Source organism: Poecile atricapillus, chromosome 6 (assembly GCF_030490865.1).
Source record: "Poecile atricapillus isolate bPoeAtr1 chromosome 6, bPoeAtr1.hap1, whole genome shotgun sequence".
Classification (NCBI taxonomy): domain Eukaryota; kingdom Metazoa; phylum Chordata; class Aves; order Passeriformes; family Paridae; genus Poecile; species Poecile atricapillus.
In genome coordinates this window covers 33,384,659-33,456,747 of record NC_081254.1, presented here as the reverse complement: position 1 = coordinate 33,456,747, position 72,089 = coordinate 33,384,659, and the positions used below count along the sequence as shown (strand labels likewise).

At 40.2% G+C, this 72,089-nt stretch overlaps 1 protein-coding gene across 1 annotated transcript; it reads right to left on the bottom strand.

Moving 5' to 3' along the window:
• Positions 1-17,608: 17,608 nt before the first annotated feature.
• On the bottom strand, positions 17,609-66,308 carry PLPP4 (phospholipid phosphatase 4). The gene is made up of 8 exons (XM_058841374.1): positions 65,921-66,308; positions 48,641-48,749; positions 44,473-44,563; positions 41,164-41,227; positions 39,867-39,991; positions 24,759-24,929; positions 20,399-20,587; positions 17,609-19,083 (listed from the first exon to the last, which is right to left on the bottom strand). The coding sequence occupies exons 1-8, from the start codon at positions 65,974-65,976 to the stop codon at positions 19,073-19,075; spliced, it is 816 nt and encodes a 271-aa protein (XP_058697357.1). The 5' UTR covers positions 65,977-66,308; the 3' UTR covers positions 17,609-19,072.
• Positions 66,309-72,089: the final 5,781 nt, after the last annotated feature.

The following is a 72,089-nucleotide window of genomic DNA, read 5'->3' as shown; positions in this document are numbered from 1 at the left end:
TTGAACTATATTTTTCATTTCTATCAAGCATTCTGAGCTGAAGTCTGCAAGAAAGGCTCGATATAAAGCAAATTTGCATGCAGTGACACAAAGCCTCCCTTGAAGGAGCAATTGTCATGCACAAATCAATGGACTCATATCCAAGGTGCAGAGAAATTCATCTTGAGTTCTGCTTATCTTCTTTTCAAAATTGAAATAGGATCAGATGTGTTTTCCTGTGGTCCTTGCCTCATTGTCCCAAAATTTTCCTTTTGAAGCTTCTCTCTTATCTACATATCTTTGGTATGGTTAAATGATTAAACTGTAAAACTTTTACCCTCCCATGCATTTACATCCCTCCTTTCACTTGTAAAATACTTTTTGCCCTTTCAAGTAGCATATTTGAGGTGTTTGTGTCCCAGTTGTTCTGGGAGCTACCAGTGAGATATGAAAAAGCTAAAGAAAAGGTCTTTTTGAAAAGCATAGAAATACAGAAGGGAAATCAAACCCTTCACAAGAATGTCATAATAAAAAATATGTATTTTGGCAGTAACCTCTGGAAATAGACTGTATCTGCATTTTTGGTATTGTGCAGCCTAAACATACCCTAATTATTAATTAATAACTCCACTGAGCAGCCTCAGTGTCATTTTTTCTGTACACTTGCAGGAGATACCAAGCTTGTTATTGAGTCCACGCACATCCTGAAGTATTACGAGATCATGATTACCCAATTTTTCCCCCATTTACTTTTAGTTTTAGCCTAAGTGAATATTTTTAGGCTAATCAGTATCTGTTAAATCAAAGCAGCAATTCCCTCTCTCATCAGCCCATGCAAGCCTTCTCTTTCAGCAGCAAGTGTGCTTATCAGAACCACCTATATTTAATATAAGTTCAGCAATGTTTGTCATTTGAGAGCAGAATACACCAAGAAACTTTTTCTTAATGCAGCATTTAGCAACAAGAGAGCAGAACAACCTCAAATCAAAACACATTCATTTCTTTTACTTTAGAGTTTTTCATCTATAAACCTTTGCAATTAAAGAAGCTGCTGCTATAGTGTGTTTAACTGAGGTCTGAAATTTGGAGATCCAGAGATTTTATGGATGGAATGATACATTTTTTATATACACAAGAGAAGGTGCAGCACTACAACTATGAAAAAATAAAAAGAAAATAAAAAAAAAATCTTTGTTTGGAAGCTGATTTGTCAGGGTTTTGGGCACAGTTAAATTCCAGAAATGAAGAAAAGTGTCAGAGAACTGGGCTCTTGAGGGACTGTCAACCCCAACTAAATGAGGAATCAAACAGAGCTGTGTGACAGGGTGAATTACAGATCTGCACCTCTTGGTTCCTCCTCTCCACGCTTTGACATCTAAAGGTTTGTGCCAAAAAAACCCACAGAAATTGAAGTACATTTGTTCCTGTGTGCTGTCTTGCAGTTGTTCAGTATTAAAAGGCTCCCTGTAAACCATTATGATATTTATGCACAAAGAAATTATTCAAAGTTTCAGGATTAACTTGTCCCCTCTCTGCAGATGGCAATTTTTCACCCACAGCTCCTCACAGTGCCATTAAGCTGGTGGCAGCTCTGACTGGAGAGATCATGAGATGAGCAATAGTGCTAGTCCTGTGATAAATCTCATAAATAAATGATAAATGCTGGGCTGGTGGAATTAATACAACAAATTTTAAGTGGTGGATGTAAATGACCCAAGGAACCCCAGCCTGGAGCAATTGCCTGTAAATCTTCTCAGTGCTCCTGCCTGGGGAGATTTCCCAGAGCCGAGGGCAGCTGCAGGTGAGGAGCTGTGGGCTGTAGCCACAGGCTCCTGGCATGGCCTCAGGTGACTCTGCTCACTCTTCTGCACCTACATTTCAGTCTTCACCTGGTCAAATTAGTCAATTATTAATCATCTTCCCAATCTCAACCAATGAAAGCCTTTCTTGTATTTGGTCTTTATTTCCATAAGCATTTTTAAGAACTGTTTCCCATTCCCAGGTTAGCTTTGTACTCCATACACTTGTTCTAATATTACCTTATTTAATAATTGTTTTTAAATTAATCTATTCATCTTGTTTAATACTGGGGGCTTCTTTCTTAGTCTGTTTAAAGACCAAGATGATGTTAGCATAAACAGAAGCACTTTCAGTGCAAAATCAAAATCTGAATGCTTTCCATTTTCCCTTTCATTAAGCTCCTACGATACAGAACTGCTGCTAAGCCACTTGGTGGGATTTACTGGTGGGACAGAAATGCACCCTTCTCCAAAGAGATTCTATCCATGCTGTCAGGAGAAGGGTCCAGACAGGTATTGCCTCTGTGCCCGAGTGTCTTTCAGTGCTGAGAAGTGTTTGCTGCAGGAATTTAACCCTGACAGAAAGACCCTTCTCCCCCAGAAGCATCACAGCCCCTGCAGGCTGGAGAAGTCACAGTGATGCTCCCATTTCTGGACTTACTGAAGTGTTTGAATAAACACACAAGATCCTGTTTCATTTCAGGTGAATGTACCATTTATGTCAAAAAGCTGAGTTTTGTAAGTTATCTTTTGTCCCTCTCACAGGGTTTAAATTTTTAATCAAATTACCTGATACAAAACTATGGCTTATTTTGGCAGGGGGAGAGGTTGATTCAGTCTTCCAACACAAATCAAGATCAAATCTGTGCTTGTAACACAAATCCAAAATTCACCCAGATATTCTGAGCCAGTCTGAATTTCCTATCCACTTCAGGAGTTCCAGGATTTGGCTGTTTCACATCACTTCCTTCAAAATAAAATATGTGGGTGCAATGCTTTGAGCTACCTTAGATCTTTATTTAAAAAGTGGTTAAAAGTTTGAAGGCTCTGTATGACACAGGTTCTCAGGATAAAACCATAGGAAACAAACTCTAGAAACTGTTTAAAACAATTTACATCCAATAACAGCAATTCACATCACACAAATGATTGACATGAATGCTTGCTCAGTAACAGATTTTAAAACAAAAATATTGCTACATTTAACTATACAAGAACTACACCTCTCCTAGATAATGATGAGAGAACAGAACAGTTTCAAATTTCTGTAGATACAAAACAGCAAAAGAATGAAAATCAAGATCTGAAATAAACAAGGTGATACATGAGACTTAATCCTGGGGAAGTTTTTTTTTAAAATAGCAAATTTCAAATAAACTATTAGAAATTATTCCTAATTCAAACATCTCTCAGACTGGAAAACTTGATAGAGGAAAAAATACAGACTTTGTTCTGAGGATTTAAGTGTCTGTTTGAATAGAAATGTGTCATTAGAAACAAAATTATCCATTTATTACATGTAGGCAGAGGATTCCAGGGGCCTAAATCATGCACTCACCAGAGCTCCAGGTGCATTTTTAAAGCTCCCTTGTGAAACTGGCTTTCAGCCCTTTGTCAGCTCCCTTTTCTGATTTTAAATATGTTCCTGCAGATTATTAAAGATGTCTGTGTTTATTTTGGGCTAAGCTTTGACATATTCTTTGACTTGTTGGACAAATCATCACAGTTCACTTGGCACCACTTCTATGGATTATGTGATCATTGTTTAGGGCTTTCCCCAAAACCATTTTCTCCATTCAACGCTTCCCTGATTTTATGATAATTTTCCTTAAGAATAACATCTTCTTACCCACTGTATTTATTAAAGTATCAAGATCATTATAATTAGCATTATTGGCAAGGGGAAAGGATATCTTCTAATTAAGCCAAAGCTGAGCTAATAAAACCAATCATCTTGCAATTATGTAAAATTTTAATTTCATGTCCATCAATGTTTAGCTCCCTTATAAAGTCCCCAGCGAGCTAATAACCTTTTGTGTGCTCTTCCTTCTAGAGAAGCAAGAAATATCCATCCTTCTTGGGGTTACTCTTACATCCTCACACTGAAAGCCCATATTTTCACATGGGCTATTGCTTTATTGGGCTGTTCAGTGGCAACTCTTTATTGAACCTTCCTGGCTGTGAAAAAATCAGCAAAACTTGCTTTAAAGGAACCTGCAAAGTGCTGAAGGATCAGACCTTCTGCCCCTGAACCCAACACACTTCCCAGTGAAGGTTGTTCTCTCATTTCCTTGGCTGTGCCAGCACTTGGAGCCAAAACTGCACATTTTATGCACAATTGTGCATTTTATTCAAGCTCAAAACAGCCTCAGGGCTTAAGCTGATTGAAATCAAATGTTGCCTGGTGTCTGTGTGCCCCAAGGAGCTTCTCCAGGCTTCACTTAGAGTCAAGGTCACTTCTCTGCCCTGACAGATGCTGTTTCTCCTCTAAAAAAGACAACACAAAATGTGTAGGGAGCCTGGTAAAAGACAACTTCCCAGTGCTTGTGGGCCTTAAGATTGGCCACTCCAAGTTCCATAATGATGGAGCAGAATAAGCCCCATGCATTTGCTTTCTCACCCAGCATTTTATATTTTAGTGAGCTAAAGCCACACATGCAGTGTGGGATGCACACCTGGCTGTGTTAGGTGGGCAATAATCAGCAAAAATCAGCATTCAGACTGTTGACCCAAGATAACTTTTCTGTGGGGTAGATGCCCTCTTTCCCCACTTATTCACTCACCCTCAGCAACACTTGGCTGTGAAGTGCTGCTGTCTTCACACAGAGTGTGAATCTCCCCCTTGCTTTGCAATGGGAATGGGAATTTGTAACCAAATTTGGAATTTGCCAGAATGGAGAGGGGATGTCAGCTCAGTGTGTGCAGTTCTTCTGTTTGAGTTGATGCTTCAGCAAGCACAGTCAATAACACATTTTTAGAGGGCTTGTAGATAATTAGATTAATGAGCTGACTCTCCTCAAACACACGATTTGCAGTAAGCCTTTCTGCTCATCTCTTTATTGACTGGCACAGTAATAATGTCTATTGAACTTCACTCAACCATCAGGTAATACAAACATATTTTTGCCCTTGGAGGCAGTCAGAAAGGCCAGGCACACTATCACTGCAGTACATATATTTTCTGAGACAATTAGCAACCTCAAGGTGGTGTTAATCAGGAGGAAATAGGGGCTAAGTAAGTATTAATTTATCTTTTGCTACAATAGGGTTCCCAGAGCTAAGAAGACCATGCTAGAATTGTTTTGTAGGGATCCATCTAACTCTTTGTCTTTCTCTTGTAATGAGATGTCAGACAATCCTCAGGGTAAAAATCCTACTCCCTCTGAAGAGCCAGATAAGCAATGGAGTTAGAAATGGCAAGTGATTTTTTCAAAGCACCTTATTCACCTTATCCCAACCCCTCAGCTGGAATTCAGGATTTTAGCATGGAAAACCTCTTTCAGTGTCCTTTGGTGGGTCCCAATTAACAGCTAGGAGAATCAAATCTCATTAACAAAAACACTGTGAGTAGAAAACTGTAGAAGTAGCAGAATGGTAGTTATAGCCTTGGAAGAATGGGAGAAAAGAGGATGCGATGTTTTCTTCCATTTCACCAATCAAAGTGAATGGAAAAAAAAAATCTCACAACATTGGTTAAGCAAGTCCTTTCTGGGACCTTACTATGGTGAGAAAAAAGTTTCTCACCATCATCACATCACAGAAATGCAGCTGGTCCAGAATTAGCCCCTAAGAAAGCGATCAGCACCTGCAAGGCAAAAGGGACACAGACTTCACAGACCAAGGATGAGAAATACAATGAGAAAATTGAAATTACTCAGGGAGGAGGTCTAAGCTGAACACCTAATGGAAACTTCACTAATACAGCAGAAGGGAAAATGAACAAACAAAGGCTGCAACTGGCAGCACTCTCAGGGCAGAAATCCAAGAAATTGATAAGATATTCAGGCAAAGCACAAACCCCCAACAGGAAAACTGCAGCTACCAAAGGGGTTAATGACAACACTGCCTTCTTCCACCAGGTTTTGGAAAGCTTCAAGGCAAAAAGCATCTGCTTTAGTGTAAAGCAGTAGAGAGCTAGACTGGGGTTGCAAGCACTTATTTCTGAGGAAACCAATAAAACAGAGAGACTGTCCTGCAACAAATATGACATATTTGATGAAAAGCAGCAAACATTCCTGCAAGTGATTATGAGTTCAAGAGCAGTGGCCTGTCTGTGTGATGGTTTGGATGCTGGGGAATGTGCCAGGGTGGTAGAGATGCCTCAGGCAATAGAAAGCGAACAGCCGGAGCACTGAGAGCGAGCTCTTGCTGAAACTTGGGAAATAAATGCTTATTGAGGTTTTGTGAAATATGGTGGCTGCCAGGGGGAGGGAAAGGGTTCATTAGAACCCTTACAGTTCATTAGAAAAGCAGGGGAATAAAACTTCCCATGCAGAGAGTAAGGATGGAATCTGAGAGCAGGCAGAGATTAGAGCTGAAGGGATTTCTGCGGTCCCTGCACACCTTAATTCACCTGCTCATAAAGAAAAAGAACCTAATCCACACCCAGCTGGATCTGTTTGTCAGGAACGGAGGAACACATTCTGCTGCCTCCAAAGGCAAAAATTCTGAGAGGGAATGAAAATGTCTAAAAGTTGCACACCACTGGGGTTATGGATAGTACCCCTAAAGACAATTAAATCAAATTCATAGTAGCTATTTTGAGGTATGCTTGGTGCCCCAGACACCCCAGAAAGCAACATGGCAAGTGGTATAAGAACAGGCAGGAGACCAGGACTCCAATAATGTAAAGTTGGGAAGAGCAGCTTTAGAAAATGCCTGAGCTGTGACACTTCAGTAGCCACAGAAAATTCTCTTGCCAGTTGTCAAATTGCTCTTAAGGCAGGGCCACAGCCCCCAGCAGAGCTGGCAGCAGCCCCAGGGCCCAGCAATGAGTCCGGTGTGTGTGTGAGGAGCCCGGTGTGTGTGTGAGGAGCCCGGTGTGTGTGTGAGGAGCCCGGTGTGTGTGTGAGGAGCTCTCCTGGCTGCCCCAGGGGCACAGCACACACACAGACACACGCACAGACACACGGCTGGCACCGCTCACCCATCCTGGCACTCCTCATGGGCCCAGCAACGGAGCCGGCCTGGCTGAGCCGGCCTCTGGCCTGGCTGAGCTGAGCTGGCCTGGCTGAGCCGGACTCTGGCCTGGCTGAGCTGAGCTAGCCTGGCTGAGCCGGACTCTGGCCTGGCTGAGCTAGCCTGGCTGAGCCGGACTCTGGCCTGGCTGAGCTAGCCTGGCTGAGCCGGACTCTGGCCTGGCTGAGCTAGCCTGGCTGAGCCGGACTCTGGCCTGAGCGAGCCGAGCCGGCCTCTGGCCTGAGCCAGCTTCTGGCCTGGCTGAGCTGAGCCGAGCCGGCCTCTGGCCTGAGTGAGCTGAGCCGAGCCGGCCCGGACAAGCTGAGCTAAACTGGCCCAGCCGAGCCCTGCAGGAGCCGAGGCAGCAGCACCAAGTTCCAGGCTGAGCCTGGGCTAGGAGGGCTCTGACACAGCTGGTGCTGGGAGCACTGAGGGCTGACAGAGTCACACAATGGTTTAGGTTGGGAGGGACCTTAAAGCCCACCCAGTGCCACCCCTGTCATGGCAGGGACACCTCAAACTGCCCCAGGATGCTCCAAGCCCGATCCAGCCCAGCCTTGGGCACTGCCAGGGATCCAGGGGCAGCCCCAGCTGCTCTGGGCACCCTGTGCCAGGGCCTGCCCACCCTCACAGGAACAATTCCTCCCATTATCCAGTCCAAACCTTCTCAACACAGAACTGACACAGGACACTTCAAAATCAGGCAGCTGTGCTCCTAAGTGGCAGCAGGAAAACTTATTCAAACTTGCCTGACACCTACATGAAGTTGCTTCTCCTGACACACGTACAGGGTATTAGCTGAGGTCACCTGCAGTCCCCAGGGAGGCCACAGAAGATGCTAAATTGGGTTTTCCAGCAAGATCTGAGAGACACAAGCTTCAAGAAGCAGGGACAGCTACAGTGCAGGTGTCACAGCCAAAGCAAACGGAGTTTATCACCCAGCTGCAGTGCTGCTGATACAGAACACTCAAACAAGTGATATTAGCAAGGATTTGCAGGCACCAGCTTTCCGTACTTCGTGAATGCTGGGTTTTATGAAGGCTATTGATGCGTTTTGCCTGAAGAAGATAAAGGACTGCACCTCCTGAAAGGATTGAGCCCTGAGTCTGGTGAAGGATGGTTGGCATGTCCTGCAGGAATTCAAGCTGAGGAACAGCAATCACTGGCAACATGCACATTGCTCAGAGTGCCTGCTAATCAGCTTAAGAGACACACAAATGTTTAGGATGTCTTCATTGCCACAGAGTGATGGGATGAAGACACATCCCATGTTGAAAATGTAGTTTCTTACCCTGTAAAACACAGCTGACCTGTACCTCTGCTAAAGAAACCTTCCTCCAGGTTTCCCAAGTATAGTTTAAGCTGGTTTTTAATTCTTTTTCATTATTTACCAAGATAAGACCAGTTATTTTGGTAACAGCATCCTCCCACAAGGAAAAGAACTCAGAATAATGCTGTATAGGGTATCACCTGTGCAAGGCTGAAGCTCTAAACCTAAATCCATCCATGTCCATCACTGCTAGCCCTCATCTTCTATTTATGTGGAGGTTTTGCTTAATTCTCCATCAACCCCAGGCACAAACATGACTGAAAGTATGAGTATAAATACATGGCAGAATATGCAAGGCTTTAGGCAGCTGGTGTGTGTGTGTGCATTAAAAGCTCCTCTAAAAGGCAAAGAGAAACCTCCTGCACAAACATCCCCAGCAGCACAGGAAATGCTGATAACCACTGTCCCTGTGAGAGACGGATCCTTCCCCAGAGCATGCTGAGCTACCGGAACAGAGCAGGAATAATGACTCTGGCAGGGGCTCAGGATTCATCCTTACCAAAAAAAAAAAAAAAAAGGCACAATTTCCTATTTTTGGGGTGTTTAAGAATTTATAGGTGTTGTTTAATCAGAAAATTGTGGTAAGAACCGTAATGATGCAGTATTTTTATTAGTATCAAATGTATTTAATATAAATTTAGTAATTTAACTCAGTTTTGCTCCCCAATTTGGAGATGGGCTCACAGATGTTATGGGAAAAAGTTAACTTAGAATGTTAATTTTTCAGTGCATTGTGCAGATCTTCCTTGGTAACTCATGAATCCAGAGCCAAAAGCCACTTTTTTTTCTGATTAAATTACTACATAAGATACATACCTGTTTTCTTATGTACATTACCAGGTTAATAATGATGAATTATTATGTAAAAGACCTGCAAAAAACCACCCCCTCCTAGCAGATAAAAATAGGTAGGAAAAAATACAATAAGAATTCTTCCCAATAGCTTTTGTAATTGATATTTAGAAAATTAATGTGTATTTTTCAGTCATAAAAAAATCTGTGGGGTGAAAAATCCAGAGTCCAAATCCTAAAGCCAAAGATTGTCTCCTAGTTGACAGTTTAATTATCAACCTATCCAGAGTAATGTATTTTTGACATGAAAAAATATGATAATTATGCTCTAGTCTGATTTCCCATCAACTTGAGATTTAATTAGAGCATATATTTTAGAAAGAAACACAGACCTGATGTCTTCAAACAGTGATGACATTACTTGCAATAATAATTAACAATGAGAAAATAGGAATACTTATTTTCACCTTATTTCCTGTTTAATTATTTGGATCAGACCTTCTACCAGGAATTCTTGGTCCAAGTTTGATTTTACTTTAGAGATGCTTCAGTGTAATATCAAATGGTAGGACCTTCAGCCAGGTGCTACATATTAAGTGTTAAAGATTCATGGTTAAATATTCAGAGTTAATATTTAACCCCAAACAGCTTTTAAAAAATTTTATTCTTTTTTTTTAAGCCTGTGGCCAGGTAAGTCTCTCTCTCTCTCCCAGCACTGAGGGAGGTGTCAATGTGTGGTGCGCCAAACATGTGCTATCTCTGGCAGGAAAGATTTTTGAAAGATTTTCCTGCCAGCAATAACTGAGCTGAGATGCTGCTTAAGCTGCTCTGGGATGCAAGAGCTGCCCTATTACAGTGATTGCTCTGCCACTGGTCATTAAAATTCATCAGTAAATATTAATGCAGGCTACTTAGCCACCTTTCCAAGTAACTGATGCATATTCTCTCTTGGGTGTTTCCAGACTTGTCACTCTGGGAACTTCATTTTCAGTATATAATCTGTGCTGGATGATTCAGGACAAATTAATGTAGAGGAAATAAAAGCTGATTGTACATTAACTGTTGGTAAAAACTCCAGAGGTACAGAAGCCAAAATTTACAGCTCCTGCCAAAACCCATCTGGTGCTTTTGCTACCCAGGAGGCAGAATCCTCTCGAGCACAGGATATCTGTGCTCAGTCTGCCCCAGGGGGGTCCAGTGCTGCTCCTCAGCTCTGTGTTCCTCAGGGTCTTTGCTTTTCCCTTCCCTCTCCAGAGTCACAGGAATGATCTATTTTCATAGCACCATTCAGGCTTTCTCTGAGTAGGACTTACATAAGCAGGCTACAAAATGTGCAGTCATGAAAATGTCAGTCTTTGAGCAATTGATTTTGTTTTTATGAAGTAATATTCCCTTTGAAACACTCTGTTCTGATGGTCATGTGAGAAATACCGATGGCACCTGCTAGGGCTGACTGGAGAAATGGAACATGCTTGGTTCTATGAAATTTAACATACAAGAAAAAAATGAATTAGAGATGTCTCTTTCCTAGTGCAGAAGTACTCAGACAGGTAGTTCCATTCTGCACTGCCTCAGTTCCAGGTATTTTATTTTCTCTTCATTTCAGGCTTTGCCAGGTATTTTACAGGTTCAGGGTCAGATTTCTTGCTGCAGTCACATTGTATAACAATATTGTACTTTACACATTGCTCAGATTGTAATTTTGGCCAACATCTAGAGAGACAAAAAGAAGCCAACTTAACCATATTCTAAATGGCCTGGAGCTTGGAGCCAAGGAGTCATTACAGGACATCCATCCTGCCAGGGAGAGACAGATCCATTTGCAAATGAGCAACCCAAATTCAGTCTGCATGGTTTGAGGGATGGAAAAAGTTTGCAGGATAATTTATTAGTGTCATTGTCTGCAGCTTTCCAGATGTTCTTGTCCTAGAGCATACACAGAGGAGAAGCTCCCAAACACATCAATAAAATAGTTTAGAGATGTTTTTCTGCTAGGAGGAATGAAGCTGGAAAAATTAAAGGTGTTCTTCCAGAAGCGATTTAAATTAATGAATGAGTTCAGATCAAGGCCAGAGGGAGGGAAAACATCAGCACAGTCCTTCCTGCTTGTGTCAAGGTAGAGTAGATCTCTAAGCACTGCTGCATGGAAGGAAATAACAGAGGCTTTCCCATGGGATGGGGGATACTTCCCTGAATGTCCAGAGAGTATCCCAGGTATAGTTCTGTAATGCTCAGTGCAAATAAATTCTCTCTAAGCTGATGATATTCATGCAAACATTGTGTGAAATACTACCACGCACCCAGCATGACTCAAATACTTTCCTTAGAATACACCACGTGAAGGAGGAAGGCACTTTCACTGGACTCCTTTAAACAAATAATTGAGTAAAGAACAAACCAAAAACCAGCTCCTGCCTGTTGAGGTTTAATGCCAGAAGAGTGAAAGGAAAGATGAGAGCTATTTTCACCCCTCAAGCCTTTTCATGTACTTTGGATGGTATTAGGAATCAATAAATATCAGAAAACACAGGTTATAAAGGTGATTCAAGCCATGTTCAACCCAGATGAACATCCATCCCCCACCTGTATTTACTGGGTAGCAGAAAGGAGTGAAAGCCTATATTAGACCTTGAGTACCAGTTTGAATAATTGACATTAAGATTTGTTGAAATGGAACAATTTGACTGACCCACTTTTGGAGTTCAGGCTAGTTTATCTCACATAAAGAACTATTTTGAGTTTATGATGATGGTTTTAGGAGCTCTGTCATGCCTGCCAGCTCACCTTCCCACAGACAAATTCACAGAAAATAATGCACAGTATTAATGCCAGGATCTCTCATCTTGGCCTCCACTGATTTCAGCTGTGATCAAAGAATGCTCTTTATCCTAATCACCACATTAATTTTAATATAAACTTTCCATTGTCAGGTTTGTAGGCAGATATCTGCATTTGTCCTAATCAGGGCTTCACTTGCAGCTGTAGGTTTTAATCTTCCTCTAGAGTAGTCTAAGTACAGAGTTGTCTGTTGGCCATAAAGGAGCCCAAAGCCCCTAAAACTCATTTAAGGGCCTGATGTTGATAGAAACCTGGCTCAGACCCCACTCACATGAGCCAGTTCCAGCCTCTCTGGATAGAGCCTGAACTGCTCAGCTCTGTGCCCTGCACTGCTGAAAGCAAAAAAAACCCATCATTTAACTGAAACAGTGAGAGCTTTGCAGGAGAATCTCACTTTCTCAAATAATCACCTTGGGGGAATCACTGTTTAATAACAAAGAGCAGTCGCTGCACCCTACAGATACTGAGAGATCATTTAAGAAAAGGCTCACACCTAAAAGCTCAGCTTCTAGACTTTTTTCCTGTGTCATAGCCCTAGCTCACAAAAGTTGCTGGGGGCACTAATGCAAGGGTTTAGAAAGGACCCAAAACATAAACACACAATTTAGCCTGAAGAAAATACTGTGTGTTTCCTGAAAGCACATCACTGGACCAGAAAATACGAGTTGTGATGCTACACTGAGGGCAGGGATAGAAAAGAAAAGTGTCTGTGAATGTCTCTCTACTTCCCTTAACGTTGTGTGATTAGCTGCCCCCTTTGAACCTAACCTTTATTCCTTTAACAAACCCAGGGAGTCAATTACATCTCTTGTCTTCTTTTGAAACCAAGTGAAAATTCACCAGGACAGGGAAGTGGCAGCAAAGCTTCTACTCCAGCTGACAACAAGATGTATTTTTGTCCCACTGTCTCTCAGCAGAGCCATTGAAATTCATGTCACGGGATGGTTTTAGATCCTATTGCACCTGTTAGTTCTGGTGTTTAAACAAATTCTTCACGATGCTGATGTACCTGGGTGAAGATCAGCAAAGACAGAGCAGAGGAAAACAAACTCACAGCCCCTCAGGTAGGATTGACTCCCCCAGCTTTGGAGGGGGTTGCAGATCACACAAAATTCTGAACAGTAATATTAATTATTGCACTGACTATGGCTATTTAGCACATTATCACGACCTAACAAGGCACTCCTGCTATGATTTACCTTGTAAGCACCTTTCTTCATAGCTGAATTTCCTGCTTTATAAATGCTTCTAATTGCATAGCCATTACCAGTGCCATTAAACTCATTAACCATGCTCTCACCACTGTAATTTTACAGAAAGATGGCAGAAAAAATAGTGTAACTTTTCCTCTTTATTTCTGCAAGGACAGCATTATGGAAAAACATGTATTTACTTGCATAACCATTCTCTATAATTCCTGAGAAATGTAGGTATTAAATACTATAAATATTAAATAAATACATGTTCAGTTGGCTTCTTCAGTATAACTACCCAATAAAAGTAAGGATGGAAGAGATTAATAATATTGATTGGTTATAAGCTAGTCCACCCCGAGTTAAAAGCTAGCCTCTTTTAATGGCAGATAGGAGAACACAGACACTGGTTAGAAGAAAAAAGAAAAAGCTGAAAAAGTTTCCAAGGTGATAATTCTGCTTCCCTCTGCTGCAGAAACCTCTGACAAAGCAAGGGCCATACAGAAACAAGGTCAATGTCTCTGCTTCTGCCTTTATCCACAGCACATAAGCTGCTCCACAGCTTCTCCACATTAAACCATGCAGTGCTTAAACTTCACAAATTCCCAGCTGGAACACACTCACAGCTGATTTCTTTCCATTTACTTTGGGAAATCCCAAATACATCAGAGGCTGCTTTTGTCACCTCATGGAAAATGTGAATCAACTTACTGTTAATGAATTCCTGTGGCACCTCTTCCTGCAGTATCCAGCAGCTCTCTGTGCCTCCCCTGCCAGCTCCCACTCAAAATAATGCTGCAGAAGCTGGGTTTTTATGTGAGAATCCTTCTTCCCCCATTAGCCTGAACTGAATACTTGGATCAGCTGTGCTCACCCCTTTTGGGGTCAGTAGCACAGGGGTTTTCTTTCAGTATTTAAAAAGAGGAGACTCCAGCTGATGCTGAAAATAAACTGGTCAAAGATTAAAATGAAGCTGTTTCCCATCAGGACAATTCACAGAAGCAGAGGTGTTGTACTGAAACTCCAAGGGAGGTTATTCAGACCAGAATGGAATTAGGAAAGAAGCAAATTAGGAAGGAACAATTCACCCACTCAAGGATAACCCTGTTACTCTGGGCATTTCTTGACATGAGAATGTTGGAAGCTTCAACAGAGCAAGGGTGGAAATCATTCTCCCATAGGCTGGCAAAAGTCTTTATATACTGAGATGTAACAAGAAACTATGTTTTATTCCATTAGCATATTCTTAAAATTATGAGTTTTGTTAACACATGAAATTAAAAATATTTCTCAACCTTTATGAAATGGAATTCCTGTTTCCCAAACAAGCCTCAGGAATATGATCTCTGTCCTTTTACTCGGTGCAATGATTTGTTTGAAGAAGCCAGCCCTGCTCAGTGATACAGAGGATGTTTAAGTTGCTCTATCTTTGTTGAACAATGCTGCAGATATGAATTCCATCACATTCACTCCCTAGACAAGTTTGCACCTCTTAGATTAGAGTGACATTGCTGTAATGTTCTTTTCCCCTTCCTTTTTTACAGTGTTATATTGGTTTCAGCAGGAACCACATCTGAAACTTTCATTGTGCTTTCAATCTGCAGGACTGAGAATGAAGATTAAATGGGTTTTTGTATACACAAATGCTCTCTAATGCTGATAAGGGCTGATGTGAATAGAATACAGACTAATACAACAGAATTGTGAATTTAGCTTGCCTGCTAAAGGAGGTATTTTTCAACAGTCTGCTAAGTAGCAATAAATGATTTGTAAATATCACTCTCAACAGAGTGGGGGCTTCTTTATCCTACTAACCCTGACACGTATAAAAAAAATTAATAAAAAGCTCAAGGAGATTTTTGCCAATAATCTGACTCTTGGGAGCCTTCAGAGCCAACTACACTGTGTGTCCAGCGAGGGTCACTGGGCAAGGCCTTTGGAATAAATCAAACTTTCCCTGGCTCAGATCTCTTAGATCTCTTCCAACAATCATGTGATGGGCTTGGCTCTTAATTAGCAGCTCCTCTCTCTTAATCTGAATGATGTCAGGTCACTTTGAGAGTGATGACAACTAGAATGTTTTGAGTTGTTGTCTCCAAGCCAGGTGTGTGACAGGGCACTCACCAGCCCCTCTCAGCATCTCCCACATCAGGTGTGAGTTTGCTCAGCCTAAAACCTGAGAAATGGGAAGAACAGAAATCTGCTTTTGCTCCAGCTGTGAATCAGGGGCAGAATTCACTTGAATTTGACAGTGAAAGTGCATTTGGAAACTTCCCTTTACTGGCTACCCTTTCTCACTGCAACACTTAAGAATTCTAAAAGCCTTAAAATTCTTTAAAACTCCCTTTGGCTTAAAAAAGTGAGAAGTTGTGTGTATTGGACAATGGCAACCTGAGCCCTCCTGCTGGAGCCTGTCTGGACTCAGGTGGGCAATTCTGCAGTGACATCTGGTCCTTTTTAGAGCTGCACTCCGTGTTGTGGGTGAGTATATAAATATATAAATGCATTCGTTAAACTTGGAAAGTCTAAGATGAAAAGGAGGAAAGACAGCCACCATCCAGAAGGAGGTGTGTGCATGTCACCATCAATTCTCTTCCCCTCTCATCACCTTGAGAGAGGCAGATGGAAAGAACCAGGGACTCAGAGGAGCTCAGAGAACACAGTGGTGTGGATTGGAATTAAAATGCACAATTACATCCATGAACAAGAGGCCGAATAAAAGCCATAGATAATCACTGGAATAAAAACCAGAGCGTCCTTGTGCTCAGCCCCATCTACTCCTAGAAATTAACTTGTTTCAGACCACGTTAAAATCTGGTTGCTTGACAGAATGGCTGCTGCAGATCTGCCAGGGAAATTAAGAGCTTTTTTGGCAAACAAGCAAAGATACTCAGTCCAAAGGTTTAAGGTTTATGGAGCTGCTTCAATCATGTTTCATGCTTGACTTTCTGCAGTCCTCCTGAACTGGCTGAATGCATCAGTCTCTTATTTTTACCAAGTACTGAGTGAGGATTTTCTATTTCACGCCCCATTCCTACCTTGCTGCTCAGACTGTGTAATGTGGGTTATCCCAAACGCCTCTTGCTTTTCCCTTTGCAAAGTTTTCTTTCAGAAAATAATAACGAGCAGATCTTCACTTCTGTAGCTTCAGCATACATCTGTTGCAGCTCAGGTGTTTTTATTACAGTTTTCTGGGATCACAGTCCAAAGTTAGGACCAGTCTGAATGCTGATTTATTATTTTTTTTTTGTTGCTGTTCTTTCTGCAAGTTTAAGCAAAAATCCTGTAGCATCTGCAAAAAGAATCTCAGTTAATTCAGTGCATCATGAGTTACCCACCCAGTCTTGTCATTTTAATTTTATACATGTTGAGCAAATTTTAATCTAATGGCAAAATGATAATATTTTTTCTCTGTTCAGAGCAAGTTCCTGAGCAGGGAGTAATTTGCAGACCTGTAGAACAGGAGTTCTCTGTATAATAAACTGAATTAAACTGGGTGCATCCTAGTGAAAACTTCTAATTTAGTTTGAGCCTCTTAGGACAGAAATGTAGGCACTCTGTTTATCAGATGAGTCTGGAGTGTACTCTGAGATAGCAGGTGAGACTGTATTTCTTGTAAAGATGGGTAAGAGTAATAAGAAATCTGATTTCAGATAATGCCTGTGGGTGCTACTCCTAACTGTCCAACAACATGGTCCAGCTTAGCAGCTTTCAGACAAATTTAAAAATTGAAGATTATGAGCAAAACCCATGTGAAGGCTTTGTTCCACCTACAGGATGTGATGTGCTCAGTGTTCCAGAGAAGTTGTCCCAAAGTCATTGGAATTTTAGTACCACAGAACAAAAATATGGCTTTTTCATAGGTTTGGTGGGTTTTTTTCCCCCACCCAGTTGACAGCAAAATATTTTTTGCCATGGATAGAAAGAAGGAAAATTAGGTTCTCTTCTCACATCAAATAGAAATAATTTGTCCTCTGCACAGAGAAAAAAATAAAGGGCCAAATTAGAAAAAACAATAAAATCTGAACAAATCAGCACAAATACTCCTAACCCAGTGCCTGAGATTTGCATTCACTGTGGGGACATTTTACATTTTACTGGTTCCCAGCCTCACGGTTTCAGGATATCCCTGCTGTGTTTGACTTGATATTGCTCTCCTGTTCTAGCCCAAACACATTTGTTATTAAATATGGCATTTACACTGTTATTTGAGCTATGGAATGGGACCAGGGAAAGGGACCTGCTCTGTTTAGCTGGGTAACAATTACAGAATTTCAGCCTTGCAGACTTATACTGGACCTCTGCCTGGAGGAAAGGTGAAGAGCATTATTTTGGTTAAAGGAGGGAGGCTGCTCCATTTTAATAGCACCAGTAATGAATGTTTATGAGTAGCACTGTTTCTTTAGGGCTTTTTTGTGTGTGTGATGCTCTACATGGTTTATTAACGAAAATAACTTACTAAATTATTTTCTTCCCAAAAAAATGATAACACGCAGATGTACAAACCCACATTCATGTGTTGTTTTATTGGTGCATTACAACATTACATTTCCTTCACATTGAGAAAGCATGAGATTAAAATACATTGATCCACAAAAATGCCTTCCCTACGCTGACTTTGCACTGGTGATTGTGGCACCTACAGATCCCTCCACGAGTTTCATTCCATTAAGCCTTTCATAATTTTAATTACATTTTAATCAAACCTTTTACGTTGTCTGCTTTACGACTCTCGATTTAATTATTCCCATTAAAATGTGTTGTTCTTTCCTGCTTTTCTGAGGTCACCAATTACTCTCCCAATTTCAGTTTTTATGCTGTATTACACTTCATGTTCCAATCCTTTAACAGCCACTACTCACTTGAGGGCTGTCTGAGCTTTTCCTCATCCCAAAGACAGCTCATTTGTATCAAAAGCCATTAAAATACTGAGAATGTGTACAGCACAGTTAGAAGGCCCCACTCCATTTTGAGAATAAGCCAGATCTATATAAAAACATGCAAAATGCTCTATGCATCAGTATTAAACTTCTAATTTTGATTGAAGATATTTTTTATTTTTTTTTTTTTTTTAACATTTGCATATAACCTGGAAGACTAGGGTTCCTGCTGAAAGAAAGAGCTAATGGCTAAGCCTTACCCTGACTCTGGGGCTCTCCCTAATCCTCCCACATGAACTAATAGAAAACTATATTTGTTCCAGAATTCTGTAGGATGGTTTAAAAACTTTCTAGGAATGTTAAACCTCCATTGAACTCTGTGGATTTCTAGAATAAGATCTCAACCACACCAGAGGAATGTTCTGTCAAATCCAGTGCAAATGCCAAATAATTTTGCTTTGCTGATGCTGGTATTGTGAATTACTGTATATCCACCAGGAAAACCACAGGTAAGTTTGACTGTCTCTGTTGTAGAGCTCAGAATTCTGTAAGTGAAACATCCTCCCTCTGACACAGTTAAGCTGTAGCAGCTTTGCAAAACCTGGTTTCTACAGAACCTCCCGTGTTCACTCCTGTTACTTTCTGTTCCTTAGTGTCACTTCCTATTTATAGTCATTTCCAAATATCATATAAGTTTATACACAGCAAGGTTGCATCCTCTTGTACACAGTTATTAGGTTTATTTTTAATGGGACCCTAATTTACTTGCTTTTTGTAAAAATTCAAGTGTTGCCAATCAAGAAGCAGCTCTTCTCCAAAAAAAAAAAACCTCTACAAAGCTTAGCTTTGAGGAAAGTATATGACAAGCCTTACATAAAGACATTGAGCTGTTTGAATCACAAAATGTCTACAAGGCCGATGCATATTCCAACAGGAACACAGAAATTATAATTACAATAATAATGGCAGCAGTCTCCTCCAGTCTGAAGCACCGTAATTGTGGTCGTTGATCAACATTGTCTTGATTGCTCCAAGAAATGTTCAACTGCCAGGGTGTGGTCTGGAATATTTTGCCTGCATTTTTCACAGGATACCTAAGGAGAAAAAAAACCTGGAATCTGACATTCTGCCATCCAAAGGTACATCATCTCACAGGAATGTGATGTATACTGCATAGTGCATACGTAACTAACAGAATCCTACCGATAATAAATTAACTTAGGTCACACACTTGTCAACCTTCTCCATACCAACAGCAGTTTGATTCAGGTGAGCTCCAATTCAGGTCCCAACCTTGGCAAGCACCATGTCCAAGAGCATGGTGAGCTGAAAATGTGGGATGGGATTAGTGGAAAGGCGTCTCCAGCCTTCCTCTGGATATTTTACAGTGCTGGAAACCACCACAAGCACTCGTGGTTGTGCGCTCAAAGTCACAAATTAGAATCTTTGCATTTCCTTAGATCACCAATGCTGCAGTGAGTCACCACACAAGAATGAACATGGCACACCGAGATCCACAGAAAACTCTGTGTTTCTTTATCCTCCCAGTTTTAGGGGGTTTTAAATGTCTGTTTGAAAGACTTCAGCTTGTTAAATGCAAAGGGTGTTCTTTCCTTTGGATTTGCTTTGACGGTAAATACTCCAAGAGTTCTCAAAAATTGCTGATGATGCAATACCAAGTTTCTAATCCATCCTGTGTGTTGTTCTTAGTTGGTAATTTTAACAGCATGGAATTTCTTGAACTTGAGAGTCATCCTGTGGAACTACTAATGCACAAGGCTTGGCTCTTACAAGCACTTCACCATCCTCTCCTTTCACCTTCTTAGCCATTAGTAGCTCAGAATGACCTTGGCAAAACTTGACAATTAATACAAAGTCCCACCAGCATGTGGAGGTTTTTGTTAACATCAGAAGGCAGCAAGATAAACATAAGGATGATGCCCTTAAATTATCAAGTTACAGACGTTGAGCACCTGATGAAAAGTGCTCTGTGTACTCGCCACCCATCAAAATCAATGAGTGCTGAAGATGACCAGAACTTTGTAGAAGATACTCAATACTTCAGAAAATCTCTTTCCAGATCTAGTAGATGCACAGCCACATCTCAGAATTACTCCTTTAAGCATTCTCCACATGAGATTGTTTTTAATAATGTTCTTTTCCCCTTCCCTTGAGTAGCTCTACCTGTTTGCAGTAGACTGTAATTCAGCAAGTCAGTATGAACTGAAAATTTAACTTTAAAAGTATGATGTTATGGCATTAAAAATAAAATATCTAAATTCCTTTTATGAAAAAGGAAAGAAACAAAAGAAAAAATGTACAGTAAGAACCACTGTTAAGAGACCAGTTTGGAGGAAATGTGAGAAGGCTAAAAGTTCATTCTGCACATTTCTCAAAGTCATACGGGACCTTCAGTTATTCCCTCCAGAGGCAGCCCAGTGGCATTGTCTGCTGTAGGTCTCTCTTCTTTCTTCACTGAGTTCTGATCCAGCAGGCTGACGTAAGATTTGTGACAGGCTGTATTACCCAAAGGAGGGTAGTGCTGTCTGTAGCAAATATAAGCAAAAATGAGGCCAATGATCCCTCCAACGAAAGCATCTGGAGAAAAAAAGCAACAAAACCAGAAGCACGTTACCAGGGAAAGAGCAGCCAGCAGTGACAATTGCAAATAAAAGACATTTGGTTGATGTGAAAGTGCTTAACACAAAAACTGTGAGTTTTGAGTTTTCCTAAAGAATTTGGAACCAAATACCACAATCATACCAGACACATTAAATCAGTCCCTGGGGAATTGTGCAATATTTTGAACACCCAGAATTGCAGAGGGTTGGCTGTTTTGGGAGATGAACACTGGGAATAAAACAGCCTCCATGGGGTATCAAACACTCCTGATGTTCCAGATTACAGCTGATCATTTGTGGGTAGGCAACCCATGGATCTTCTCCCACTTCCAAAAGCACACAATTTAAAGCTGGATGAATTCTTACCAAAAGCATCTGAAGGGTCAAAGGCTAAGCATGCCTGTTAACTGATTTAATACCTTTTGAATATCTTTCTTTGATGTTTTTTTACTATCTCAAACTCCTATCAGAAAATAAAGTAAGATAAAATAAGGCTGTTGGATGATATATTTGCAGCTCTCACACTCAGGCAATTTTAAATTTTCTGTGGAGGACTCCTTTTCTTTCTGGTTCTGCCTCTTAATAAAATACCTCATCTTGTGTTTCATTTATAATCAACAAGAGAAAAATTTCAAATGAAAATACACCCTCTGTGAAAGCCTCAGATATAACATGCAGAATAATGAAGTGAGGCAAAAAGCACTGCTATTAAAATATTTTGATAAATTAAAAATGCATTTTATTTTAACGAGACCAATTCAGCACCACATCATCTGTATATACCTGTGTTTCCATTATTTCAATTTCAAAAAACCCGAAGTGTAATAAAAGTGGTGAATCATTGGATTTACTGGCAAAAAAGGGTAAATCAATACAAATTATTTTTGTCTAAAGTCTTTAAATAGAGATTAAATGCTCTGGTTTGTCAGTGTGATTTTTATTAGAACAAAGACCATGTGGTTCAATTTTTAATGCATAATAGATAGTTTGTAATCACCAGAGGAGTGAGATGCCTTTTATCAGGAATGGCTAGGGCAAGAAAACCTGAAAAATTTAATACTGAGATGAATAAATATAAGAAATTTGACTGTAAATCCCATTTGAGGAACAGGACTGCATGGAATGACCCAGGAGATGCCTTCTAATCCTATGTTCTCTTCCTCCACACAAAAGGACATATTGAATCTTTCACAAATTAATGAAACAGGGGCTCAAACAAGAATTTAAAAGGTGATTGTATGCAGTCAGTAACTTATCCTACCCACACTGGAAGCTGACTGATTTCATCAGCCTGTCCCTACCAAACTATAATGGTATTAAAGGTACTGAGAGCAAGAATTTCCACTGCACAGCATCAATCAACTTGTAAAAAACTTAGTTATTGTGACAAGATTAATTTTCTATAAACCTGTGTTGGGTACAATTATCAGATTATCCTGCTTTGACTGATCAGTGGTCCAGCTGATATTTTATTTTGCTTAACAATCAGGTCAAGACTATGATTACTATTATTAATCACAGAGAAACACCAGGTATTTTTCCAGTCCTCTGTAAGTTCCCTGAGATTTTAAGGCTTGCTGAAAACTTGCCCAGATAATTTCTTTCACAAATTATTCAACTCTGGGCCTCAGCTTGGGCACCACAGTAATACAAATTCACTACATGATTTATGCCAAAGGTTTCTATCTTTCTGACCTTGCTTAATGGGGGGTAATAAGCAAAAACACAGGCAGCTCCTGTTTTTGAAACAAACTATTCTGTCTTTTGTTTGATTTCATGGTAGGAATAACTTTCCTCTTTTTATTTTTTTTCCCCTTTGTCCATAAAGGAAAAATAATATTCTTTCATTCTCAGTTTTTAACTTTACTTTTTTCCATACACAATACTCCCTTATTCCATGAGTCAATTAACATTTTCAGAATTAAAAGACTATAGAGGTACCTATATATTGGGAATTGATATATTAAGGAATTCAGGATTCACAGTGAAATACCCTAATATTCATTAATACCAATACTAAGGCCTCAAATATCACTCTCTCCAGCCAAATTGAAGGGAGCTCATAAAGTTCTCATAATATTAATGTTGTAAGAGCACTCAATGGATTTTTAATACAGAGACACTCCACTCCATCCCTCACCTGCACTGTGCTAAGTCATGGACTCAGAACTAATGGTCCTTTTTCATTTCCACAGCATAGTTAAGGCTCCATCACAAAGCCACCATAAATAATTTACCACAATTAGCCGACTCTGCTGAGCATAAAAGCCAAGGCCTGAGGTTCTGTGCTGTGCCCAGAGTGAACAAGGCTCTCCCTGGGGAGCACAGTTCTTTCAGGGGAAAGCAGAGGTCACCTGCAGGATAATGTCTGCACTGTTCTTGGCAAGAGATGAGTTTGCAGCTCCATCTCCTTAAAATTCAAAGGCAGAACGGGAGCAGCTGTGATGAACCGAGTCCCGAGCCCTTGGGTGCAGTTTTCCTCCACCTCGTACAAAGCACACCATCATCCCCTGCCTCACAGCACACCTTTCTGTCTGTAAATAATTCTGCCAAGAGACAGTACACGCTGCAAACACGTGTTCCAAACTGGGGAGTAAACCTGTGCTCTCCTCATTTCCTCACACTCCTCCTTTTCTCTTCAGCAGCCAGCTCAAGCCAGCCAAGGGTGTCGTGTTTTTGTGGCGCCCGCCAGCCTGGCCAGGCAGCACCTCATGGGCAGCAGCTTCGTGCTGGAGGCTCTCTCCAGCCCCAGTGTCACTGAGAAAAGGAGAGCAGTGAGTCCTGAAACGAGACAAGGCTCTGCTGGAAACCAGGAGGCTCCTCAGAGAACGTGTCAAGGCTAATGCTGGTGATTAAGCAGCTGCAGAAGAACAGCAGCAGCACAGCAGGATGAGAGACAGCCTGGCTGAGATTGCTTCTGGCTGCTGGCTGAGAAGGTGCTCAGGGGGACAGAGAAATGCAGAAATTCATTGAAATGATGTGAAGGAACCAACAGAATGCTGTGTCTTTGTATTGGGATTTGGGGTCAGCTTTTGGTAGCAGAGGGAGCTGCAGGGGTGGCTTCTGTGAGAATCTGCCAGAAGCTTCTCCATGCACAACAGAGCCAACGCCAGCCAGCTCCAGGATGGATCTGTCACTGGCCAAGGCTGGGCACAGCAGGGATGTGGGAGCACCTCTGGGATAACAGATTTAAAAAATTGGATACAAAATCTGGACAACTGCAATGGCATCTGGAGAGAGGAGTGAGAGCATGTGAGAGAAACAGCCCTGCTGACCCAGGTCCGTGAGGAAGGAGGGGCAGGAGCTGCTCCAGGCACCGTGACAGCAACTGCTGAGTGATCTCTCCCTCAGCTTATCTCCACTCATGAACCTTTCACTGCATTTTCTCTCAGCCTTCCAGCTGAGGAGGGGAGTGACAAACCTGGTGTCCAGCCAGGATCAACCCACCACAGGGCTGGAAAATGAGAAACAGCGTGTAACCAGTATGAAACTGAAATTTCAGGTAATTGAAAGGAGCACTCAGGACCTTGAGGGGAGTTCAATTTGCAAGGCCAGCAGTACAGTACTAACAATACCACAGAAAGCCAAGATGACCTACATAACAGCATCAGAAATACCATGCATGGTATTTCTTACAGGAATATAGGAACAAATAGGAAAAAAGTAATTACAGGGTGGTTTACTTAGCAGAAGACATGAGCAAAGCAAGGAAGCTACAAAGGTGGCTATAGAGAGGGTCAAGAAATGGTAAAATAAATAACTGATGGCAGGGTTTTCTGAGTTGCCACACGAGTGTGTAAATGATGAACAGCACAGCCTTCTGCATCAGTTATGTCTCACACCTGAACTTCGAAGGACTCTGAGACAACAGTGACAGATGCAGCTGACCTGATGGGCACTGCACTCCAAAATTCCCTGCTGGGAGGGAGGAGAGGATGCTGTGGCAGAGCCCCGAAGCTCTGAAGGTCAGTGCTAGCTAATTAAACCTTGCTAGGAAACCCTAGCATAAATCCAGGAGCAAGGAAAAATCTACAGCACACCGATGTGTTTTAACTCAGATGATGCAGTGAAAAAAAAATAATAATCAAAGAAACACATGGGTAATTAAGAAAAAAAGAGTAGGAAAAGAGGATATGTCCATATCTCACCTTGCCAGTGATGTTTGTAGTCACACATCCGTGACAGGGCGATCATCATGGCACAGTAGAGGGGCAGAATTGCTGCACAGAGCCTCCAGCTCTTCCCTCGGCCGCTCTCCGTGAAGCAGTGCAGCTTTCCAGCCAGGTAAAAGGTGGTGAAGCCAAGGCCTGAAAATGCAACTGACAAAACAAAACACATCACTAGAGAAAACTGTAATTAGCATTGGTTGGTTGGATGGGTTTTTTTAATTAAAGCAGTCATGATCTTGCAAACTTTTAAAAAATCCTATTTTTGGCGAAGTGAATGAGAAAAGACATTCTCCAACAAGATCCATGACATACATGTATTCTTCACAGTAGGGGAGCAATGCAACCAGGCAAGGGAAGACTCAGAAGCAATTTGATTTTTTCTAATATATATACTCAGTTTTCACATAATCTGACATGTCTGCAAACACTGTGTTGCCTCTAGACATTCACCTATTCCATAGAAATTTAATTTTTTTCTTCCTTCAGCAATTTACCTTTTTCCTCTGGGGGAGACATCAGACACTAAATTAAACATTTAAGCAAATTTTTAACTTGAGTCACAAAAGCTTTTTCACGCTTCAACCTTCAGCACATCTTTCCTGATTTTAGACCTATTCTAAAACGTTAAGGTTCAAAGCAGAAAAAGATTCAGACAGTTTTCACTGTAATTGAATTACATTTAAATGAGATTTTTAGGTTCCATTACCCAGTTTCTATAGAACATGCACAAGTGGCAGTGACAAGAGAACTCATCTCCAAGTTTCTGCACTGAACTTCTTTCCTGTTGCAGCTCTTACACCTTCCAGACACTGGACAAGGAAAGGACTTGTTCGTATCATTTCATCTTCCAGATGAGTAAATGGGAGTGATCAAAATTAAATCTGTCTTGGATATGCAAATCAAATGAACTTCCAGAGCAAAAAACTTTCCCACTCCAAAAATACGTTTGTCTTCATATTTTGATTTTTCACCTCGGGTTATTATTTTTTAGGTGAACTGAAATCTGAAGGCAGCATTCCCAGACAGAAGAATCAATTGCTTTGTGGTTTCATTTTCTGGCAATCTACAATACCCAGCAATTTAGAGGGCTTAAAGGAATATTGCCCAAACTATAAAGGAGGTGTTCAGCTCACACAGACTCATATTTAGGATTACTACCATTTAGCAGGCAATTTTACCAGCAATTGTCAGTGTGGTGCAGCAGCAGTTTTAGCTAAAAGGGTTTTAGAGAGAAGATGGTGATATTTTAAGACTATTTCCCCCAGATTTGTGGGGTTCTTTCCAGGGACCCACATTTCCAGAAGGAGGTGCTCATGGAAGAACATGGAATTCAGCAGGAGCTGTATTTGTAATAAACACAAAGGCAGATCTTGCCTTAGGTGGTTGATGTGTTCCTCTAAATAAAAGGCAAAAAGAAAAGAGTGACAAACACTCCTCTAGGGGAACCCACACCTGACATAAGAGGGAAAAGAAATATATGATACTCTAATAATATATTAATATATAATACTAACACTGTGGCTGTAGAACTAGCATTGTGCAGAGAAGCCTTACACTGCACAACTTCAGATCCTGGAGTGTGCAAATCCAGAAAGAGCTGCTTGACCCAACAGTCCCAGGAAATGCAGAATCAGCAGCCAAAACCATGGAATTAACAGCAAAGTGCTCTGGGATGTGGGATATCCATTATAAAAATAACAATAGAATTCAAGACAACTCAATTGCTGTGCACCCCATGTGGGCAACTTGGCTTGATGGCTCTATTTTGAAGATGTCAGTCAAGAACATTAAGAAAAACAATTCACTCTTCAAGAATCCTGGGCCTAAAGGTGACATTTACACTGAAGAATTGGTCCATCAGTAGAATATATTTGAGCATTTTTTCCTTCACCAGCTGGAGTCAATACATCATGAAGGAAATGCAAATACACACATGCCCTGAAGGGTCACACCCTGCCTACTGTCCTAATAAAAATTATAAAGAAGACAGATCCCAAGGATTCAGCAAAGCAATACAAAAACACTTCAAAGCTGCCTTTTCCAGAAAATAAATCAAACTCTCTTTATATAAGGAAGGGAAAAGCAATATAAAATACCAACCAGCCCTTTTTGGAGACACTGATGTAAATGAATAGAAGAAAATCAGTCTGATTTAGTTTAAAACAGTGTCAACACAAGAAACGTGTTGATACAAATTCCAGACACAAATATTTAACTGATTTTAAATGTTGTAAGAGGAGAAAGGAATGAGGAAATTAGATATTTTTAACAATTGGTGAAGCTAACTCAAATGAAAGTCCTGAAGCCACAAGTTGCTGAACTCAGGAAAACCTCTCATGAGACAAGCCACAGGTTCTGTCATGGCTTATTAAAATGCTTTATCATTATTTGAATAAATAAAAATATGTTAGACTCAGTTGTTCTTTTTAAAAAATGAATTCAGAAGGAACAAGGAGGATGCCAGCATCTGGAGATGCCACAAATCCCATCCTGACACCTGATTCCCTCCAGACAGGGGATTTAGGTGAGCTGAAAAACCTGTCTGTACAGACCAAACCAATTACCAAGCTGAAATGCATAAGGTGAGAAACTGTAAACAAGGATCTGATCTAAAGCACCCCAAATAAATTATTCATTTAAAAATGTAATTGCTTTTGTGAGTGTTTTTCTGAAATTTAAACTACCCCAGGAGGATCTTCAGCCTCTCAAGTTTTAGTGGATGCTTTGCTAAGTACACAATAAATGACTTTTTTCACATTAAGCAGTTTTTGAACTAAAGAAAACACCTCAGCTTGCTTAAGTGACATCAAATTCCAAAACAGGCATCCAGCTGGCCTTTGTAAGGATCAGATAAAATGATCCATCTCCTTGGCTGCAATGCCATATTTCTGCAGTGATTACTGTACATTTCCCAAATGCAAACCCAGACTGTTCATCACTGGAATTGCTTAGCAGCCTACTGAGGAATTCCAGCAGCTAGGGCTACTGCTGAATGTTCTCAGTTTCACACTCTTCAAAGACTGAAATGTTTATCTTTCTTGAAGGAAAAAGTATGATACCAAATGAGTGCATAAATTTTAATGCTGAAATTCAATTCAAAGAGCATTTTAGAGAAGTACAATTCCCAAAGAATGTTATGAGCTTATTATCACAAAATATTTTTTAGGGTTTTTTTTTTTTTCCAAGTGGGACAGTCAATCACCTTCCCTTTGGCTTAGCTTTATTAATTTCTTTTCACAGAGAAAGACAGTTCAGCAGAAGCAACATGAAAAGCACATCACAAAATACAAATATATGCAGGGACTTGGGAAATAAAAATGAGATGTTGGAGACAGAGACATGGTAGAACAAAAATAGACTTCTATTATCTGGAAAGCAAGAGCATTAGTCATTAGATTGTTTTTGCACCACTGTCACAGTGAATTCTTATGAACTTTGGGTTTTTTTGGTGACATGTTTTTTATGTACCTTTCCAGACACCTCATCTCACTGAAAATCCTAAGGTGGCCTCAGGATGCATCTCATTGCCACCAAAAAATGAGAGTTAAGCTTTAATTTGTTCAGTTAATGATGCTGTTTACAAAAAGTCCTAAAAGCAAACCTGGTCCACAGCCTACTTTTCCATTTCTGTGGGTAGAAACCTTGAAAAAATCCTCCTTCTCTGAGAACATAGTAAAGAGAAGATCAAACCAGCTCAGACCCTGGAATTACTTTCAATAATTTCTCTTATTAAGCACAGTATCTAGACACAAACCTTAGATCACTGCCTCTTCATCCCTAATCCAAGTTATGGCCATGTGGCCATTTATGAGATATTTAACAACAAATAATCCCTACCAAGGCAATTTTTTTTCTTTTCCAGGTCAACACTGGGAGATACCAAGTTCCAACCAATGGATCAGGGTTTCCTTCTTGCTTTCCTGCTTTGCTGTAATTACAGCATCCTGGATGAGGATCACACCCTGCCCAACCTCCTGGCATTCTATTCACAATGCCAACTATTTGCACCACTCATTCAGGGATGTGCACGTAATTTAAAACTTGTTTGAAGGAAATTGGCCCAAGCACAGAGATTGGCATGTAAAATACACTTAGAGGAATGCTGAGGAGCATCTCCATGGATAGAAACTTTACAGTGGAGGATCAGAATGCTTCTGTCAAACTCATGGCCAGCACTGTCAAAGAGTTTACTGGAATATACCAGTTTTAGTACTGCAAATAATCCCCCTCAATACTTCAGAAAGGAGCTCGGGAAACCCCAGGACTATGCCCAGCCTGAGCAGGATGGGTTATATAGAAAATCACTGCTTCTCTTTCCATGGTGTGACACACAGCAGGAATAGGAAAGTGTTATTTGCTCCTGCAACATTGCAAAATGCAAAGCAATGAAGCCTGATCTAAGCACCATCTGCCAGAGGAACTTTTCATTGGGGTTTTATGTGGAGAAGCAGAGTCTGGACAGGGGGAAGGAAAGGACTTTGTGCCTTTTTCACCCCCCTTTCCAAGTGAACCATGGAGAAAGTGGCTGCACAGCAGAATTTGTATATTCACTGAATGCAGTGGGCTCCCAACTTGCCAAAAACTCTTGAGAGAGACTCTTAAATAACTCTTGAGAAAATCAGGGACTGGACAATTGGGCATCTTCATTCTCAATTCAGTCTAGAATGAATTTTGCTATCTGAAGAGAGCAAAACTAGAGTTGGTTTCTGTTCTGGAGTACACAGTAGATTTGGGATTAATACCTTTAAACACACAAAGAAAAGAAAATATAATTTTTAAAAGTGCTAAATAATTGAGTTGTTCAGCATGGAGAAGAGAAGGCTCTAGGACAATCTGGTCTAGTGGGAGGTGTCCCTGTCCATGGCAGGGAGTGGAACTGGATGATCTTTAAGGTTCCTTCCAACCCAAACCCCACTCTGACCCTACATCCTTTGTGTAAAACAAATTCATAGAACATGTTGGCCAGGTAGGATAAATCCCAGTGAGGAGCCACTGCTTTACACCACCAGGATTCCTGTATTAAAAACCCACCTTTTTTATTTATTTATTTTTTTTTTAATTCAGGAAAAAAGGAAAATATTTTTGAGGTATACACGTAAGCTGAACCTCAAACGGGCTCAAAAGAGTTGATTTATTAAGGCTGGAAAACCAAACATTACAGAGTTAATTTCACAAGCCCCTCACGAATTCCAAGAGCTCTTGCTGTTGAGTATTCACAGGTAATCATGTCAGAGGAGAGGTAGAAGCATTCAACATAACCATTCCTGAGTATGCTCAGAGTTTGAATTAAGAAGCCAATAAACCCCACAGGACTTTTTTTTTTAACTTGTGTATCTAAGAAATCCGTTTCATATTTCCCTGGATTCTTTTCTAAAAGGCTGAAATATTTCAGTGAGACAGTGCCATACAGCTGTTAATTAAGAGATTTATCTTGGAAACAGGGGAGTAGCAGCCACTACTGCCAAAAACCTGTGGCTTGTAGCTCATTTGCTACTTAAAATGTTCATTTTCAAGTGAAGGAAATATGATTATCCCCCATGAAATTGCTAGCTAAAGATAATTAACAGTTCAAATTTAGATACCCAACTATAATTACAAGTACTGAGGTAATATTTTATAAAAATTATCACAGGATAGCAAACATTTCTATTGAAATTCAATAATTTCTTCACTCTGAAGCACATAAATCACTTTAATTTTTCAAACTAATGGATATCTTTTAACATATAAGAACATTTTCATTCTTAAAACTAATTTTAATTATTTAGTGAAAAGGGTAGGAGGAGCTACCTGTCCTTTCCTTCTGATGACATCATATTTCCCAGGCACCTTTTTTCTTTGTAGTGGCCCAGCAAGAAACACCACAAATGCTACGTTCACTTAATTAGTGCTTCATCAGGCAAGTCTAGAGTGAGCATAAATTATATAATCAGCTTTAATATCATCAGAGAAGCCAACTCCTTGGGGATAATTTAACAGTAATGCTCTATACAGTGACAACCATTGAGTGGAGCAGTCAATTGTGAAGAGATAGAGACAATAAAATATTAACAACCAGCCAGCCCAGAAAAGGTGCTGGGATGTTCTGGGGGTTGTTGTAGAGTCTTTACCTGGCTAAGAAGATAATTCACACCCAGGCTGCTGTCACAGAATTTATAACAGCTTCAGAGAAGCAAAAAAACCCAAGAGATTTCTCTCCTCCCAAAGCTGAGGAGGGGACTGGACAGAAGCCTAATTTAGGAGTAATCCTGAGAATGCTTTCAGCCCAGATAAACAGAGTTCAGCTGGGGGGAATGGAACGTGTCCAAATAAATGCAGCACTGGTCTGTGAACCAGTTATCAGGACTACAACTGCCAGAGGTAAATTCACATTTCCAAGGAATACCATGGAGCAGCACAGAGAATCAAGGCCAGATCCGTGGATATTCACATCCAAGTTACTCTCCTGCTCCTCATATTTAACTCCTACCCATCACCTGCCCTGCTGCAAGAGGCATTCTGCATAAATGATATTTTTCAATGAGATTCCAGCCACCTTGCCATACTAAACAATACCAGAAAGTGAAATCATATCCTATTGTTTGACAGCATAAATAGCTTTTAAACATTGCCTATTGACTTTTTTGATATTTATATCAACTGGTAGTTCAATTTGTTTAGACAGGATCTTCCTGTGTTCATCCACACAAACTTACTGATTTCAAGCCAGTAATGAAGGCAGTCAGAGAAGGGAACATAGAGAACAGAACAAAAAAGAACAGAATATTTCATTTGGAAGGGACCAACAATGATCATCTATTCCTACTGCCTGACCACTGCAGGGCTGACCAAAAGCTAAAGCAAATTATTAAGAGCAGTGTCCAAATGCCTCTTGGACAGTGACAGGCTTGGGGAGCAGTGCCCAGCTCTCTGGGAAGCTTCTTCCAGTGTTTGCCCACCCCTTTGGCAAAGACTTTGTTCTAATATCGAGTGTGAACCTCCCCTGGCACAGCTTTGAATCATTGCTACGTGTCCTGCCACTGGATCCCAGCGTGAAGAGATCAGCAAAGACAGGCTGATAAAATGAAGAGTAAAATGTCATATGGTGGAGAACTTCGTGCATGGCTGGCAAGTGATGTTTTAAATATTTAGTGATATTTAAATATTTTTAAATGAGAGTTAATACGACTCAGCAGTCATGCTAAATCATATTTAGTCCCAAGTGTCTGTGGAAATGCTATGATAGCATAAACATCAGGTCAATCATTCTGATTTCTATTTACTGATTAATTCCTTCAGTAAAATCATCCAGAGATTTCTTCTTTCCCCCCACCCCCCCTGTGAGTGATTTTTATTTTAAATACTTTCCATGCTATTTCATCCACAGATCCAACTTGCACCAACATGATTAGAAACCCTCAACATAATCATTCTCCAGAAGTTCCTAGTTGCTTATATAAAATGTATGAACCAGACTGAGATTTCTAAACCCACTTAGTTCATGTTGGAACAAAGGAAAACTGAAAGTCTCGAAAGAAAATCACCAGACAAATCTGTCGTTTTCAACAAAGCAGTATTAGTTTTAAAAACATTTTGCATAAATATTTGTCATGTGGGTTTTGTTTGAGAAAAATTGATGTCATTATTTGCTCAGTCTTCTGCAGAAGGAGGAGGGGGAAAAAATTACCTTCAATAGCTCATGTTTTTTATGTAGAACTGGCAGCATTAGCAAAATCCAAACGAGGCTTTTGCAGGTGCTTTTTTTTCTTTCTGGCATAAATAGTATACTTGATTTCCTGCATTTATCTCATAGCTTTTATCTCAAGAGCCTTTTAATATCCCCTTGCTTTCAAGAGACCTAAATTAATGTTTTCAGAAAATGTTATGACTGAGATTCCTGCCGTTTGATAAATCAGTCAGCCACCTCTAAAGGAAGCTGCCTGGCATTTTAAGTTTATCATTCAATTTGAAGGGTTTTATTGAGTTATTTTTCTTTTGCTTATAGCAGAATTGTAGTTGGTACTCCTGATTTTAATGAAATAATTCTGGATTGACTCAGAGTTATTTGCATTAGAAGAACATGATGTTATGTGAGTCAGGTCTATCCCTTTTGCTGCTCAAATGGGATTTTAGTGTGCAAGGAGGATTTGGAGACTGATCACAACTAATTCTTTTGGGGTGGAAAAGACCCACCCCATCTTATAAAGGTGAGCACTCTGTAGGGAGTTTTCAAGTCCTCATGGACACGGAATATTTGGGTTTGCTCCCAAGCAGCTGTAATAAATGTAGAAAAGCCTCCTGCATATTCTGATTTATTCTCACCATGGGCTGGAAGACCCCACCACGTGCTGCAACAGCAGTTTCAAGGAATCTCAATATTTGCCAGTACTGAAGTGAGGCTTCTTCCTTAAAGATGGTCAGGAGGTGATGTGCCAGCCTCCCCTGAGTTCACAGCCTTCCATTTCCAAACCAAACTTGTGCTTTCTGACCCATTTCACCCCAGAGAAGAGCTGTCACTACAGTTCACAGATGGAAATTGATCTTTACATCTCTGGTGTGACTCAGAGTCCTTTTAACTGAAAAGGTCAGGCAGAAGAACAATGGTCTTTACTTTAGATACTGAAATTTACAGCAACAAAGTCTTCTGCAGCCTGTGAAACCAAGCATTTGCCTTAACCTTAGCTTACAAATTTTGACTTAAAAGCTAAAGTTAGGCAAAAAAGAAAGGAAGAATTAGACTGAAAAGTAATTAAGCTCCTTCCTTGCACATATGAAAGCAAACTGAACAGATATAATAACCAAGAAACAGCAGCAGCTGCTGGGAAATCTGGTTTATTGGAGCTGAGATCAGAGATTTACTGACACTTGCAGCTCACTTTTTTAACTTCAGCTTTTTACATATTTCTGTTTTGTCTGTAAGTGTAAACTATAGCTTGAAAGGCAAAGAAAATAATCTTCTTCACTTCTAAAGGGCCATTACTTTCTCAAATATATCAAGTCACCTTCATTCATCAAGGAGATAATTAAAAAACATATGACAACACAAGTCACTGTTATTGTCCCCACAGCCTCTGATTGCATTCTTCATTTCAGATTTCTGATTGAATTCTCTGATTTCTTCAGTGATATTCAACAGTACTGTCTACAAACTTCTTTCAGCAATATAATAAAAAGAAGAAAAACAAAAACACCCACACAAGAAATGAAAGCTCTCACACAGCTCTGTGTTAACATTCATTCTGCAAATATAAAATTGAGATGCTACAAGAAAATAATTTCTTTAAAAAAACTCTATTTTTTCCTTGCAAAAAGGAATCTCTAGACTCGATAAATATTTTTATTTAAAAAAAAATCAATTACACAACTGAGCCAAAAGTCAACTTTTCAAACTAATTTAAGTAACTAAATTGCAGCTAGAAAAATAAAAATCACATAAGTGTTTTATTTATTTTGCTGCCGATACAGCAATTTTATACAAGATATGTTAATTTTGAATTGATTTTATTCCCATAATGCCATCCAATCCAATGTGAAATTATAAGTTCAATTATCTCTGCAGCCACTGTGCTAAAATAAATGATTTTTAGAGAGTTTGGCTTCCAGTCAATTGATGGGACCTTTCTCTCAGGGATCAATAGCCAGCAGGAATCTCCTGAAGTCCAGCACAGGGAAATGCAAATTCCTGGACTGGGGGAAGAACATCCCAACTCTGTTGGGTGGTAGCCAGTGCAACCTGAGGAGACAACTGGCACCAACTGAAGCACAGGAAATTGCATTTAAATATAACAACATTTTCACTGAAAGAGTGGTCAGGCACTGGAGCAGGTTTCCCTGTGAGAGATGTTGTGGAATCTTCACATTAAATCAAAACTCAACTGGAAATTGTCCTCTGGAACCTTCTCGCCCTGACCCTGCTTTCAGTTGTGGCTGGAACTGTACAATTTCCAGAGGCACCTTTATCCTCAAAGTTCTGTGAATCCAACTGTAAGCTGATATAAACCAGACAAGCAAGTGATAATTCATTTTTTTTTCACAGCAGACACATCCATTTCAAGATGTCTGTGTGGGTATTGATGGGCTCAGTCTCCCCCTGACCACCAACACCCAGCAGTACAAGCTCCAAGGATGCTCAATTAACCTCTCACCAAGCCACTATTTTTGCTTCAGTAAAAAGGTACCAAAACCAGTTCCATGAAACTTTCTCTAATCTAATTCCTCAGCTGAAAAACACAGCTTCAATAGTTCTGGCCAATTCAGAAATAACACAATTAAAAATAGTCACTAAATAAAGCTGAAGCCAAAACTGGTAACTGCAATCTGCTTGCAAATGCTTTGAGCAGAATAAGAGCCTAAAGGGAGTTATATCATGAAGAATTAATCACTTCCTCTAAGAAAGCAAACAGGGTCAAGAATCTGGCATTAAATTCACAGAGGATTTTTGGTGTTTCTAAATAAATTGTGTTGCGTTACTATTATTTACCCATATTTGCTTGTACAAGGACTGCATTACTACAATCACAGCAGCATGTGGGACCTCTCCCTGTCTAGGATTTCATTTTTTCTTTTAAGATAAACAACTCATTTTACTGAACAATATTTGAAGCAAGCCTGTGATGCTGATTTGCTGCTTACTGTTCTGATAAGCAACATATGATCATAAACATTTAAGAAACAAACATGAAGTTCTCCAGGTTTTGGCAATAAGACTCATTTATTATCTATTTTAACATAAGCACATACTACTTTTGCAGCCCTTTTGTTTGCTGTTGATGGTCTGTCTTCATTTATACAGGTGAAAACTGGGTCAAAGTTTCAGTTAGAATGCAATGGATCAGGTTTTTATTCCTTCTATTTAGAGCTCAGTATCCAAAACTTGGAATTACCAACCAGGAAAGATGATCTGGATTCATATTTTAAGCCAGAATTCATTTCAGACAGCAACTGGAAAAAGATGTGGACAAAACCCAACTCATAAAATTTGGTAGAACCAGTTTATATTTGTGCCATTACCAGGACATGAAGTGAAAAGAGAATTTTCCCCTTTATCTCCCCGCTCCTTCCAGCCACCTGTCTGGTGATGTGACAACATCACAGGTAATTAACTGGTCATATTCTTCTGCTCTCCTCTGAGAACTCTTTAGAGGTCCCAGGGCATTGCAGCAATTTTAAGCTGCAACTCATGAACCCTAAGTGCTTTCAGAAACGTGAGCTCTCACATGGAAAACATGCTCAGTATTCCTGTCACCTTAATTAAACATGTTCTTGACATGTGGTCAAGCAGAATCAGCCTTCCTTGTGCATGAAAACACCCTGGTGGCTTCTGGGCTGAACATGTTCCCTGAAAAAAATTAGATGTATTCTCCAAACAAAGACATTTACCCAATTATAGCAATTACAACCAATTATAGCTAATTGCGATTTAAGACTAACACAGGATCTAGGAAGATGACATTCTCCCTCATGACCCCACGGTAATAATACAAATTCCAAATTCTGTCACCAAAATAAACTCAGACCTCCCTGTCCACACAAATACCAGACAATCAAATGCTCACCTCCTGTAACCTGTATAAAGAGTGGAACGTTGTGAAATCTTCCTGGAGCTGGCCAATGCATAAAGCTACTCAAAGTAACAAAGAACTGTTAATTAAATGAACCCTACTGATTTCTTTTCCATTTTTAATTACTGAATATCTGGCCTACCTGGAATTGCTCCATTGGATACAAACCTGGAATTACAAGCATTTATTTCCCATGCACATTGATTTTTAGATAAATAACACCCCAGGACTCGTAAGTTCCTATTTTGTTTGTGGAGAGATTTTGTCAGCCTGACATAAATGTCAAAATGACATCAGACATGAGATGAAAAGGAAGAAATCAATTATGAAAAGCTGTCTATCCATCCCATTAGTATAATGTATGCCTGCAAATTCAGTGATCTTTTCAGGTCCCAGTTGTGCACGTGGCTTGTCCAATTAAATGTTCTGTGTTCATTCACCTTAATTTTCCTTCTGCATTCAGTTTATCTCTCTTTATCCATACATCACATTTTTCATCAACTGGTATGGTGGGTAATCATTACCAATAAAAGGTTTCTACTGATTTCTGCACCATTTGTTCTGTTTGTTTCATTGAACACAATCATTCTGTCTGTCTGTCCCTTTGGTTGCTCATTTTTGATCTTTTGCTTGCTGCTGATGTTTCTGCCTCGTTGCAAGGAAGGAAAAATGCATCTGGAGAGGTGGGGATGCCATGAGGCCTCTCCAAGGCAGGCTGCACAAAGGTTCTCTGCAAGAAAAACTCTTCAGAAGGCACACAGGAAGGACACAGGCAGGAAAAAAATAAAATTGCTGCATTTATGATATTCATAAACATCAGTTTTGATGAGCTATGGGCATAGAGAGGCTGCATGGTACCATCACAGGTGCTAGCTTTAAATTAGCATAAAACTGCCAATGGATTATAAAATCATGGAAATAATGAATACAGAATAAACAAACATATTTCAGCATTATTTTGGGTCAGAATAGCAACATTTGTGCCACTCAGGAGCACCTCTGAGCCACTGGACACAGGCAGGAGTCTGGGCTCCCTACAGCCAAAGCTCCATTCCCTCCCACAAGATTGGCAGTACACTGAAAAAGAAGCAAAATGGGTTCCAAACAATCCAAAAGATGCAGAGATTTCTTTGATCCAGTGGAACATGCAAGTCCCTCTTTGGCTTTATGAAACTGTCTGTGCTCCACACAGTTTTCTTGTCCGTATGACCTGCACTCTTGGTCCAGGGAGGTGAGGCCAGGAAAATCATCTGTGCTCCAGGAAAGCAGAACTCTCCTTCAGGACACGAGCTGGCTCTGAGAGCGGTAACAGGTTGTTCACAACATTTTTATGGAGTGAGCAAGGTCAGGCCAGGCCATCTGGGAGTGCCAGTGCTGTCACTCTTGATACACACCTCTGCATTTTGCACTCTTGCAGCTCCCCGTTTCCAGCACCACAGATTTTCTTTTTAAAGGCCTTGTCTTGCATGGGTGAGGTTTTAGATTCTGGTGTAATAAAGCTTGTGACTGATAGCCTATCCTAGAAATGCCTTAAGAAAAACTGTTTTGAAGATGAGAATGGCTCTTGACTGAAGCTTCTAGCCCCTCTTTGTGAGCTGCCTGGCAGCTTTTACTTGTGATTTATTTTCCTCATGGGTTCAAGTGAAGTGGGAAATACCAAATTGCTGTGAGCTACTTGTAACCATCATACCAAGAGAGGCACTATAGATTATGTCACCTCTCTTCCTCACCACTTGCATTTCTGCAGTCATGAAGACAGAAAAAATAATTCCCCAAACACTAACAGAAGCAAAAAAAGGAGCCCTTTTTGGTGCTGGTCCATGAATTTCACAACACACACTGAAGGGATGACAGAAACCTGAAGAGTGGAACTCCTTCACTTTACCTTGTAACAATCTTGTGCTGAAGGAAGACTGAATGACTGAGATTATGGAAGGAAAGTTTGTAAATACCTACACTCTAAGAAGACAGGAAGGACAGTTTTTAAAACTGAGCTAAGAAAATGGAAAATTATAGAACAATTTGCAGACATGAATTATTATATCCCAAACACCCTCATTGCTTCATAGGTGTAGGAAATCAGAATAATGGTGTGCTTCCCATAACACATTCTTGGTTTCCACTCCTTATACTAATGAAGCAATAGCAAGAAACTAAATTCATGATCACAACTATAAACTATTCTTGATAAAACTGACAATTTTGGTTATCAAAATAATTTTGCTGCAGAAAAGAAGGGTTAGCATTGTATGATTGTCAAATTAAATGCTTTCCTTTTCCATAATGAGACTAAAATATGTATGGATTTTTAAGTCTTAGATATTATAACATCAGGCTTCAAACAGCTAAACAGTTCAAGCAGCTGCAGAATTGCCTCACTCCAACAAACACTTCCCAAGTGATAAAAATTACTGAATATATAATATCTCTTCGTTCTTATCACATTTTAATGAAAGGATTTTTCTGGTGGGAAGCACAGTAAACTCAGCCACGTGCTAATCTTATACCAGTGATGGAGAAAGCTGCTCTCATAATTTTGATCTAAATACTCTGGGACCTCATTCTGCTCCAATAAATTTGGTGTGAGCTGCAGCATCATAACTCAGTGCTTATACAGCCAGTGCCAGGTAAAAGGAAAATTCCAGGATTCCTTCTGTGGCTGCCCCACTGGCTTGGAACTAAAGCTCATAACATATCCACAGGCATCTACTACTCTCTTATTTATTTATTTCTGTGACTCAAACAAGAAAGAAAGAGCAAAATCAGCTCACAATTTAATTCATCTCATCATCCAACTTGTTTGCATTAGATACTTCTGCACAATTAGGCAATTTGAATTTATCACTTCCAAAAAATTCCCTAGATATGACTTACTGGTTCTCAATTGTCAGTTCTTAGAACAGCTGACAGCAACAAACATTACTGGACAAAAAACCCCAAAGAAGCTTACAGTAATCAAGTTATTTTACAGATGAGAAAAAGAATTAGGCATTTCATAAAATACACTAGAAATCTTCTCAAAACAGAACAAGGAACCTTTACAAACATCTAAATTAGTCAGACTAATTAAACCAGATAGATGAATTCTCAATAAGCCACCTACACATCTGTCAGGACACAGCACAGACTGGGGGTATCTGATCAAACCATGAGACCTAGACTGAGGACCACCTCAAAGCCAAAAGAAGAGTGACTGTACTGTCCTCCTTCATCCTCCTCTGGAATATAACAAAATTTCACTCTATAGACAAAGGTCTGCACTGGGGAGCAGATGCCCCTCAGAACCAGGGTTCTGTAGCCCTGAATATGCCTCACTCTGCTGACAGTCCTGCCATGACTCTGAGCCATCTCAGGTGGTTCCCAAGATAAGGAAGAGTCACAGGCTCACAATTTTATTTCCAGAAGGAAATTTCTGACTTTCTGAAAGTGAGAAATTCAGACTCCTCCAGCAAAAATCAGGTTCACAATCCAGAAGAAAAAGAGCAACCACAAACCACAAACAGGACAGCTTTTTTACAAAGGAGGCACAGTGTTTAAGTGAACTTACAGGAAGAGTGGATGCTTGGAAAGCTTTTTCTGCCTTCAGAGACCAGGTCTGGATCACCTGTGCAGTGCATTTCAGAGTTCATTACTCCATCTGGAAAGCAGCGGTAAAAGAAATCGGGACGCGGTCTACAAGAAACACCATGGATATTAAAAATACAAAAGCTGTAGTAACAAATAAACCTCAAAGTGGTTATTATTACATTTACTGCTTATTACACACATGCAGGTTACTCTTGCCTAGAGTGATTTGTTTTTAACAGAGTGAAGTGTAATGACTCCCAGATTCTCACAGGTCTTGCCAAAACACCCAGCTCAGAACATGCTAAAAACAGCCACCAAAATCTAAACCAGCCTTGATGCTGTCTCAATGCATTGAGAAAAACCTCTGAGTTTCTCCTGCTGTGAGCTGGGCCTGTAGGTGTGACTGGTGTCATACTGATCCTGAGCTAATAAACCACGTGGAGAAGAAAAGTGAACGATCACAGATCCAGAGACAAGCTGACAGCAAAATACTTGTGCAGGAAAAATGATCTTATACCTGTCTAAAGAAGAGGGTGTACTCTTAATTATTTTAAAAGCACCCATCAAATTACTGTCAGGCCATCAGTTCTGCAGCAGAGAGGGTTCATCAGAAACCAAACACAAATATTATTTCCTCAATGCTGCAAAACATCCCAACAAAAGCAGCACTGGATTCTGTCAGAGTATGAATTTAAGTCAAATGTGTATTTTTCAGCTGAAATTATTCAAAATATTGATAAAGAGACAAAAAGTACCTAAAAACATATTTTCCAGGGAGTTTTGTTTGCTAGATTTTTCTGAGCCCTTCATTCAAAATAACGCTCCCCTAAGGAAATGTTCGACCTAGGGATCCACTCACTGCTCAGCTCCCAGGTTTGTCTGATGTCACCTGGACACAGAACACGCTTTCACAAAATGCAGGCATGGTTTCCCACAGAGACCCAGCTGATTCCTGCTTAATCAGACAAGGGGTGCTGGAATCTGAGCTCCCACATGCTGTGACTCTTCTCTCCTGTTTAATGAACCGATTTCAGCTCCCTCGCGTGTCTGGATCCGCCAGCGACTCAAGCAGCGCCATGGATCCCAGCCTCCGCGGGATGTCACCTAATGGAGTTGTCCAACACCTGCACCAGCCCAAGGACAGCTCCACAGGGTCCCCCTGACTCCTCGTGCTCTGGAGCAGCAGCTCTCTGTTTCTGGGGATTTCTTGTAGCAGTCAGTCTGTCTCCATTTCTCTCAGCAGTTAAACCCATCGTTTATAACATGACAGGACTTACCTCCCCACTATTAATTTAATAGTATTTGTGCAGACACCATTCAGAGCTAGAGCCAAGGAAACAGCTACAAAACAGAATGAACAAACAGAACAATAAGAACCTAAGTACCAAGGAATAAATTGCAGCATTACAGCATTTGATTTACTGAATTAAACCTCTACTGGACTGAAAACTGAATGGGTTTTTTTTCAGCCTACTGTTTTTCTTGTTAGCCAGACTAAAGCCAGACCTCAGAGCATCAGAATAATCATGACTTGCTTTGTTCTTATTTCCCTACTCAAAGCCAGTTTTCCTACCATGCCATTTGCAAAAGTCAACAAATGGGAAAAAATTAGAGGATTAAGTACTGCGGGTTTGCAATTTTTGGGTTTTGTAATTTACCAGATTAAACTCTCATGTTCATTATGTCAAACAGAATTCCTGTTTAGACCAATACACAAGATATATAGATATATCTAAACACATGTGTATATATATATATATATATATATGTATGTATGTGTGTGTGTGAGATCCAATTAAACACTTCACTTTCAGCCTAAAGAATTACATTTTGGGTAGAACTACAATTGGATGAATTTATTTCTCTTCCAAAAGGATTTGGATGTTTTGATTAAATATTTCAGTGTTTTCCCCTTATGTTTGCTCCCATGATTAACATTTTTTTTCTAATAAGACTGGGGAACAAGAAGGAACTGTCACACCAGGTAAGACTTAATCATCTTTTCTATTTGTGCTCGCATGCCAAGTCCCTAGACTTTCCAAAGAACCTCATCTCAGGCCTATGGAGATCTTTGCCTTGATTTCACTGGCTCTTGGATCCTGCACATACACACATTTTAGATTAAAACTGATTTAATTTTGCAGTCCACACCGTAGCTCTCTGTTGCAAGCCAGGAGTCAATGAATTTTATTTCCCATCTGGAAAAAAAAAAAAGTCTGATTTCCAGCAGAACATTTACAGTAATATAACTTTGATTATGACAGCCACATGAGCTATTTTCTCCTTGGGCTGCTGCCCCAGATGCTGCACTTCAGCAGCACTCATCCTGTCTCCATAAAACCTTTGCCTGAGGATATTACAGATCATAAAAATGTGCTATAGGATCTATTTTTTAAAGCTAAAAAAAAGTGGGACCTTCATCAAAGCAAAAATAAGGGTTTTCTCAGAATATAACAATAGCTGCCAGCAAAAATAAAAGAACAAGTCAATCCTAGAGACACCCAAACTGTTAAAAAAACTCCTCCTCTTTCAACACCTCTGTTCACAGTGACCACTCAATTCCAATCTCTGTTTTTCCACTCCATCATTTTGTCTCAGTTTTTTATGGAAATTGCATGGGGGACTTGTCCATTAAGTCAAATGCAGATGATCAGCAATGCCACAGCACTACACTCCCCTTCTTAAAAAACATATTTGCTTTTGAAGACAGCAAGTAAAATTCAGTCTTTTTGTCTTGATTGTTCTTTGTACACCTGACAGAGCTGTGCCTTCACTGTTGCACATTCCTCACAGTGGCAATCCAAGCATCAAGTGACAGTGTGAATGTAGGATGGTAAAAAAAAATTTCTAATAAAAAAAAATGCTCTATTTGGTTTTGTTTTCTTTAAGAAAAATCCGTATTGCCCATCTAAAGTCATATAATCCAGTCAGTAAGAGATTCAGGCACTCCCAGGGGAAGGTTTAAGGGCACCTAAATCAACTCCTCCTTACTCCAGGTGCATTGAATCCCCTTCTTTGCATTAATGGCTTTATGAGGGGCAAAGAATTTTCATCTCTTTTTAACCTTTTCTCTCCTCCATGCTTCATGCTTAAAGAAACCCACCTTTTGGGGCAATCCCTGAACATTCTTTATGAACATTTCTGTGCTGGACCTCAACAAATCAGAAGCCCACCACACCTAAGAAACCTTCACATCACCAGACAGAGAACCTTGTGCACTTGAACAGAAACAAGCCACAAGAAGTTCCACACTTGTGGCACATAAACAGAACATCAAGGTTGATGTTTCCTTAGTCTGGGTAGCAAGAGAAACATTGGGGAAGCTGGGGATTTTTCTCCTAGATGTTATAGAGGGAATAACAACAGAAGGTAAAACAGCAGGAAAAAAATTAATAATGTCTTTTTAGAACAAAAAGGTGAAAGTGATGAAGAAACCGAGTCTGAGCTCCTTTCCTTCTTACACAACAGAAAGTGAGGCTCAGAACTGACTCTGTGTTTTATGAATGAGGAGTTATTTCCACTGAATGGACTTGTCAGTAAAGTATCACTCCAAGACATTTCAGAACATACAACAAATGACTGGCAGCATTCAAAACAAACCTAGGATTGTTTCATACTTGTGTGAGAGCAGCTGGAGAAAGAATAATCTATGGGAATGAAGCTTTTTCCAAGGCAGATACACAATGCCATTAATATCCTATCTACTTAAGGCAATGCAGAGTATTTATTTGATTTTACTATATAAGGGTCAATAAATAAAGTGTAAATTAGCCAGTAATAGAGAATTTCAGAATTATGCACATTTCGAACATAAGGCCAACAAAAACATTTGCAGTTCTTAGTGCTTCAAGGTTTCCCTTGCCAGTGAAAGTGCTTGAAGCAATATTGGTTTCTGGCAATATCTATGTAAAAAGGATCTGAGCATGTATCACTGGAAGATTTCAAGAGATAGGCACAGCCAGAATTAGCTGGAACAGCTTAAAATTTACCCTCTCCATTGTCCTCTGCTCCAATTTTCCTCCTACAACTGTAATTAGACCTCACCCATAGCACAGCCACTACTGCTCACAGTCCAGGATTAAGTGCACAGCTAATTCCATTGGCAGTTTAAGATGAAACAACAGTTTTCTAATTAGAAAAACTGAGCCAAGAGCACGGATTTTGCAATGGATAACAGTAAATTCCAGGAGAGGATCAGAGAAAACAATGAGAGGAGCAATTTCCTCCACTGAGTAGCTGAGTCGCACAGGACGTTCCAGTCAAAGCCTTAATTTAGAATAGCTGCAAGTGTAAATAAGAGGTAATAGATTGGGTGTGACTGAAAAATATGCACCTGAACAGTCTCTCAGATGGACTTGCCTTTGCTGATCAAATTCCAGCCCTTGCTGGCTAGATTGTGCAATTAGGGCACAGAATTTGTACATCTAGAAACTCAAAGGTTTGTGTGAGGTGCCTTGAAACTGCACTGAAAACTACTATAATGGGCTGTAATGGAGACAGGTTTTCTTCAAGGCTTGGATTACACTTGGAATCAATCTCTGAGAGCTATCACACACTTTTCCACCTTGAAGTATGACATACATTACCTAAGAAAGCCTCTTTAATTTCGGTCTTGTCTGTTCGACGGATTATTTTCACCACGAAAATGACTGCTAGTGGCGTGAGGAACGAAATTGCCTGTGAGAGATAACAAATACCATGTGTGAGAGCATCAATTCCTTCTCAGCCCAACTGATTAATAATTAGCTGCAGCCAGCTCCATTTAAACTGAAAGGCTGAATGATCTTTATCAAACTCCTGACCTTAAGCAAAGTGGGACAATTTGTCTTTGCAACTACAGAGTGACGAGCACATTAATATTCCAATATAGCCCTCAGCTGTAATTGATCTGTAATTGCCCAGAGCTGCATTTAAAATGTCAGCTTCTCCAATGAAAAAGTAACAGTCCATAAGGTTCACAAAATTCTGATCCATGCAGATTTTGGACATTTTTTCCTCAGTGTGCTGTGGAAGGCAGCCCACCCATCCAGGCTGTGTGCTCAGTAAGACCCCACTCAACACAACAGACTGCAGCACCAACCTCGTGGCATTTTAAAATGCTCTTCATCTTACTTTCTGTTTTCTTTTCAACTGTCATGCCTGAATGCATTGGGAAGATTGTGTCTTCATGACTCTTTTGTTTACAAGGGTTGGGATGTGGAGCAAGCTGCTTTATTCTGTTCAAACCCAGAGAAACAACACCTGAGCATCAACAGATTTAGTCACTGCTTAAACAGAACCTTATCCTGTAATTGTCAGTGCTGGAAGACAGGAATCCTCCTACAAGGAACCTGAAATGGCATCCCTGCCTCAGTGCACACACTTTATTCTCTTAAAAAAAAAAAAAGTGAAAATTACTGGTTGAGGTTTTGGTTCGTGTTTTTTAAACAAGGCAAAAAATGAGCTGTAAATGGCACAAGGGGCACCAGGTCTTAAAATTATGCTTTCTTTACTGCAACTGAACTGGGTCTTACTTCTTAAATAGCCCCACTGACATAAAAACCAGACCAGACATATATTATAGCAAAAGACTCAATCTTCTTTTTATAGCACAGATTAATCCTAGACCTCACTCGATGATTTTAGACAATCTGAGTAGGGAACAACACAAGAGTGCACTACATTTGTTATTTTGGCTGTGCATCTTGCACCAGATTGTCCTTGCCTGCATCTGCAAAATACTGTCTAACTCAACAGATTTAAACACAGTCTGGACTCTGTTCCCCTTTTCTACATTTAGGAAGGCAAGCACCAGAATTTGTGCAAAAAGAGGAGTCAGTTCAGCTTGAAATCTCCCCCTAAGTACGTGTGAGATTCAAGTTTGGATGCCACTGCTACCTTACTGCTCCAGAAACGTTCACTTCTCTCTGTCCTCATCAAGAATTTAATGTCTGCTTTCAGAAACAGATCCTAGATTTTCCAGTTTCATTCTTAAAATAAGGATTGCCACCAGCAAAAAAAAAAAAGGAAAAAAAGAGAAAAAATATCTGCATTCCAGTAGTGAGGAACATGTAGAAATATATCCAAGGCTGACAGGCTTATAGTGGTGGTTTAATGGAGTCAGAAATCTTTTGAATAAGCAGGAGCAGCAGAAATTATCAACAAAGAATAGCATTCAAGTGGCAGCTTATTCCAAACCACTTCCCCATCCATCTTCAGAAATCTGGTAAAACTGCAGATTTCCTCATATTTTACAAGCATGTGATTTTTTGAGGGAGATAAACTATTCATTTTCGTGGTGTATTGCTGCTCCTTACACAAAAGCATTAGCTGGAAGGTGCTTTTTATTCTGCAGCAAAATGCACACACAAAGAGATTTTGGCTTGTGACAGACTCCTTTTTATTTATTTTGCAAATAAGTTTCTCTATGGCTCCTGTCTAAAGCAGATTTGGCAACATTCTAAGGAGCAATACTCTCCTCAGATGCACCACAGCTATGTTTCCTTTTCCAGCAGTGAAATATCCCAGCATTGCCAGGCTATTGTCAAACATGGACAGAATCTCTGTCATTTATTATTCATCCTGGCAAGCCAGAGATGTGCTGAGGTTAAAGGGATTCCCACACACCTCCACTCATCCAAGGGAAAGCTGGAAGTTACCTGCACTTTCCAAGACAAGGAATATCCATTGATGGAGACAGAACCAGGCTCAGCTCTTTCCAGTTTTTGGGACTCATGCAGAAGTCAGTTTTGTCTAATTTGGATGTGCATTCACAGCCTTTCGCTTGAATTCAAGTCTCTCACAGCAAATAAAGTAATCCAGCAATTCATGAAGTCTTAGAGATTGCTTTCTGATAAAGCCATATGTTTCAATATCAGAGTACAGGAGTGGCAACAAATTCTTTCCATAATGAAAGCTTGTGATCAATGCTAGAGTCAGATTTTACTTCTTTTAAATTTAGAAAGTAAAAAAAGAGTATAGAAATTACCTATGGTTTTTTTTTTTTAATTTAAGGAGTTGTTCACTGTTTAAAATCTGAGCCAGAAAGAGAACACAGGCCATAGAAATGTTACACAGAGCTGCCTCAAAGTTCCACCCACCACAGACTTTGGCAAAATCTGGGGCTATGGGAACAGGGGAATATATTATAATTATATCCCAGAATTGTGCTTCCCAGTGCCTACTGCTCAGGGAGCAGGAGGATGGACTAATGATTATCCCAACTGGTTTCAAAAATAGTTTCACCACTGCAGCAAAACCCTCTACAATGATTCACTCTTGGCTCTTGAACTCCTCACTTAGATCAGAGAAACCATGTAGCAAAGTATTGCCAAGCATAAGGAAAAATCACACAATTAAATTCAGTCTTCCCCAGCACAACAATTTAATGTTTGGCTTGGGGGTTATTTTGATTTTTTGTTGTTTGATTTTTGGTTTTTGGGTTTTTTACACAGCTGTCATCCGTTTCAGGAAAAACATATATTCTCATCCATCCAGGATGAAAAAGCCCAAAACAGAGCTGCTTCTTAATGCAATATAAACAAAATATTTCTTGTTTATGAAGGCAAATTTAAAAATCAGGCCTGCAGCCTCTGTCTTAGAAGGCTGGGATATATGGTCACCTCATATGCAGCAGGTGCCTTTAAGCTGTTCCTTAATTAAAATTTTTTTATAACTGAAGGATTAGGCATTTATATAAAAAAGCTGAATAGAAATGATATAGCTGATTTGCATTTAATCTGAACTCAAGTTTAAAAAGTAAAACCCTGGCCTCACTGAAGACTCAGGGAAAGATTACTTTGAGGCAGCTGTTGGAAAGACTGAACTACTACTTTTACAGCCTGAACTATACCCACAATTTCAGCATTTACGAGGTGGTCTGTCTTACTGCACTCTTATATATAATATAATAAATATAATAAATATAATATAATATAATATAATATAATATAATATAATATAATATAATATAATATAATATAATATAATATAATATAATATAATATAATATAATATAATATAATATAATATAATATAATATAATATAATATAATATAATATAAATAACACATGATATGTAGAGATCATTATGGATGTTAATCATTGCTAGGGAAGGTTATGAGAATTATGAAGTTTAACTGAATTCAGCCATCCCATCTGCATGTGCTGAGCAGGGAAGAGCCAGAAGAGCAGTGACAGCAGGGCAGCTCTCTATATTTATATTTATATTTATATTTATATTTATATTTATATTTATATTTATATTTATATTTATATTTATATTTATATTTATATTTATATTTATATTTATATTTATATTTATTTAGTGTTGGCAGAAGCTAAAACAAAGGGTTTGCCTTTAGGGGGAAAAAAAGAGATTATTCAGAGTCCAGTATCTCAGTGCCTAACGTGCCTAAAACAAATTGGATTGCAAAATTTAAGCACTTAACCTTATAAGAGCATGGCAAGGTTTTATCAGGTCATCCAAGCAGCTGATTGAAAAAGCTTCTCTGCTCATTTCTCTCGCATCCCTCTCAGCTAACACCGCTTTCAATCCTAAACTGAAAAATCAACATTCATAAATTCAGTCATCTGATAACGCTGCTTTTTAAAGACATCCCATAATTTGCTACATTTTGGAAAACATTGGTTTGGAAAAGAATTGTCTTTAGGATTAAAGGAACATCCTCTACTTGTGAAGTGTTTCCTACTGCTCAGCAAATGAAAATTTCCTCAGTTTCCAGCCATCAAATGACCCCCAGGTTTAGTACTCACAAACATCAGCCGTGTAGGGATGTTGTCTGACTGCACCAAAGGATTTTTGTACAGCCAGATCTCCTCTGGCTGGATCACTCGCTGGAATGGATCCAAAAATTCTGTAAAACTGAAAAAATAAAAAATAAAAAATACAAATTTTTCACAATTTGAAGTGATGACCAAAAACCCCCAGAAGAGTTTTGCTCATTTCCCCCAACTCTGACATGAATTATCCTCAATAAATTGCTACATTGCCATCCTACCTCATTGCATTTTAGTAATATGAACTTTATAAATACACCCTTCAGAAAATGGGTTCTAAAAGTCTACACCTTTGAAGTTTTTCTACAACTTTATAAAAGTTCTATGAACACTACTGTGGAGAATAATTTTTTTTTTTTGTGGGAAAAGTGTGCAAATAACAGAGATTAAATAAATCATGTAGTCATTTATTAACAGTTTACAATCATGTAATCCAGTCTTTTACTCTGAAGAAATTATATAACAAAAGTAAAATATAAAATGCCTTTCAAATGCCAAGATTCAGACTTTGAAGCATGACAGTTGCATTTGCAGGATCACAAAGCAAAAGAAGCAGCCCAGAAAATTTCTTCTACTGATAGAAAAGAGATAACTTTAGAGAATATCTCCAGAAGAGACTTACTCCAAAAACAGGATGGGCTGTCAAGCATAAGAAGAATCTAAGTCTACCAAAAATGTCTCATTCTACCAAAACAGTTTTAATTTCATTATTATGTCTATTAAACCTCTTACAAAACAAAACAAAAACAGAAAACCAACAAAAAACCCACCCAAAAACCACACTAAAAAACTTCATCATTCTGTAATTATTATTTTGCAATTAAGAACAAAAAAATAAAATGTTGAGGTCCCAATGTTCTGTAGAAAGTAATTTGTGTGGGTGTCTTTTGTCATGCACTGAAAGAAAAAGCAGGAATTGTGATCTTTGGCCACAGCAGGAAGTTTCAGAAGCTTTTCATGACTTCTTAAATTGTCTCACTTCATTTAAACCGTGCTCCTTTTCCCACAGAGTCCTTCAGTGCTCTTTAACTTTTCTTGGCTTTGAATTTATTTCTGACAGCCTGGGAAGTTTGGCCTTTGCTTTCCACTGCTCATTTCAGGTCTGGATGATCAGGGCTCAAGGATTGGGGGTTGAGGGAAGACACAGGGACCATTTTTCTGCAGATTGCTCTCACCTGATAATCCCATAGAGCCAAAACTCAAAGGGTGTAACCACCCAAAGCTTTGTTTACTGGAAATTTTCCAAAGCCAAGGGCTTTACACCTCTCCAAACCCAGGTTTTACATCAGGCACATCAAGTGGCTTTGCAAAGAGAAAAAGCCCAAAGCAATTTGCAGAGCAGAGTAAAATTAAAGCACACTCACAGATGGAACTCTCCCCAGGGAGGACGAGCCCTCAAACCAAGCTGGCTCAGCAATTCCCAAGCAGGAACAATTCCTAAGCCCTGTGCCCATGGCAGGGGGCTGAACCAGGGCATCCTAAAGGTCTCTTCCAACCCAAACATCCTCTGAGCCCTTTACCCGGCACAGAGACCCCCTCTACCCACCATTCCCACTCAGCTCCTCTTCCTCTCCTTTCCTAAAGGAAAACAACCAAGTTTAAGGAGCAAAGAAGGTCAAGCACAGCTTGTCACTTGTAAGAGTATTTGTGTTTCCTATGCTGGCCCACATGGACAACAGATTATTCTGGGAGCTTAAGGAGTTTGGTTTTGCAGGGGAAATATTTATTGTTCCACTCAGCTTCTCCAAACCCAGAGTCTGAGCCTGCTCTCCCAAGAAGGTGAATTTCAGAAGTGTCAAAACAATTTGTTTCAGTGTTTTCAATATGAAAACAAAGCTTTTTTTAAGTTTAAAAGACAATTGCCCATATGGAAAATTAATTTTATAGTTTTCAAGCTAGAAAAATAAAGGTAGACTCCTAGACAAACGCAAGGTTTGGTTCCAAATTTCAGCTGAGGGTCCTAAAGTATATTATTTGAAGCATTTCTGTTCACTGCAGAGAGCAAATCACACACAAACATCTGTGCTGCAAGGTGATCAGGACACACCCGTGCACCAGTGCACTTTGGGAAAATTTGTCATATTTGATCAGAAATGTAATTAATTTAATGTTAAGACATTTGACATTATGAACAAATGCCAACACAGTTAAAGGTTTGGGACTCTTCTTGATCTTTTGTTTCCTGCCCCTCGTGACGTAAGAAAGGTAAAATTATTGTTGTTTAAATCGGAGGAATTAAAAAAAATCAAGTTCAGTTCTCTCAGGAAACACTAGGACACTGCAGATACATACTGTTACAAAATGGAATGTCTTTAAGAGCAAAAGAACACATGCTAAAGAGATGAAAACGTAATAAATAACATAAATAATATCTGATTTCAGATGAGGACTGCTTTTTTATTAATATATACTCATCTGTACTCATATAAAGAGTAATTTCAACAAATGCACTAATGACTGTAATTATTATTATTATTATTTTATGCAACAGCAGCAGTTTTGTATCCACTATATATTAAATCTGATTAGGTTTTCATTCCTTTCTTTGACTTGTGTTCCGAATATGTTCCCAAAACTGCGTTGAAATTTAGTGCAAGATAATGCAAAAAAACCCAAAAAACAAACAAACAAAAAAGTTTTCTGAAACTGGGCAAAATAATTTCAAACTCCCTTTTGAAGGAAGAAAAAAATAGCTGCAGAAGGCAGCAGATGTCTCTGTGAGCAATACAGAAATAGAAAGTAAACAGTTAAAGGAAAGAGACTGTAAAAAAAGAAATAACTTTTTTTTTTTAATCTTCCCAAAGAGCTCAATTGCTAATTAAATTTTTATGCCAAGACTCATAAGAGAACAATTCTCTTCTTTTTTGAAGCATCACCAATGGGTGAGTGGATATGAGATTTCACTAGCTTGAAGGCAATTCCCTTTGTACTCTATTAAACAATCATGAGGACATACTGGTTTCTAAGCTGCCTGACACTTGGTGATTTATGTTCCTTTGTCCCAACCAAAGTACAGCCTATCACTACTCATAAGTCAGCACAAGCTTGTTTAAAGAACTAGATGTTATGAGAAATTAATGCAGTCCTTGGACAAAGAAAACTGGTTTTGATCCTTTTGTGTTATGGCCCAAAGTAAAACCTCAGCCATGGAAGAGTCGCCTGGCAGCAGGTGGGCAAAAAAGCTTCCTTTGTTTTAGTACAGAAAAATTAAATCTTGGCTTTTTGGTCTTTTTTCTTCATTTTTCCATATTCACCCAACATTTTTAACAGCTTAGCAAGCAAGATCTCAAACTCTTCAGCCTGCTGACACATCTTTAAGGCATAAAAGGATTTCCATTAACTTCAAGAGCCTTTAACTGTGTCTTTCAAAGCAGCCCAAGGGAAAGGGGGGGCCAAATTCCATTAAAAACATCAGTGAGCAACAGGTGCCCCAGTCCCTGGGCTTGCTCTGGCCGTGCACACGCTGCTGCTAACGGAGTAAAAACGCTGCTCCTTCCCGAGGTCTTCGAGGCACATTAACTCCATTTCCATCTCACAGCCTGCAGCCCTCCAGGATCATTTTGTGCCAGCACCACATCACAGCCAGAGCCAGGTAACAGCACACTAAAAGTGGTTTTATGGTGATATGGACGAATAACTTGGGGTTATCTTTGTATGAAACCGTTCGCTGATAGTGAAGGAATCAAACGCAGCATAAATATCCTCACACAAGTTTTGACTGGAGCTTCCACCGTGGTTTTCATTTCCCATGAGCAGCAGCAGGATATATATATATATATAGGATATATATATATAGGATATATAGTTTGGCACCTCACCTTATTGTTTCCACCACTGCCTGGCCCTCAGCTGCATGAATCACACAGCAAGGGTTCAATTTCTGCCTGGAACTGAGCATCAGCTAAAGGCTGGTTGGCAAGAGAGGGGAAAAATTGGGATTTTTTTAACTTTTACTTTTTCTCTCACAGACAAATCTTGTCCCAAATACCAAGTGACAATAACTGAGAGGACAGAGCAGTACACATGGGATTGCAAAGCACCAGGAGAGAATGAACAGGAACTTGTGATTGTGACAGCCAGGCTTTCCAGACACCTAATGAATGACCCTCCTCTTTTCTAACCTTCATCTGTTGATAGGCAGATTTTATCCTCAAATGGCTCTGGCTGCATGTCCCCATTGGGGCAAACAACAAAAAGACAGCAAATCTTCATGAACTTCTCTTATAAATCACCTCTGGGAGCTTGTGGAGAAAAAATTTGGCTCTGACCACTATTCCCTGCCTGCAGAACTCTGTGTGAGCAAACACTGCTACCTCTCCCAAAAACACAGGTTAACTGTGGTTGGGCTGCTGGAACTCCATTTTGCACATTTTTACATGGATATTTCCTCTGGTATTCCCCAAACTGGGTCTCAAAGCTCGGAGTAAAAGCTTGTCCAATGTACCTGTCATGTGCAATTGTGCAATCAGTTGTTCTGCAAGGCTGTGAGCGGTGTCAGTGGTGCTGAAGTTGGTGAAAGTTGGCCTAATTACAGAGTGTGTGCACAATTCATAAGTCAGGACGTGCTTCAGGGGCTTCCCACAAGTGATCCAGGCTAAAAGAACCCAGAGTTTGCATCAGCTGGGTGCATGGAATGCTGCTCACATCACCTCAGCTCACATTTGAATTCAAGACTTCAATTTACCCTTTCTGAAACACACTAAGAGTGGGGAAAGCATTCATGTCATCTTATCTGATGTACCTGGAGAGAATAATTTATTCCCAAGCCATGAGAAAACTTAGGTTTGTTTACTGCTTACAGATAATATTATGGAAAAAAAATATACCATAACTTCTTGGAGGTTATTTTACAAATTCCTGCAAAAACAGACAAAATATGAAAAGCTTGAAACATTCTGTGTCTGGCATGTAAAATCAACAAAACTGAAGGAGAGGGGATAGTGATGAGGGGAGATAAGAAGCAATGCCTGTGGTTTATCACCATGATTCTGCTCTCCATGGAGCTGGAGCAATTCAGGCTCTGAAATGCTGCTGTCTGTGTGTGTCAGCATGATGAGATAGCTTTGTGCCAGCTCACAGGTTAGCACAAGCAAAGAGATCTGAGCCACTTCATATCTAAAGTCATTTGGGAAATCCACAGCTCCTCATCAAGGTTACAATATATATGGCCAAGACTCAATTATGTGTGATGAGCAAGGAAGAAGCTGGCATGAATTAAAAATACAACTTTAATAATATAAACTACACTTTGATAGAAAAAGAAACATTCCATGTTAAGGCACAATACTTAGTGCCAAGAGATTTGATGTTTCCTGCCACGGTTTTACAAAGCAAGGTAGAGCAAACATTGCAGTATCAGTATCAAAGTAACTCTTAATTTTGAAGTTTCTTTATTAACTGGACTGGTACCTACACAAACCAAACATGCATTGCTGATAAACACCCAGCAACAGCTTTAACTTCTCCATAGAGATCAAAAGGAAAGAGTTAATTTTAAATATATACCCAAATTTATTCTGCAATAGGTACTGAATGCAAAAGAAGTGTTCCCAACAGAATAGACCTAAAGTTTTATTGGTCCTTTACAGAGTTTTATGGAAACATGTTACTGTAAATATAATTTTTAACTGCACTAAAACCAATTAAGTACTGTACATTCACACAGAAACACCAGCATCAACAAATTATCCCCTTTTAACAGCTAAAAGCTTTTTATTTCCCATTACAATGCCATTAAGTGTATACACCTACTAGTTCTGATTAATAATTTGAAATCCCCATACAGAGCTTTATTGGGACTGATAAAGACAAAGGGCACAGGCAGTGTTTTTGGGGCTTTTATTTAATGTCACTGGCAAGTAAAGGACTGGTTCTGGAGGGTAGCTTTGGCTTCAGATGAATCAGTATGACTTGATGGAAAATATTTCTGAATACTTTAAATTAGCTAGCAATTGCAGTGTGACATTTAATTAGCACATTTGCCTCCATTAGCCCTTCAGATATACAAGAAATCATTTTGATTAAGGAAAAGATTGAAAATAAATTCTGATGTGCTTTTAAAATACACACATATTACCACAGCTGTCATATCTCCCTGAAGCTCTAAAAAAGGAGAGTTTCCAGTATTTTCCTTCAGCCTTACTGATAGGTTTCCCAGATTTGCCTCGCATACCCACTGATTTTACAGATTTATATCAGGGTATAACTTCTTCCAAAGATGAATGGCTGCCCTCTGTACTCTCCTTGCATCCAACACTGCACCCAGCAAGGAGGCAGCAGCTGTGGAGCCTGGGCTCACTTAAAAGCTCAGATCTCAAACTAAAAACAATGCAGACTCACAACAGGAGTCCTGCAGCTTATGAAATCTCATATAAACGAGACAGATACTTAGAATACCTAATTTGAAAGAGCAAACCAGCAATCTTTTCACAGTGCTGAAAAAGAAAGAGCAGCCTGGAGTGGAGTTTTAGAGCCTAATGTTAGTTTTCTTTGCACTTAAATTATATTGGCCCTGTTTTCTCAGCCCCTGGCACTGGAGCACTCTCTAAGTAAAAAATTTCCTTCCTGTGACACAGAGGAAAGGGAAAGGATTATCTGAGCATGCATAAACAGCACAAGAGGTTAATGTAGCTAAGAAGTTGTTCTTGTGCTTGAAGTCTTGAAAGACTCCAAAAACTTCCAGTCCATTCTCCTTTTTAGGGGCTGCGCCTTTGATGGCAAGTAGAGCTAAATATCACTGAGCATCATTATTGCCACTGTCAATCTAGAAAATTCCCATTCCACGGAAATAAAATGGGTTTCCAGGTTTTAAAGTACTTAATTAGCTTCAATACAGCATTTTCACCACCATATCTTCCTCACAGAAGTGGGATATCTGGAAATGAGCAAAGTGAAAGGAGGAAAGCTGCACTGCAGCTTTCACCAGCAGGGCAGGAGACAGGAGTGACTATACTGAACCATGGCAAAAAACTACTGCCAAACGAGTCAAAGTCATATATTGGGACTTGTTTTTAATTTTTACAACTTCCCTTGACCCAATATTGAAAGTGATCTTTGCAGCTTTGCTTTCTGGTCAGCAGAGTATAAAACAAACCACTCTGAAACAAAACCAGCTTCGCTTTGGCATTTTGCTGCTCCTGGGGTGAAAGAGCTGCTCAATCCTTGTGATCCCTGCTCACAGGGAGCAGTGCTGCCCTGGGAAAACAACACAAGGAGGTCAGAGCTGCTCCCTGGGTCAAAGTGCAATTCTTCAGGCCATCCAGAAATAATCAACAGTGGTAGTTTTACAGAAATAACCAATATCAGCCAAGTGAAAACTATTGGCTCCTGCTTTCATTGCATTATCTCTTGTTTTATTTATGAAAAAAAAAATATTTATGCTATTAGTTGTTGCCTCTATCCTCTATTTTCATTAAATATACCCTATGATATAAGATATCTCACAAAAAACACTTTAATGTGTGTTTGGGGAGGAGAAAGTAGAGTGAAATGAAATAATAAGTTCTGCAGACATTAGAAGTGTCAAAGTTGGCAGCTGTACATTATCCTAAAGTGAAAAAACAGAATTCATATTACAGGCTTAAATTAACTAAGCACATGTCTGAATAATGAACCCAAACACACTGCAGACAGTCAAAATTTTCCTCTTGATGTTTTTAATGCTTATTTTGATTACATCTCAAACTGTTTTCAGTCAAGCTCTCCACAGTTCCCTGCACAACTACACAGCTTCACAGCAAATTGATGGAGCTGAGTCTGGTAAAGTTTTTCCTCTTTTTTTTTTAATTATTATTATTATTAATTTTTATTTTTTTCACATCTGCATATCACACACTATTACTGATTATGTTTGGACCCGAAATGAAAGTTGGGGTAAACTCACAACCATGCTCAGTTTCTTTCTGTGACAAAAACTCCCCCCCTCAATTATCTCTGAATCTTCCTCACTCCTCCTCCTAATGATATTCCAAATAAAATCCAACTATATTAAAATCACTCAGTCTAAAACCAGTTGTGTGTGAACTATATGTTCCAGAGTATTAGTAATGATTAAAGAAATATTATATATGATATATTATTATGTAATATATTAATTTTATATGTTATATAATATATACTATATAATATAGTATATATAATTATAATTATATATTATTATATGTTTATTATTATATATATTATATAAATATAAATATATGTTTATTATTATATATATAAATAAAATATATATATTATTATATATATATTATATAAACATAATATATATATATTATGTTTATTATTATTATATATATTATATATTATATATAAATATAAAAATAAGTATATATAGAAAATAAATGTAATATAATAATATATTATGTTATATTATGTGATGTTATATTATGTGATGTTATATTATGTGATGTTATATTATGTGATGTTATATTATGTGATGTTATATTATGTGATGTTATATTATGTGATGTTATATTATATTATATTATATTATATTATATTATATTATATTATATTATATTATATTATATTATATTATATTATATTATATTATATTATATTATATTATATTATATTATATTATATTAAGAAGATCTAGTAATGGGGAATAGGAACATCACTTTTTGCATTTTTCAGCACTCACTGAGGTCCAATAACAATAGTTACACTCCTGGAAAGCACCTTGGACAGAGATGAACACAATTATTAATGGTCTCTCTGAAATGCTGTGTTCTCCCATCAGTGAGAGCTGGCAGCTAATGGAAATAGAACTTTGCATCAGGGGTTGTTCTCCGCTGTTGTTCTCCCTTTGCAAGGCTCCTCAAGGCTTGGCAGGGAGCCACAAACCCTTCAGAGCTGGAACATTTCTGAGCATTTCCACCCCCACTACACATGCTAAAGAAGTAGTAAAACTTCTCACCCAATAAAGGCTAAAATGTCAGATTGCAGAGTGAAACATTGCACCTGATCTAGGATTTCATTTTCCCCACAGTCTGTTCAAAGCAGAATATTTAGCACACAAACTTTGGCAGGGCACTGCCCTGCAGAGGGGACCATCAGCTTCTGTTCAGGGCTTGCTGAAGTATCCTCCAAGCAATTCCAAATTGGTATCTCTGTTTCCTTTCCCACACATCAAGATGAGTCAAAAACCTCTCAAAAGAAATTTCACTTCAAACTTTTACCCCCACACTGGGGCACTCTCAGGCAATACAAACCTCAGTGCACTCAGTGCCAGCTCACAGGACCAGCCAGTCTGTCTCCTCACAGCAGAGCAAAATTTGATGTAAAATACCCCTTCTGTCTCCTCACAGCAAAGCAAAACTTAATGTAAAATACTCCTAAAACACTTCAGTGGAACTTGCATTCTAAAACTTCCATACATGGAGACTCTGCCTATCCTGGGCAGTCTATCCCAGTGCTCCAAGTCCTGAACATCAGAATATATTTCCCCACACTCAACCTGAGTTTCCTTTGCTACAGATTTAAAAATCTTTCTGCCGGATTCCCAGAGGATGTGAAGAACAGCTTGTTGTCTTCACACACCTTTATGGAGCTGCTTACCTGTGAAGATCACTGCCATGTCTCCTCAGATCTTCAGATTAAACAACTGAATTATTTCTACATTTTACAGAAAAAAAAACACAAAAAGTTTTCTGTACCTCTCTTAACAATCTTCCTCAGTCCTCCCCCCAACTCTCTGGAATTCACCTGAATAATTAATTTCAATCAAATACTATGAAAACCCCAGTTGTTATCCTGTTACCTACCCTACAGTAAAACAATTTCCACTTACTGCATTCCTATGCAATTGTAATTCAAATTCAGTGGTATTTTAATGAGGAAAATATTTAGCCATTCAGATAGTAAAACTAGAAGTGTTTTGTAATGCAGAGAAACACACAAATACAATACACAGTGACTGTAGCAGTCTGATTTAAAATCAAGCAAAAAAATCCCAATCTAGTTTTCTACAGAATCATATCAATCAATTACAGGGTTTTTTTTTTCCATATCAATGACTTGTGGTCCAATGATGACAAATTTAACATTTAAAGGCAAGGGGAAAATGTGAATGGAAAGTACTTTAAAGTCCATATAGTCATGAAAATCTTAGTTCAAGTGCTGGAACTGATGACAGCTTTGTCTCTTCCACGCAGACAATGCAATTGCATCTCCTGTAGAGGAGCTGTTCTGGCCCAGAAACAAGTGAAGCTTTCCTTGACCATCCAAGCCCTGCTGTTCATTAGTGGATCACAACCAATACTTTAATTAGGGTCATGAGTGCTGCCTTCAGCTTTCTGTCCTGATCCACTAATCCTTGCAACACTCAGGCATCCCCTGTTCAGTACCAGCACAGCCCACGCCACACCAAAAAATTACAAGACACGCTAAATATTATTCTTAATTCATTTTTAGCATCAATAATTCTGCCAGCTGTTTCCAAGTACTGGCTTTTCAAAGTCACTGACAGATTGGGAGACCATAAAGATCTTGATTTACTGTGCCAGATACGAGTACATTCTCAGCAGTAAGACTATAATTTTTATTAAATTCTTTCCCATAAGAATCACAGTTGAGCCCTACCTTGACTGTGCTTAGATCAAAGTGTAAGAATCGATTTATTAAAGAAAAATTTTCCCCCCAGGAACCCTATCAGTACCATTCTCACTATAAAACATCCTCAATCAGGCTAGAAGTAAATAAACACAAAGTGCCAAAGCCTGTGAGTAAATGGGATTCAACAACAAGATTCAACAAGAGACACAAAGTCACCATTTACTCCTCAAAAAATCTGGAGCAGATGCTTTGGCATTTACAATAACATCCTCTTTTAGCATGGATTCAGCTGTGGGTTTAGCCATGGAGATCAAATGTAAATCCTATCCTATTAGCAGGACAATTAGAATTCCTGCTATTAAATCCCCTTCCCTCTTCCCATCCTTTCACTCCCTCTTTCCCCCAGACTCGGGGAAGACAAATGAAGTAACTCAGTTCCACAATCTACAAGTAATGATACAACAGTCTGTAAAATCAGTTTGCCTTTGGCACAGACCAGAGTCTGCACAAAAAGACAGGTAGGCACAATTTCCCCTGAATAACTGTTATCAAAGTCAGTAAAATCCTAACCTATTCCAATAAATAAAATACAAAAGCAATGAAATCAGAAGTTTCAGCTACCTGAGACACCAAGCAGCTGAACAGCAGGATGACACTGAGTGGATGCTGCTTCATCACTCCCCTCCTCAGCTGGATGGGGGAGAGAAGATACAGTGAGAGGCACCTGGGTGGAGGTGAGAGCAGGCAGAGATCTCTCAGCTGTTACTGTCACAGGCAAAACTGATTTGACTGAGGGAAACTAGTCTAATCACAGTAGAAAGATGAGAAAATAAAATCTAAGCCTTAAAACAGCTTTCCCACCCTTCTCCCCAGGCTTAATGTTGATTTTTTTTCCTCCCTCGTCCCCTGCAATGGTACAGGGGGATGGGGAATGCAGACTGAGATCATCATAGCTACCAAAACCTGGCCATAAAACCCCACAGCATCAAGTTTCCCTGTGAGCTCTGTGGTAATTCATACACATCAGGACAGGCACACAGTCATTTTGTTCTGTGGCCATATGACACCAGGGATAATTGATATTTAGGGCCTTTTGTGGTCACAGTAACCTGTCAAGGACACAGTGCCGAGCAAAGCTAAAATTCAGGTTGCTTTGTGGTGTATCAGGGAGTTTGAGGAGCTCCATGTCATTCTAGCTCTCCCATCACTTCAAAGGTGTGACCCACTCTGCTGAGCTGGAACAAGTCTGCTGCTCAATGTGCAACCTTTGATAGATGTTCTCAGATCCTGAGCACCAGAAAAGCTCTTTACTACAGCAGGTCTTTCCCTTAACTCTTCATTAACCCTACTCACTGAATTAGACTTCAACCTGCACCACAAAATATTTTTTTTCTCACTTTAATAACATTTAAATTAGGGTTTACAATGATGCACCTATTTTCAAGCATGTTAGCAAACATGTTGGTGTTCTCATTTCCTATTGTCATTACACTTTGTGAAACTAACACTGAGAAAGCTCCAAGAACGTTCAATGTGTTTGGCTACCTGACGACAAAGAATTTATCAAGTAACTGAAGGATTAGGGTGAGAAAAAGCTTTGTTTTCCTGATGAGAAATTAGGGTACACAGAAATGAAACCCAGGACTGTGAGGATCAGAAGCCAAAAGTCAGATTCCAAACGAAGTCAGGAGTATGGGCTATCCAAATCGAGAACAGAAGACACAAAATCACTGAGAAGTGACCAAATACCTACTTTGAAACATTCAACTAGAGAGCCAAGGCTTTAAAGGTGCTTTGAATTCTTGGTCCAATCGATTTGTGTAAATTCGCAGCATTTGAGTCAGAATGAAAAAATAAATCTTAATGTCTGAGTCTGGTGATTTCTTCTCAATACCATCCTGCTTTTGCTACCTACAGTCACAATTTTCAGCTCAGTCTATCCTCCAGAAATCCCATCCATATGAGAGAGGAAAGGCAAACACAATCTGGAAGCAGAGCAATGCAAAGTGCAGCACTGTAGAATTTCCTCCGGTAATTGATTTTCTGTGTTAACAAGACAATACACAGTATCATTTATAAAGGCAACATATGCAGGTTATCCAGAAGACAACATCCCGACAAAGAAAGCTACTTGAAAGAGCTTTGCACATCAAATTACTTCATGCATATTCATAACTCGATTAAAATATTAATATTGTAAACTTGTAAGAAACACAACACGCCCAGAAACAGCTTTTATTTACTTACACCAGAAACTGAACGTGGAACACACACAAAGGATGTCAGCATTAGTCAGTGCTCTAAACTCACATGTGTGCAATATATATCTGTATATTAGCCTGCAGATAAACATTTATTCCCAAGGGAGGCTGTTAATGAGACTGTGCTGTGGGGAAGATATCCAATTAGTCCAAACGACATTTATATTTTAATCACATCACATGCACTGAAGAGCTCAAGGTTTGATGAAGCAATCCTTGAAAGACTTTGCCTTTTTAATCAATTAGCTCTCTCAACATCAGTGATGTGCTGTTGACAAGTCCTTGGGATAAATATACAACAACACACACAAATCCTCTCTCCCTGCCAAAAGTGTGGTCTTCTAAAACTTCTGAAACAGCTGCAAAATTTTTTCCTCATAGAAGACACCTAAAACAGAGCACTGAGAAATAAAGACACCCCTCGGGTTCATTCTGAGCTACCACTCAGTGAATTCATTTTAGGACAGATGAAAAACTTTGTTTTCAGGACATCACTCCTGTGTAAAACTATCAGACTTGCTCATAAATCTTTTTAGAACTGGCTTATCTGAATAAAACCAAGTCAGTCAAAACAATTTGCTTTCTTCAAGCAACCTGTAAGTGACAAATGCCACTGCATGCAAGAAGATGAAAGTCTGGTCATTTTTAACATGTTTTAGCATTAATCAGGCATTTTAAGATGCTCCAAGTCATAGAAATAAGTATAAAAATGAAGAAAAACAGGGCTGCAAGACCCTAATTCAATCATTCTTCAAATTAGCATTGGATTTTTCCTGTAAACAAAGTACATCCTCATGGCTGTTCTATTAAAAAGCCATTTCTACTTCTGAGAGCTTACATGACAAACCTCACTTAAAATATAAAACTCAGTTCTGTACTCACAAATATTTCTTAGTAAGTAGAAACCTAAACAAACATATGAAGTGGGAATTGATCAAAGTCAAGATTTGATTGGAAAATATTTGAAACTTCATAATGTCATAGACAAATTATAGCGAGAGAATTTTCTCCACCTTGGAATTAACAAACCACCTGTGCTCCATCAGATCAGTTCAGCCCAATCAAAAGGGGCAAGGACACATATCTTGAAAACTAAAAATTAATTTGATAGTTAAGAAACTGGGAGAAACTGTGGAGCAGAAGAGAAATATCATTATGTTTGCAGTTGGTAACTTGAAGCTTGAGAGCTATTTTGCTGGAGGTACTCAAAGAATACCTATTTAATTTTGCAGTAAAGTGTGTATTTAGGTGTATTTTTTACTGCAACAACTTGTTTTTTGGGTTTTGACTCTTTGTTGTTTGGAGTTTGGGTTTGTTGGCTTTTTTTTTTTAACTCCTGCTTCTCAATTTCAGGCAGACACAGCCTTTCTGATAAATCTGTTCTAACTAATCCTTCCTTCAATACCACTAAATCCTGAAGGCTAAAATGCCCTTTAGCACAGATCTCTGTGAAGGCAGAGAAGCTTGAGTTGCTAAATTTCAATACCTAATCCGGTCTTTAATTGCTAAGTGAGCTCTCAGCAACTGCCATGAGCACAACACCTAGAACTGAGTCAGTTGTTATCATTATCCTCCCTAAACGGCTGCTGAATTCAACCAAATCAATACCCAACTACCAAAAATGTGCATTGCTTCTAAGGGTGCCCATCTGCAGGATAGAAGAGATCTTATATAACAAGTATAGGTTTCTGCCTTTGATGGAATGACTGACGTTGATAATTCTGGCAACTGGAGGGAAAAAAAAAAAAAAGCCAGTCTTAAACATAGAAAACATGGCTGTTCTTGAGCTAAAATACATTCAAATTGGCAATACATTCAATTTCAGCAATCATCAACAGAAGTTTTCACACCTCCATTTTTTATGAAATGACATTTATTACCAAGCAAAGCTCCAGCGTGGAATATGCACCTTTTTCTTTTGCATTCTCTGGTACAAAATATGTCAGTCTATTGCTGTGAGTGATATGAACTGTTAGGTGGAAGCTCAAAGACATCTGGGAGGCACAGATGGTTCAGAACTCTCAAATAGCTGTGGAACCATTACCTTCAAGGTCAGGCTTCTGTCACTATAAGGATTGGTAATGACACAAAGCCATCAAGACCTTTTCAGAAAGAGCTCCCTCTCTTCTGTCCAGCTCCTCATTTCCTGGCACTCACCCCAGAGCTGAGCCCAGACCTCAGCTCATTTCTGTTAGTGGCATTCCTTTCCAAGGCAGGTGGAACCTGTACAGCCTCTTCATTCCTAGAAATCTCTTCTGCAATAGAGCTCAAGTTGCTGCTGCCTGGATTCCAGTCCCAGGACATCCAAATTCACTCCTGAAAAGATATTCCACTGAACTCGATTCTCTGTAAAAATCTTCGCACTGGCTGTCTATAAAACCACGGGAACACAGTGTTTAAACCTCTGCTGCACAAAAGTTTCAAAATGTGAGTAATTGCCACTTCAGAAAACTGAGAGAACTGTTGAATACTATTGCAATAGCAACAGATTACTTCTGTGCTAATATTATCTGAAGAGAAAAGCTCTTCTTTTGGTCAACCTAGAGGTTGTATTCCTGCAACCATTACCAGCAAATAAAGGGCAGCTCTTCATGGAACTAAACACTGACCTGAATTTGGAACACGACCGTGCCGAGTACTTTCAGATGTCAATGAATGCTCTGAATGACCTATTGAAATATCAGAATTATTCCCCAGAATCCAAATGAGGCAGGACTTGAGCTGTGTGAAAATATGAGAATCTCTTCCACAGGCATTTGCCATTACTGTGACTCTAGCAAGAGCTTTTCTGTTAGCTACCCCTCCCCAGAGCATTCTGGAATTCATAAAGAGTGGTGAAAATAATGGAATCTTTTAGAGAGGAAACAAAGACAGAAGAGAAGCACAACCAAGAAATGACTAATTATGATGGCTCATGATTTACATATCATAGTAACAAGCTACATGAGGAGATCTCCTGCAGGGGTGGTAGAGGTGATGAATTATACACACAATCATAAAGAGGAGAAAGCTTCTGATGTAGCATCAGCTCCTGAGGTCTTGCTCAGACTGTAACTCCACATATTCCAGGAAGGAGTTCTGTTGACAGGAACGGGTCTACCTTCAAAGTAAGATGCAACTGAACTGACAGATATCAAAGGCACTTTACAGGGTTTTGTTGCAAATCAAAAGATTTGCATCAATATTCAAGAGAAATGAGCACTGAGGGAAAAAAAGCAAACACCAGTAAATTGGACAAGTTATTAATTAACCATGAGAGGTTCAGAAAGGACCCATCAAAGCATTCAGTTTCACCAGGTCTAAGTCAATATCACAGCTTAACAGATGTCCTATACTGCCTGTCCTGTGACCAACAGCATCCATCCCCAGGAAAACAAAGCAGCCAACAGCAAAATCCCATCCTGGTTCTGTGATATTCCTGAGAGATCACAAGGACTGAGAACACTCATCTTTAAACATTAAGCAATGGAAATGCAAACTTATATAGAGTGGAACTTTTTCATTGTTCAAATGTTTGCAGAACACAAGCTGCATAAAAGAAAGGGCTGAAATACTCGAAGCAAAATAATGCATAACTGCTTTCTCCTAAAGAAAAGGCTGAGAGAAAGAACGGTGCTGTGGTGACAGCTGCACATCTTTCAACAAACAGATTTTCATGACTTTCCTCCCTGCCCGAGAGCGTGCGGAGGAGCTCCCCAAATCCCCCACGTTCCACCCCACACTCAGCCCGGCCCCGGGAGCTGCCAGAACCAGCTGTTGAGGCTCATTCACAGCTCCGCCAGGTGAGACTTTACCCCACAAACTACAACCAGCCCAACGAAACCAGCAGCACACCTCTGAGGCTGCGTTGTTTTGGCTGCCCGCTTTTTGCACACTTCTCTCACAAACGGAAGCTTCTCCAAGAAAAATTCCACTCAGCTCTTCGGCAAAACGCCGGGGCTGGGAGAGTTCCCTCAAAGACTCACCTCGGGGAAATATTGCACCCCCGAGCATCCCAGAGAGGGGACCGGCGGTAGCTGCCGCTCGCTCGGGCATCCCGAGGGGGCTGCCCCGGCTGGGTCCCCTGACCGCCGGAGCCCATCGGGCGAGCCCCGCACCTCCATCCCCGCTCCTCCATCCCCGCACCTCTATCCCCGCACCTCTATCCCGCTCCTCCATCCCGCTTCTCCATCCCCGCACCTCTATCCCGCTCCTCCATCCCCGCACCTCCATCCCGCTCCTCCATCCCGCTCCTCCATCCCCGCACCTCCATCCCGCACCTCCATCCCGCTCCTCCATCCCCGCTCCTCCATCCCGCACCTCTTTCCCGCTCCCCCATCCCGGTGCGAGCTACCTCCATCCCGGGGAGTGCGGGATGGAGAGCGGGGATGGAGGTTGTCAGAGCAGCACCGGAGCAAAGTTGCCGCGGTGCCGCCGGCCGCCGCTGCCCGGCGCTACTCACACGAAGACCCCGAAGAGCAGCACCCGTATGCCGATCTCGATCGCCAGCTCCCGCATGGTGGGTCCCGGCTCTCCCGCAGCCCCGCAGCGCCGCCTCTCATGCCCGGGGGCAGCGGGGCAGCCTCAGGCGGGCCGGTCCGGAGCTCCGGAGCCCCTGCGGGCAGAGCCCGGCCGGGCGCAGCCCCGGCCCCGCCATCCCTCGGCCGCCGCGGCAGCCGCGCTGTGCGGGCGCGGCGCTGGAGCGGCGGAGCCGAGCGCCGGGGGAGGGTCCCGGTGACTAACGCGGTGTCCCCGCTCGGGGGGAGGGTCCCGGTGACTAACGCGGTGTCCCCGCTCGGGGGGAGGGGGCCGGGGATCCTGGGGATTTCCCCTCCCCGCCTCCCCGCCCGCCCCCGCGGCGCTGCCGAGCGCAGCCGGAGCCGCAGCCGGGCCCGTCCCGCCCGCCCCCCGGGGCCGCCCTGCGCCACCGCCGGCAGCGGGATGCTGTCCGGATGCTGTCCGGATGCTGTCCCCGCCTAACGCGGGGAAGGGGCGCCATAAGAGAGCTTTGTCTGCCCCATGCAGCGCTCCCCATCTTTCTCTGGAGGGCCGTGAACCCATCGGTGCGAGGGGCTGACATCCCAGGGCACCGCCGCCGCACGCTGGGCTGCGGCTCCGACCGTGGGCTGGCGCTCCGGTGTTCATCTCTGGCTCGTAATGAAGCCCCGCGCTTCGAAATGGTGGAGAAAAAAAAAAAAATAATAATAGATGGGGCTGGCGGGAGGGAGCATCACCTCCGCACACACAATAAATAACAGCGGGTGTTCACAAAGCATTGAACCGCCGGCACGGTGTGCGGAGGGAATCACGCACCAGGACTGTTCGTGCTGCCGCTGGCCTTGGCCCATTCGCTTCGTCTTTGCATAAAGGATTAACAGCGTTTGAACGCGTTCTGCTGGATGTATTTATGTAACAGGCTTTTCACCTGTTCACACATCCATTTTAAACCCTTGTTAATGCAGATAACCCAGGGTGTTACCCCGCTATCCCTTGGCCAGATTCTGCATAAGATGTGATATTATAGCCTAAAGATGTCATTAATTCAGTGCCTGCTCATTGCCAGAGATGAGTTTAGCTACACGTGCAGAGGTTGTGGTTATATGGGACGCCAAATTGCTGGAATGGGAGAAAGGCAGCAAAACAACCAATGACTTGGTTTACTCCTGTGATTCCTCCAATCCATCCACCATTCCTCTCAATGGCATTCTCTGAGCTGCCCAAATCCTTGTAATGTCTTAGTCTACTTTTGCAGAGTTCATTTAACTTCCTCCTGCTTTAACTTGCTAAGCATGGAGAGACTCCTGAACATCTTCAGTGTAAGGGAGTTTCAGCCTTAAGTCATGAAATGCAGCAAACTAATTCACATTTAAATGTATTTAATTATCTGCTTTCTTGGGGCATTTGAAGGGGTATGTCCTTCAGGAAAGTGTTCATAGCTATTAATGCTGCACATAGCTGCAAAACAGCCATCAGGACTGCAGCTGGAATCCAATCCACTTTAGTAGATGATTATTGCTGGAGAATTAATGCCATAGAGGCTTTGTTAAACCTATCTGCCTAATATATGCACTGTGCAGTAAAGGGAAGCCTTGAACTCTGAATTAACTACTAAGTAGTAAAACTTTTATTGACTGTGTTTTTGGAAGAACAGGGACGTAATACACCAAACTCATCTACAGAGAAGTACACCAGTGCTAGATTTGTTGCAAGGAGTATGTCTGAAACCCAGAGAACTGGGGTGTGTGGCTGGCATTGGAGAGAGCACTAAAAATGTTATTTGAAAAAGATCTTTCTCCCTTGCACATCTTATTTTGTTAATTTTCAGACAAACCTCAGCCAATTACTTTTTGTCTGGATTTTAAAAAATGTGGTTTTCTCTCAGGAAACAAAGCTAAGTTGTGAAACCTCCATATTAAACTGGTGGTGGTGGTAAACCTGGTGGATGTCACCTGCCTCTGAGGGCACTCAGTTGGTCTCCTGCTGTCAAATACTTGTACTTCCTCTGGTTTGTGCCCCCAATGACTGAATGTGTACCTCCACTCTTGATAGGTGTGCACAGGAATAATCTTTGTTTTTATTAACAGGCAGAAATAGCTTCATATGTCATGTGAATCAAGCCAGTCATGAAACAAGGAGTTCTAGTTACAAATGGAACAAGATTTGTCCTGCTGCAGCGATCTGCTTGCAGTGTTCTGGCTCTCCAACATGTATCAGCTGAGGGTGATTTATGAAGCATAAATACTTCAGACTGATTTTTTTTTAAAACTAGACCCAGCTTGCAGCTGGCTGCTGAACAAAAACTTGCTTTGATTTTTAAACTGAGTATGAGCTGTAGTGTTAAATAGCAAGAAAAAGATTTTAGGCTGCATTGTAGAATTAAGCTACAACCCAGCAGCAGGTACAGCACAGCCACTGCACTACAGCACATTCTGAGAGCAAACCACAGTGACCCTGGGAACATCCCAGGTTTTTATTCATCCCATCCCTACATCAGGCACAGCAGGTGCCCTCAATGCTATTTCTGTTTTTAAGAGTGACTGGAGAGGGGAGAGAACTGATCCCACCCTGATGGAGGCAGCTATGGATCCTGTTAGGTGGCAAACTCGGGTTCTCAGTACTTTTCTCACAAAGATTTCTCTTTGAGCCACCTGCAGCCAACTTTCAGTCCTCAAAGAGATGTTCACAGCCAGAAAGAGCAGCAGAGCTGACCTGGCTTTTCTGGAGGTTACAGCCTTTTGCCAGGATGGGTGCATGCTTCTTACCCGCCTTGGGGCAAAATCTTGCAGCTCATGGTAAGGTGAGCTTAAAACAAACTTGATTTTTCTATCAAAGCAGGTAAATTTCATCCTGCCAAAAGGCTGTGGGAAATAGCAAGCTTGCAGCAGAAGGGACATGACCAAAAAACAGGTGGTAGTAGCACCTGAAACTCTGAAACCAAGCAAGAGTCTCAACACATCACATAAAAGTGGAATAATTTTGTATGTTTTAAGAAGGGTTCAAAGGATGTTGAATAAAGTTTCTGTACATTTCATAGTTCATGACACAAAATCAGGAGCAGCTTGGCAGACAACTTTCATTTTGGAGTGATTTTTGAGTGATTTGCACTCAGATTTTTCACATAAAACTGGTGTGGGTTCAGATCTACCAAGATCAAATACGAACATGTCTGGATGAACAACATTTCCAGTTTTCCATTGCCTGACTCCATAGACAATCAGATGCTTAAGCAAAAACTTCTGGCCAAAGAAACACTAAAATCCAGCCTGCCATGACACCAGGGTAGCTTATTATTCTTTAGCAATTACAGTCCACTAAACAACCTACTTATTCTTTCAAAGTTATAAATGAAGGGCTGTTTTAGCTCTTTCTTACATTGTCTTTATTTCTATCAATATTTTTTTTTTCTTTTTACTTTTTACCACTTCTTTTCCTCTCTGAGTATTTAGGTCACAATGGGGAAAAGCCCTTTTTCCCCTTCCTTTCCTGCATGCACATTCCCTGTGCTGCACACCCAGGTGCAGTGCACAGCCCTTGGCTGTAAATTCAGCTCTAGAGGAACCCCAGAGTCACAGAGGGTTTTGTTAAAAGAAAACAGAGTCAAAACTGAGATGATTTTATTTATTCTGTACATTTCCACACAGATGCATAAGGAAATGGGAATTTCCCACTATTGATTTGGCTGCTATTCCACACACATTGCTGCTGGTCTCTTCCCTATTGGTTCTCTGATGGACAACAGAAACTTCAGGCAATAAAACTACGAAGGAATTTAAAACCTCAATCAGTATGATGCAGCCATGCACATCTTAATTGCCCTGGATATCATATTTAAACCATTTATAAAAGCAAATCCTTAATGTTTCTGTTTAGTTACTGTGCTTGTGCCTGCAATTGGCTCCTGATTGTGCCTAATTAAACAGTTCTAAACATTAATGCATAAGCGATTTTCAGCAGTTTAATGGAGTGGTGTCAAATATTTCATCTGGGAATTTTTTGGGGGTGAATGTATGTGCTTGGGGCCATCTGGTGGAGCAGAACTACAATGCACTGAAGGTGCTGCTGCCATCCCGGGGCAGACTCACCTGGCCATTCCTGGCATCCCAGACATCCCTGACATCCCATCCCTGCAGAACAGCCAGCCCTGGGCTCTCCTCTATCTGCTGCCCGTGGAATTTCTCTGCTGAGCCCTGACTTGTTTCAAAATGTGTCCTTTACAACTCTTCTAGACCAAAAATTGACATCTTTTCAGCCAACACACCACTACCTCTAATAATCAGCATCTTGGGGAAATCTGATTAGTCTAAACAATTAAATTCATGTATACATGAAACTGAGATAAATTATTTATGAGCCAATTGACATTTGCAGCACTGGTGATGTTAGTACTCAATATACATTGTTATGGGGTTACAGTTGTAAAAGTATTCATGTTCCCATAATAAACTTGTGATAAATCCAAGCCTTTAACCTTTACAATATTTAGTGCTCTTGTGCAATGTTTAACAGGAGACTGTGACTTAAAGCAGACATCTGCTGTCTTTAATCTTGAGTAACGCTTCATGCCAAGAATGGCCTTATTGACTTTAATGAAATTGTTGTGTAATTACTTATTTTCTCTTTTTTTTTTTTTATATTTATTTTTTAGTCTTCTAAATGTAGTAGAAACTTGCCAACCATTGCTGCAGCCATTTCAAATTGTTCTTGACTTGAAAGGGAGCATAATGATGCAGGATAATTAAACGGAAGAGGTAAAGGGAAGGACAAGCTCTACATGAGTGGAGGAAAACAAAATAAAATGGCCAATTGTTTTGGACAGGAGTGAGCTGCAAAACACTCCAGAGTTTGAACATGGCCTCATGGTTTAGGGCTGGTAACAATAAAGGACTGTTTGTTCATGTTTCCCTTGGATTCTTGGAAACCACTTGCCATTTCTCCTGGATTCTGTGCAATAAACAAACCAGAATTTTGAAGCTGCTCACAGCAGGAATTCATTCTAACCCAAATTTACTGGAAATAGCCCCAGGAAGGGTAAAGTAGGGGGAGACAGTGTATTAATACAATTTCAGGCTGCATTCCCCTTCAAGCATGCCATTTGTTGCATCTCACACTGTGACTGCACAGGATCTGCGTCCCCAGCCCTGCAAGAACACTGAATTCTGGGGCTGTGCTCACTGCAGTGCTACCTGAGGGCTCTGACAGCAATGTGCCAGGGCTTTCCCAGCAGGAACCACGTCTTGCTGCTGTTCTGGGGGCTTCCTCAGCCACTCATCATGTCAGTGATTTGTAGGAGGAGAAAAACAGGATTTTCTGCTCCATGAGAATGAGACCAGTTTCTAAGTTGTAGCTCTGAGCGACTGCAAAAGTGATTTTCTAACCCAGGAAACAGCACCAGGGACCTAATTCCTCTCTAAATTCTGTGATGCTGTGAGATTGGGTGCATTGTGGCAAAAGGAGCATTTTCCTTTTTTCCTCACATCAATTGCAGGCTGAAGTGCCTGGTCAATAACTGCAGAAGTGGAAGCACCCTTAGTTCCGTGGTTAATTGGGATACATTGATGATGTTTTGTCAGACCCATAGCACAGGTCAGAGGAGAGCTGAAACATCCTGACTGGGAACAAATTTCCATGAATGCCACTGAAGGCAAATTAAAATTAGGCATGAGCCCTGCCTGCTGTTTGGAACTGGGGTAGAAAAACCTTGTTTCCCAATTTGAACCCTGGAATTCACTCTCAGCTCTTACCAAGTCATAATTTATGTGCTTATTTAAATACCAAAGTAATTTCTGTCTGGCCCATCTAGCATGATGTGGGCTACTGTCAAATGAAGATACTTGGTTTAATTTGTATCATTTTCAATATACAATAGAGGATATATTTTACCAGTGCTCAAGAAGACGAAGGACAGAGAAAGCATTGAGGAGTATTAACTTCTGGATGCCTGGAAAATGCATTCACATTTTCATTACTTGCTGAAAGATAGGCTTGGTGCTTATTTTTGCACTGTGACAGCCTCATTTTCTTTGCCTTCTATATTATCTATATTTAAAAAATCAGCAGCTCTGCAACTTGAGTAGGCTAAGGAGCTGATTGAGTCTCTGTGTGTGTGTGTGTGTGTCACTGCTAATTTTGCA

Coding starts and splice junctions, on each gene's coding strand:
- PLPP4 (XM_058841374.1), bottom strand. CDS start 65,976: ATGCGGGAGCTGGCGATCGAGATCGGCATACGGGTGCTGCTCTTCGGG. Junction 44,564..48,640: donor TCCCTACACGGCTGATGTTT/GTGAGTACTAAA, acceptor TATCTCTCACAG/GCAATTTCGTTCCTCACGCC. Junction 41,228..44,472: donor AATTAAAGAGGCTTTCTTAG/GTAATGTATGTC, acceptor TCTGTTTTGTAG/CTGTTTCCTTGGCTCTAGCT.